The sequence below is a fragment of the Watersipora subatra genome, chromosome 3 (assembly GCF_963576615.1).
Source record: "Watersipora subatra chromosome 3, tzWatSuba1.1, whole genome shotgun sequence".
In the NCBI taxonomy this organism is placed as follows: Eukaryota; Metazoa; Bryozoa; class Gymnolaemata; order Cheilostomatida; family Watersiporidae; genus Watersipora; species Watersipora subatra.
This window is the reverse complement of record NC_088710.1, coordinates 59,994,233-60,066,321: the sequence shown is the minus strand read 5'-3', so window position 1 is coordinate 60,066,321 and position 72,089 is coordinate 59,994,233. Positions and strand designations below refer to the sequence as shown.

Genomic DNA, 72,089 nt, shown 5'->3' with positions numbered 1-72,089 from the left:
CTGATGCCAGGCTCGACCAAAACGCATTTGTGCTTGTGCTGAACAATTTACAAATATCAAGATACGGCGTTTTGCTTGCTCAGGGCAGTATAGTATACTAATAATTTTGCCTGTTTGGTGCTATCAATCAGCTAACACTACTAATCAGAATAAAAAGCATCCATAATTATTTTAATGCTTTTTAAAAAGTTACAAAAGTTAAGAGAATCGACAGAGTCACAGATATTCATCAATTGCTGGCTACCAAGCTATACGTTACCATAATTATTTTAATGTGTGTCAGTTAATCTCTCAAAGCTACCCTCGTGTATAATTAGAAAGTTATCATTTTATGAAAATTAGTAATAATTTCATTCTTTTAGCATTATAAAGTTGGGGTTTCTTGACCTTTTTAACTTGACAATATTACGATCTTGCAACTAAGGCAGTAAAATCCAAATCCAAATTAGCTGCGAAAACCTATGCATTGTTGTTTGCCGTCGCAATTTGATGACATGAGTAAGTTGCTTAGATATAGTATTTAAAGTGGCTCGCCCTAAAGGTCAAAAATGGCCACTACCGGTCTAACCTTTTGCATTGGTATTGAGGCGAAGTAAAATACTTTTTCATGATGCCTTTTCACCATAATATGGTACAATTAATTCAATGACAAAATTGGCAAAAGTAATATAAAACAATTGTGACAAACAAATATACCAATTGTGACATGATTAGTCTGTTCTTCTGCTGCTGCAAAACCCTAAATGGCTAGACGCGTGAAAAAAGCAAAATGTTTAGCGGCTACAATCTCGCTAGAAGGTTGAACTTATGTGATAAGTCTTTAGGTTGTGTAGGAATGAGAGGTTGGCTTGTTTCTTACAATCTATTTAATCAATTGACTAGCATGCAAGAAGATAGCAAGCCATGCCACATTAGGAGAATGAGTCACTTTAAGCACAAACCACAATTGCATAAGTACATAGGTCATTTCTGCTAGTGAGAAGAACTTGGAGAATAAGACCACATTATGCAATTCTGTGAAGAATTTATTACTGCAGTTATACTTGTGCTGCAATATTTCTAATAGAGTGAAAAGCAAATGAGCTGCCCAACCACAACCTCCTTCATTATAAAGTTACAAAGAATAGGAATAACAACAATAGCTTTCATTCGGAGGCTGAGGCTATTGAGAAGTAGAAAGTGAATTAGCTAAGCAGGCAATAGTAGAACACACATAATAAGAGCATAGGCATCATGATCGATGTGTATGCAGGCAATGAATTTATGTACAATTTCACTACCAAATATTTTAGTAAAGCTAGACACCTTTGGCTAAAGAGTGCTAGATATAGGTCAAAACAAGCCAGTGACAAATCTCATGTTATGCATCCTTGTTTGGACACTTTATTTCTAAAGTGTTTAATGCATTGGAAGTTTAACATAAAAGTGTGCCAAGAATGCACAAAGAACATTGACAGCAATAACTGCATAGTACTGACAGCAATAACTGAATAGAACATGATGTTTAATTAAAATGTAACATAAAAATAAACATTTTATTTTGTTTTGGTAAGCTTGCAGCAAAAATGTTTGCTGTGCACATAAAATATTGTTTTGCTCCAAATACTTTACAAACAAGTAATAATAACTTTATTGATGCAAATTGTACTGAAATTATATTTGCTACGAGCACCAATGGAAGTCAAAATAAGTAATACAATTCTTACAGACCTTTTAAAAACAATGGCCTTTGCTGCTACAGAAAAGTGAGTAGACCCATAGGAAGAGAAGTATATGTTCTTATACTGCTAAAACTACCTTTGGTTCAGAAATCAGATTTTAAAAGAGCAATGAATTATTATAAGCATTGGCAAAATGTTTGGGATGGATAGGAAACAAAGCTGGGTATTGCACATGCTGGTAATTTAGCTAATGTAAATAGATTTCCTGCACTACCTAATTGAAAACATCAATGCAAAATCTAAATACATGTAAATACTTACTAGCCATAGTACAGAGTGACCTTCTAATGTTTGTCAACATAACATCCGTACCGCTTTGAGCATCTTGAAATTATATTAAAGTTGCTTTCATTATGAGCTCCCTTTGACATTTTAAAGTATTAAAATGGGCAAATACAAGTTGCATTTTCAGAGAACTTTTAAATTCAAGTCATATGCCACAAAAAGTTCCTCTGCGTTGTTTGTAGTATATTCTAAAAGTGCTAACACTACATTTGTTTTAAATTTTAAAGTTGACACAAATAATTGAGCAAATTATGTAGCTTATTAGTAAAACTTTTGTTAACATCAGCAAACAAACTGCATACATGCTGCCCGATACCGAAGGCCAAAAATAATAATATATATTGCTATTTATATTTTAACCAATAGTTTTGCAGTTTTGTTATTGTACAGCAATTTGTATAAAACCTACTGTATTTCAGGTTTGAGTAACTATGAGTTTTAGTAGTGTTCTGGCCCTTCCTATCGCGTGTTTTCAACATTTTGAGGTAATAATTAAAAGCCATGAGTTGAATTGCGCAACTTCAGCAGCATCTTATATATAAATTATATATCATTCGCCAAACTCATTGTCTTGAATCATCAAAGTTCACTAAATCATTCAAAAGGAAATACATACACTTGTATGTCTAATTCTTTTATAGCTTTACCCTTTTACTGCCACCCATGTACAAACTAAGCTACCGGCCTACCGCCAGCCATTTCACCGAAAATTGCCAATTTTGCTTCATGATATGTACATGAAGCATGTATACTATTTTGTTTCAACTTCAAAGTTTATCTATAAACTTTTTGTAATATATTTTATTTTGCTAAAATGTTAACATATAGTGCTATGCAAAAATCAATGTACCTTCACTTTGTGCATTGCTAAAGCTATGTGAAGCTACAATCGCTACGAAGCTAAAACGATGCTCTACAATGTCCCTTACACTTAAAAAACTATTATTTCCACTATCATCAGAGTCACTGCTGCTAATTTAATTATCTGTGTAATCACAAAAATCTGAATTTGAATTGACTATAGGGTCATCAACATACATGTAAGTAATTATATGTTTTCTGACTTGCGCGATACTTAACAAAACTTACACAAAAAATGTCCATTTTTATTTTGGAAATTCTCAAAAAAAAATTTGAAACTGCTTGGTTATCTTAGACTAATCTATTAGAGAAATATTCGAACCACACTGACAATACCATCAAAGTTTTAAAATCATCCGTTAGGTTTTTAATGGATAATAAAATTAGGTGACCACGCAATTGTTGGAAAATTCGCAAAAATGTGCATATGGCAGTTGCTGATAGATTTAGCATAAATTCGCATACGGTAGGGTAAGAGTAAAAACCAACAAAATATTTGTCAATCTCCTGCCTCTAAACATGATATCTCAAATCTGATAATTACTCTCAGTGTTGACTGAGTAACTAAAATTGGTAATGAGTAACCATAGAAAACTATTCATTTTATATAATTATGCAATTGCTCAGCAATTGCAACCATGACTCATAAAGACTAAAAAGAGCAATACTAAATCTCTTTGCTATACTACATTCCTTTGATTGGTTTGCGCTATTTATATTATGTAATCTGCCAATAATAGATGAATAGAACACAAAAGTGGCATAATGGTTTATGTAAGCGTTTAAATAATACAATGCCTGTAAAAATTAACAACTTTTCTTACTGAAGCTATGGCTATATCAAATTATTACACTAATTTTTGGCTCGCATGTATAATGTGCTATTTTACAGCAACTTATTGCAATATCGCATACCTTTAATTTGATGTCTGCAAATCAGTCTTTGGTGTGGGCCATCAATGCTTCTCATCCAGCAGTTATCTATAACTAAAGCGTCATTGATTATTTGCAACTATACAAAGAAAAACTACTTTTGGGCATGCTGTTACATTCTTACGTCAGGTATACATTTGCTAGTTACAGTAAAACTTTGTACAGTATATTTTGTGTTGGTGAATTTAAAGTTTTGCTTATCATAGTGACTTTGCCAAAACGTCAAACTTTACTACATTTCAAAATACAACCTTACTGATATAATGTTTTATAGTTTGTAATCTATAATTATGTATATGTTAAAAAATATTATAAATTTCGGTAGATGAAACCTTGATTATTTTGACATATTTTTTATGCAAACCAACGGGTAATTAGCAACATACCTTTTCTAGAAAAGAACATCCAACTTTGTCTAATACTCTCTGCCATCTGATAAATATGCCATCTTAGCAATAATGCTTACCAAGTTTCTACAAAAATGAAAAGATAATTCAAGTAGCATAAACAGATATACAAACCAAAATGAATGCAAAATACACATTTTAGTTCACTGGTTAGGTTTTTTTTGGCAAACTTGAATGTCTGCCTCCTACTACTGAAGCTCTATAAAACAGCTAAGCTCTTAATTACTACACAATTACTACACAAGATTCAAACTAAATAGTAAAAGTTTCAAAATTCAAAGGCTGCATATACCCACTTACTTGCTTATGCCTATGCATGTACTACTATTACTTACAAAATCATAACTGAAATACGCAAACTCTCACTATTCATGATAACAATAATACAATTACATAATGATCATGATATTCTAACAACAGTTTTGACTGTTGGTAGAACCACATTAATAACTTTACTTATCATTATAAAAAAACATCAAAAATTATTATATTAATAACTAAAAATAGATTAATGTTAGAGAATTAACTGATTCACTAAAATAACTATTAATTGTCAGCTGGCGTGTCTGTGTTGATGTTACAAAACCGAACATTCGTGTAACAATAATAAAGTCCAAAATTAGGATTTTACAAAAAGTTTTGATATTCTCCTTTATGGTATTATAATGCTGAACTTTCTTGACTTTTCTATGCAGAACAATATCAGCAGTTGGATGACATAAACAGGTGTAAAAAAATATATATCAAACGTGTTCTGTGCTACATTCCTTAAAAATTATAATAATTGAAACATACTTTTTTCACGCTAGTCCTATTTCAATATTAAATAAAATTTATACTGCTTTTCTACAACTGTATGTTTCAAGTAAATAAACTGTAAATTGACTAAAATAACATGAACAACTTACCGAATGTGACTTGCTCCCTTACATGTAGTCATTCTGCTGCTACCAAGCTCTAGTAGACTACATGGGTGAAGAACTAATAGTCCTAACAGCCACAGCAACATTATAACAGCCACATCTCTCTAGCTGTTATATACTGTGGTTATACTTTTGCCACTTTACTTCAATAAATTTAAAAAATCAATTCTTCGACTAAAAAACCATCTCTCAGGTATTGCGTTTGGATGCAAAGTTTCAAAAAAAGATTTATTTTGTGGCTGGATGCAACGGCATTGAAAATATGAATTGTACTGATTATAGACTTATTTAAACTTTTACTACAGCCATGCTTAAACATCAGTTGAAACCATAATGTGCAATTATTGTGAATTTTCACAAAAAAGAGCAGATCAATGAGAAACCTTGCAAAAAAAGGGTTTGCTTAAATGGCAGCCTTGAAAACTATAAAGAGGGTTAGCAAATAAATTGTAATGTATGGTAGTTTGTTAATATACAACTTTATTTCTCAAATCTAATAAAGCTATCATGAATATTAGCAAAACTGACTGTATCCGACATAGCTGCTAATTCTTTGTATTTGCTGATGCTTAGCCATAAACTTATTGCAATATGTTTTTAAATAGATTGTGCTATTAACTGAAACGATACCAAAACAGTTAAAAGTAAGAATGTTTTAAAATTGATATATGCCTCCTAGTTCCATATATAAGAGCCTCCTAGGGTTTATAATTTATTGATAGAAAATTACACATTTTTGTTGGAGTTGTCTCCTCTTTTCCATATATATGAATATAGATATATAAGGCGATTATGGGAATCATGTTTAAAATACTTCTATAGGGTTGTTAAGCACTATAAACACTGCTAGAATTAGGAGGCTCCCTGGACGCCTCCTAATTTTTCAGAGCCTCCTAACATGGATTATATATTGATAGAAGCCTCCTAGTTGGGAAATATAGTTCTATATATATATATATATATATATATATATATATATATATATATATATATATATATATATATATATATATATATATATATATATATATATATATATATATATATATATATGTATGTATATATATATGTATATATATATACATACATTTGTATGTATATATACATTTATTTTTCCCATTTTTCGTAGAGTTCAATTGCTAAGTCGGTAAAGACCAATACTTTTCTTGCACACAATTGTGTTATCTCCAGCAGGAATAGCCTCTACATTCTCTCTGTTCGATCAGACAAAGACAGTCTGATATCTCACTTTTACAGTTGTACCAGTGTAAAGTTGGTACCAGTATCGTTGTATTCAAAGTTTTGATGGAGATCTTCTGCCGGAAGAGTGACCTTTTGTATATACACGTTGTTATTATTAATTAAACATATGCAGAATTCTTATTTTGTTTTCTCAGTTTGTTTTAATTCTATCATTACCAAATCATCTTTTATTGTACTTGTAACAAAACAGACTTAATTTAGCCATTACTTGCTAATTAATTCACATTTAAACACTTTTATAGTTGTTTTATTTTGTTTCTTAACTTATTTGACTTGCACAAAACATTCTCCTCATGATATGAAGTTTGACAGTTAAAAGGATAACTGTTGTTATATGTTAAATAAAAATAAATGTTCTGGGCAAAGACTTTTATTACCCGGGCAATGCCGGGCATTAACCTAGTAATTAATAACTGTATTTTTCAAATGGCTCGTCAGAATTTTGGGTAACTAAGTTTAATCCTTTTACGGGAGAAACGAATGTTGGCTATGTTTTGCCCTCTCCTTCGACCGGAGCAACATTAACCCCTTTGAGTGCAATAACTATAATATACTATAACTTATCTCCAACATGTAGGTCTGTAAATAAATATGCATTGGGAAGCTGAGAAATATCTCTATCAGTTGATATCTATTGCTTGCAATTAACCTACAATGATCTTATGCCTTGCATTGCAATTTGTCGGAGCTTTCAAGTTTTTTTTTCAAGCTTTTTACTTTTTTATTGCTTCAAAATTTGAAAGCATATTTTCATATATTTAACTATATAATTATATTTAACAATGTTGCATTAAAGTTCATTGCACTCATTAATATGTGTGCTACAGTTAGCACCCAAAACTGTCTTTTTATGCTCAATAGAAAAGGAGTTTTGAGCATCGATTCATTTTAGGCAGAGTTTAAATAACTGCTATGATGCTATTAAATAACATGCTATAAGCCTACAAAATTATAAGTTATATAATAATAATCTATCAAATGTTCCAAACATGTATTCAGAAACGGGTGACATAAATAAGCAATAATTATAATAAATGCAGAAACAGAAATTAGTATTTTTAAAATGACAATATTTGCCTCCTTTGCTTGGTAGGTTTGCGTTCTGATTGTTGCTTTCATATGGAATTACCTCATCTTCTTCTGGCTGTTCAATACCTTCACCAATGCCATCTGATCTCAACTCTTCTTCTGGACGGCTGAACTAGTCGATATTAGTGTCCAAACAGTTTTTTTACAAAGCAAATCTTTTACGCGTTTCTACTCGAAAAACCTTTAGCAAAAATAATTATAAACTTTTAGATGCATGTGCGCTGAGCAAATGTTACTAGTCTGAATATACACAGCAGTAGTACATATTCCATCGTAGCTGTAAACTGTTTCTCACTTACGTCGATATATCAAGACTGCGTTAAACAAGGAACTAGTATTAGTCTGATACAGTTATTAATTATTTCTGTTTTTGGTTTCAAAGTTTTACAGTAAAAACTAGTGCTGGGCACGGGTAGTAATACTCGTTGAACTCGCGGGTTCATCTTCTCTCGAGTATCGGGTAATAGAGATTTCGGGTATTCCGGTCCTTCGGGTTCGGGTTTTGACTTTCAAGTTCGGGTTTTGGTACACGGATCCGTCGGGTAGTGTTAACAAAAACTCGGTCTATTGCACCCTGCGCTCTTAGTCTGGGACCACAGGGCATTTCTGTGTCATTTTTGCTAAGGAAGCATGACAATGGGGTTTAACGAGTCTTTAATTTAATAGATAGAATAAAATATATCATACCTTATTTACTATGCCTACTAGAAATATTGCAGTCAAGCAGTGATTACTTGTCATTAAAAGGTGAGAAGAAATGCTTACATCAAATTTTATTTGCGCAATTAGCCAAATCGGCTTCGTAAACAAATATATGCCATTTTTAATACGGCGCGTGTTCGCTATCACCGATAACACATAGGTTCTTAGTCTGTTTTCGCTATCCCCTTGTTAGAAACAGCTATCAGCGTTGATAGTAACAGTGAACGTTTAATAACTCTGTTTAAATTGATTACCACAGCTAGCTATTATGGATTACATAATTCATTATAACCAAGTTTTACTAAGCCAACAAGCCTTACCAACGAAAAAAGCCGATAATGTAAAGTTTTTTATGATATTTGGAGCACCATCTACAAAAAGTCAGAGAGGTACATAGAACATGCTTAAGTATTAAGCTACCATAGACCCTATCTTTTGCCACCTGTTGACACGAAAATGCCCTGTAGCCCCAGACTATCTTGACTGTTTAACAATCCACCTGTTAACGCTGCGAGTACGAATGTCAGTCAATAAAAACTGCAAAATGATAAATAAATTAAAAAGAAATATAATTGCTTTGTAAATTTGAAGATATATCTGTTTAGAAAATTTAAACATAAAATCCATATCAACAAACCCGATACCCGAAAAACCCGTAGGCAAAGAAATACCCGAGCCTAGCACTACTAGCTACCTGATACTCGAAAAGCCCGAACAGAAGGGGGCGGGTCTAAACCCGTTGACCAAGAAGTACTCGTGCCCAGCACTAGTAAAAACTGCTAGCTTTGAAGTTAGAAAACGGACTGCGATACTAACAGCAATAACAAAAGAATTAATTGTTACTGATGTAACCGAGTCATTATTAGTACTATTTTGTGGACACTTTTCTATTGATCACTTTCTATTATGGGTTTGTAAAAATCAAAGAATGTCAAAATGGCAGTCAAATAGAATTGGAGTTCAATTAAGGGGTGGCTCTTTATTTTTCAACCGTTTTCCGATAGTGCCGTCAAATAGAGGTGACGTTCAAATAAAGGTCGTGTTAAAATAGAGGTGCTACGGTATATACATAAATGCAGCGTATGATTGCACCCAAACTGGTTTGTATATAAATCTTACCAGTATAAAGAGGTCGTATGGAGAGTGTAGAATTTTCCTTTTCTTCAAGTAAAACTTGCTTCGAACCAAGAATCTCTTCAATGTCTATTAATAAACCAAACTGAATAACCTTTTTATAGAATAACCTGCAAAGAATAACCTGCAAAGAATAACCTGCATAGAATGCTTTCATTGACTTTCTATTTCAATATATTGTTAATATTGTTAACTGAACTGAGCTCACTGAAAGCACCTCTTTATTACAGAATAATTGTGTATGTAACTGCTGTGTAATTATGTGCATACAAACACTACTGCTTATTACTGATGCTGAGGTTGAGGTTGGGAGCAGCGAGTAGCAAAAGTCAGTTAAAATATTCTGATGGGAGGATATGTCAGATTACTGATCTAAATGTATAGAAAATGTGGTGTAATGTTAACACAGAGAATAACAGAATTTACTAATTGTTAATCCAAAATCCATTTTGACTCAATGCATCCATATTGCTGCTACAGCTCCCAAACATGTTTGTGCTTGTGTGTTTGGGCTAGTGCTGAGCACGGGTAAGAAAACTCATTAGACTAGCGGGTTTATCTTCTCTCGAGTGTCGGGTAATAGAGATTTTAAGTATTTCGATCTTGCGGGTTCAGGTTTTGAATTGCGAGTTCGAGTTTTGTTACACAGATCTGTCGAGTAGAGTGGATTGCTGCGCTCTAAACAGTGTTTAATAATCCGCCTGTTAATCCTTTGAACCCTGGCCTTTTTTGTCAATACGTGCCAGTAACCCTGGGCAATCTGTTCAAAGATCTGAAGTTTTTATTATATATATCTGAACGTGTTCATAATACAATGATATTTAGTAAAACACTAGTAAAAAAGTCGGGCAACCAACAGCAAATGTCATCAAACAGAAAAAAACAGTACTTTACCATTATTTGGGCAAAACTATAAAAGTTTGTACGACTTTAAAAAACTCGTAAAAACATTTAAAATAGTGTTATATCCATTGAGCACATGTTCATCATTATTTTATGACTCGAAACATACTGGAAAAATGTAATTAGTATTATAAAGTTCTTTATTTGCATCACAATCATTCATGACCTACCAACAAATGAGTCGTGTCAATTTTTTCGCGATATTGTTCAATTAAAATTTGTTGTTAAAACAAAGGAAGTAGGTAAAGATATTTGAAAACTGTTACAAATGGAAGTGAAATTTCTGGTCTAATATCTTGTGTGAAAAATTGATTGGTTTACGTTGTTACTTAGAAACGGCTTTTGTAAACAAACCCACCTGAATGCTGGAATTCCGGCCAATAGAGATTCTGACACACCCTACGCCATGCCTGAAAACTGACAGTCGGGGTTCAAACTTCAAAAGGTTAAGGCAAAATTCAAAATGTCTGATGTTTAAAAATTTTAGACATGAAACCCGAATCAACAAACCCGATACTCAAAAAACTTGATCGAAAAGGGACGAGTCTAAACTCGTTGGCCAAGAAGCAATCGTGCCCAGCACTAGTTTGGGCCATGACAGATAAAACTTTCAAGATATCACTAAAGTGGAGATAAAGTCAGATATAGAGAATCACCCTCATACCTCTAATTGAAATACAATAACAAAAGTAATTAGAGAAATGGAGAGTCAACAGTGATTATAGCCACATTATGTTTACGGAAGACAACTCATAATGATACCATAAAAAGCTCAAGTCAGCAATGTTCACAACTGTAACAGCATAATGTCCAACATGATATTCTACATAACGCAATAGATACCAGTCTTCAACAAACATTTGTTAGAGCTAAAGAATAATCTTACCCTCTACTCTTAGATCAAAACGGAAGACTTGCTTCATCTCATCATAAGAATGCTCTAATTTAGGGTGGGTGTTGTCTTCAAGGAAGAGGTGGATGCAGAGAAGATCGTACATTTCTTTAACTGACAAGTCTGCTAGCTTTTCTATTTCTACGTGACCTACCATAGAAATGAGTCTGATTAGCAGGTATCCTTACGATCTTATTCTTACCCGCTACTCTCTACCTCTACCCAAACTTAGCTACTCATAGCAATCATGTCAAATGGACCTGCTGTTAATAAAGATCACACTATCACTATTAATCGACAAGTATTTACGCAAGGTATATAGTTCTTACTAGGTTTCGACAGACATGGACTGGCATCATTAGCAGAATGTATTCCTTGAGGAACTGGCTGAACTCGAGAGGTTTGCATCTTGGGTTCTCCTCTCATTGAATACGCTGCCGCCGAGGTATCAATTGATCTTACACTCATTGGGCTATCAAAACGCTCTGTAAAAGGAGACACCTTACACCGCATGCTTGGATTACGACGAATTGTTATTAACATGTGCTTACATCGTAGATGCGCAACTAAATAAAGGAAATTGATGGCAAAAAGAAAGTGGATAAAAGAGACAGTGGCAGGAAAGGAGTGATGGAAGGAGAGGTCAAGAAAAAATGGGGTGGAAGAAGAAGGAAGGGGTTAACAAAGGTAGAGTGGAGAGAAAGAGGTGGAGGCAAAGGGTACAGCAAGTGAAGGAGGAGGCTAGAAAGCATGGAGGAAAAGGTTGGAAAGCGTAAAGGAAGAGGGGCAAGAGGGAGGGCAAAAGTTAAGAAGGAAGGTGAAGAAACTGGTACTCTGGTACTCTATTTTGCGTGCTTAGTGAGTAAAGTAGAACAGCTTCTTCAACTGGCAAGTCCCTAGTCTGAGCAGGCAGATTTCTGTATCTCACTTTCATATTCCCACAAATTTACAGTAGGACAGGCACATTTGCAGCTAAATGTTATACAGTTCCTAAGTTTTTCCAAACTTAGGAAAAAAAGAGAAGAAACCTCTGTGTTTGTGTCAGCAATTACCTAAACAAGGACAAGATATACCTGATGAATGATGCAACAATACATGTATACTATACCAGAACATGACGTCTCTACTCTACTGACTCTCTTGTCAGAACATGATGCCTTATCAAGATTCTCCTTCATTTCATAAAGTTGAACTTGCACTTTATATTGTGATGTTAAGGTTATCACTTGCTGCTTTGCCAAAGCTTCTGCAGCTGCAATAGATGGGATGTGGAAAATACCACATGTGTAGAAAAAACCGTAAATGAGATGTCAACCAAAAATATATGTATATTCCCAAGAGTTAGGATGGCCCGCAACGAAATTTGTACACAGAAAACAGGCAGACCAATAGCAAGCAACTAATATACTTCTTATATTACTAATAACAAGTAACTGATATACTAATTATATTACTAATAACATATAATAATATACTCCTCACTAAATTGCTGCTTACCTTCAGCACTGCTAAACGTGACAATAAATTGCAGTTTATCTGGAGTGAACATTTCAATATTCTCAACTTCACCAAAATCCTTAAACATCCTCTTAAGCATTCTTGTGGTCATGGAATTCTCTCCAATCACAAGGACATCTTTGATTGTATTAGACAGTTGCTCGATTGTTATTGTACTTGATGAATCCTCATCATCCAGGAACTGCCTTGGATTTTCTAGGATTCGTTCAGCATCTGATAGAATATCACACATCATATATGCATAGAAATGATGATGTTTTCAGCGGCTAACAAGATAATACACATCATAGGTTAAAGGTCAGATAATTCAGCTTGCACAGTAGACCAGTCAGTCACATATCTGTCATATACACAGTGCTATTGAACTCTGTATAGTTCTGATAATCATTGAGTTTACTAACCACTCTGAGAGAATTCTAACACAAAATATTCATTTTCATCATCATAGCGTGATGTCTTGACACATGCATGGCATGTTTCCTGGAAGTGCAGAACCAACTCAGCAATTTCAACATCGTCTGGGAATTTGGTGATAACAATGGCTGCAAATAAAATGTTACAAAATGATTAAGATTGCAACAATGATCGTGTATAACATCGCTATTGGAATTATCAGGTCACCATCCATGTCAAGTTTCCTTATGAGTAAAGTTATTCGATGTAAATAAATGTGGTTTACATACAATCTCATACATGTAGTTTGGTTTAGATGCAAAAATTTGTATCAGGTTTTCATGGATGCTCATCGGAAGACATCCAAAACATTTTGGAAACATATGCATAGACATGTATTGAATCAAATTTTAATACAAAGGGTCAATAACACAAAACAATCACTTAGGTTTGGACATTTAAAATTACAAATCTCTTACTTATGACTAATCTCCAAATATGGTTATCCTCTCATGGAAAGACTATTCTCACAGTATCAAAAATTTGTTATTTTGTGCTATTAATAGCCCAACGTTATTGCTCATATAACAAACTCATACAAATTTCCCTTTAAATTAATTAACACAACAGTATGTTAGATTGATAATACACAGTTTTGAATGCTAAAGCAATTACATTTACCTTCTGAATACTCTTTCTTAGACACCATGGCCGTTATGTAGTTTACATCATAGGTATTAAGGACATGACCAATACAAAGAGGTAATGTTACTGCAGAGCATTGTGACCAGGGCCGTAGTGATAGGCCTCCTGGTCACCACGGTTGTAGGGCTGAGGCTTCAAGACCCTAGGAAGGCTCAGCAACCATTAGAACACTCTGGCTACCATAAAGGAACCAAAAAACCAAGAACAAACCGAAAAGATCGGGAAAGAGCAACCGAGCGTAGAACAAAAAAAGGGCAAAGCCCAAAACGAAATTAAAAGTATAAAAAGAAGATTCGATCGTTGTGACAGAGTGGTATGTGGACCCTCTCTGCATGCTTTGAATGTGGTTTATTGCCTGTCATGCCAGTATACTTATATATTTAGCTATTAATTATACTTTCCATTGGCATTCAGCACTCGGTGTTGTTGTTTGACTGCCTTGTGTAGAATAAAAGAAACAAGCAGTTTTCTTTACAGTGTTAAGAACAATGATCAATACAAACCACTTAATGATCGCTTTATAGGACTGGCTAAACTACTGAAGTACCAAAATTTCTTCTTTCTTATTTGCTTGCGTATATACTGTTTCAGACTTACAGACGGTTTTCATATCATAACCAGTTATAGAAGGTGCCTGACTATCATGTTCAGCTTTACTAGAGTCTGCGAAGTCTGGATGAGTAGATTGCGGATTATCACTGTCAGAATTCAACTTCTACTCATCTTATAAAAGTAGTATGAACTATGGGACCAGAATGAGATGGCTTATTGAAAATTAATATTATTCATTACAATACACGTTCCTTTTTCTCTCACATAAAATACAATAAAGTTTTCAAGAGTAATAATGAAACACGCAATTGAACAAACAGCAAAACTTTATGTACTCTGTTTTATCAAAGCTTCTTTCAGGCTCGTGAGACAGGAAATGTCATCCATGTACTCTCTGACCATGTACACCCTCTCTATGATCAACTTATAGAGACCACAAGATACTGAGTAAGAGGTATACTAACCTGATGTATTATAAGGCTTGACCACCAACAAGCTGTCTGGACAGGATTCATCAGGAAATATGTCTCTTAAATAATGTGATCGAGCGCACACCCTTTTTGAACCTGTAACCAGTAGACTAATTACATATTTAACTTGAACTCTTTTCTTTATCCACTTGACTGCATCATAAATCAGGTACAACAATTAGGCTGTGTACGGGTGGAACAGATATACGCATCATGCGAGATAGATAGGTGGAAAGATGTAGCAAGGGAAATATATATAGAGGTAGTAAGTTGAAGACAAGGCTCTCAATTGAAACACTAAAGATTTCTGTTAGTAAAAGATAAAACCACATCCAAAATTTGACTTGAAAGTTTAAATGATGCTTAGCTTTGCTATGATAATTGTGATTTAGCCATGCAGTCTTAAGTGGGTCAGAGTTTAATATACTGTTTACTTTAAGTGCTCAGAAAGGTCACATGATCTTCTAAACAAATCAAACTAGTAATGTAGCTGTATCGACTGTGATGTTCGCTGATCAGTTACGGAGTAATATATACATCAGGTGTACTTACACTGGATATCAGCAAACTTGATTAGAATTCTGTTGATGGCATTGTTATCATCCCTTACATACTTGATATCTGTGATTTCTCCTCCACCACTGCTTAGTCTTGATTCAAAATACTTTTGCAATTGTTCGTCATCTTCGCTGTCAATTTCAATGTTGTTAAGGTACGGGTGTGAAACTGTGATTACACCTGGACCAGGACCCATAGGCTGCAAGATTATAAACAAACGCCCTTACTCATTGCATTAAAATACATCACCTGTAGTAGCATTGGTTAAACCAGATCATACAGAGATTACAGACTGGATAAACTTTAACGAAACCATAAAAGGTTCGACAAATCATTACAGCACAAGGGTCAGTATTCCAGAAGGCCAATGCTGTATCATATAACCCAAACAAGAAAATTAATGGTTGCCATAAACTACCTTTATGCCTAACAACTTTAGAGTTTAATTAACACATTAATGTACATAGCAACCACCGTTCGCCAAGTGAGTATAATGAGATGAAATCAAAATGTGCTAACAAAACAGCAAATTTCTGGTTTCCACAGTAAAGGTTTGCAAGTTTGTCTTGCAATGTTCCTATTCCTCTCTACTATGCACTACTCCTCTTTACTCTGCACTATTCCTCTCGATTTGGCACTATTCCTTTCTACTCTGCACTATTCCTCTCTACTCCACACTATTCCTCTCTACTCCACACTATTCCTCTCTACTCCACACTATTCCTCTTTACTCTGTACTATTCCTCTCTACTCCACACTATTCCTCTCTACTCCACACTATTCCTCTCTACCCTGTACTATTCCTCTCTACTCTGTACTATTCCTCTCTACTCTGTACTATTCCTCTCTACTCTGTACTATTCCTCTCTACTCCATACTATTCCTCTCTACTCCACACTATTCCTCTCTCCTCCGCAGTATTCCTCTCTACTCCACACTATTCCTCTCTACTCTGTATTATTCCTCTCTACTCCACACTATTCCTCTCTACCCTGTACTATTCCTCTCTACTCTGTACTATTCCTCTCTACTCTGTACTATTCCTCTCTACTCTGCACTATTCCTCTCTACTCTGTACTATTCCTCTCTACTCCACACTATTCCTCTCTCCTCCGCACTATTCCTCTCTACTCCCCACTATTCCTCTCTACTCTGTACTATTCCTCTCTACTCCACACTATTCCTCTCTACCCTGTACTATTCCTCTCTACTCTGTACTATTCCTCTCTACTCTGTACTATTCCTCTCTACTCCACACTATTCCTCTCTACCCTGTACTATTCCTCTCTACTCTGTACTATTCCTCTCTACTCTGTACTATTCCTCTCTACTCCACACTATTCCTCTCTACTCCATACTATTCCTCTCTACTCCACACTATTCCTCTCTCCTCCGCACTATTCCTCTCTACTCCACACTATTCCTCTCTACTCCACACTATTCCTCTCTACTCCATACTATGTCTCTCTACTCTGTACTATGTCTCTCTACTCTGTACTATTCCTCTCTACTCTGTACTATTCCTCTCTACTCTGTACTATTCCTCTCTACTCCACACTATTCCTCTCTACTCCACACTATTCCTCTCTACTCTGTACTATTCCTCTCGACTCTGTACTATTCCTCTCTACTCCACACTATTCCTCTCTCCTCCGTACTATTTCTTTCTACTCCACACTATTCCTCTCTACTCTGTACTATTCCTCTCTACTTTGTACTATTCCTCTCTACTTTGTACTATTCCTCTCTACTCCGTACTATTCCTCTCCACTCCACACTATTCCTCTTTTCTCTGTACTATTCTTCTCTACTCCGTACTATTCCTCTCTACTCCACACTATTCTTGTCCACTATGCCCTTCTTTCAGCCGCAGCTTAACCTAGAATAATTCAAAAATTAGATCTGGACAGATAGCCATCAATGAGAGATTTAAGCTACATTTCATAAACAAAGATTAGGTTCATTGCATTTGTTTACCTTTACTTAAGACTGCATAATCTCAAAAGTCAGAAGAATCACTTGCAGGCAGCTTCTATAGTACATGAGCTGTAACATACGTAACAAGCTGCACTGCCTACATTATATTTATTACATGACTGGCTTTTTGTTTGAGACTCTAAAATAGTATGTGGGATGTATTGTAAAGGTTTGGCCCCGGTAGCTGAGCCAGCTTTACTTTCCTAACAAGCCGGTGCAGTCTGAACACTGGGCCTTCCCCTCGTCGGCCTGCCTGACACACCTAGTGGTCTGATCAGGCCGCGGCTGGTTGCCCTCAGTTTAGGCTCACTTGGAATACCAACACAGCCTGCTCTCTGAAACCCTATCTTGGCTAGTCTAGGTCCCGGCTAGCTAACTGTAGGGTTTGATCTCTAATGCTGTCACATTTCTGATCAGGTCCGGTTGTAGCGTAGCCAACCCCTAGCCTTCCTTAGGTATCTCCCAAGCAGTTCGTACTTGAAGCCAGATCAGTTCTGGCAGAATGATCCTGACTAAGCCAACCAGGCAGGCATAAACGTGATCAGTTCGTATGAATAAATGTAGTCTATTTATTATATATATAATCAGCACATATGCAATACAGCGTTAAACAGCATCGAGTTCACAAGTAAAAATCCCCTTTGAGGTGGCCGGTGCTTCCTCCTTATATATGGTTTCACTCCGCCCACTTACATAATGATTATGTAACACTAAATGCGTTGGGGCAGGCCTGTGAGGCAAGCCTAGATAATAACATAAAATGGTATAACGGCAGGCCTGTGAGGCAGGCCCAGACAATAACATATAATGGCATGACGGCAGGCCTGTGAGGCAGGCCCAGAAACACAGTATTATATAATAGGATATAAAAGAAGCACACATAAGGTTATTACATAATAAGATATAAAAGAAGCACACCAAAGGTCATAACAAAGAAGATCGGTGTCTAAAGCTAAGAGCATGGTTAGTGTTTGTCCAGTCCTCCACACTATGTCAGATGGCTTAGATTTCTTCTGCCAGTTGATCATTGTAACCAAAGCTTATTGAGCATATGCGAATGAATATGCAGAAGCAGAGAAATATTATATTCAGTTAACAGAGCTCAGAAGTAAATGACATCCACGAATAAAGCTGAATGGTTCGAAAATCGCTTTCTCCTCTTTTTGTTTGAAATTCAGTACAAATGATCATTTTTAAAAAGAGTTAATAAAGAGTCCTGTTATTCATTTTATATACGTGTATATATTTCTCAAAGTTTGTTTGTCTGTATATCTGTGTATCTCCAGCTATAGCTATTAAAATCTCGCAAAAAATTTCGTATTCTGATGGATTTGAACTCACAGAGATTGCAGCGGCAAGTTTAAATTCCACGCGCTCTACCACTTAGCGATAAAAAGCAAACATCAAAGACAATATAATATACCATGAATTCTATTAACTCCATGAAACACGATGCTTTTTTTAACTTCTAGTTTCGATTTTTCATAAGGTTCAAATGCTATATCGCAATCAAGATCAATTCTTTTTTCGTGGACAATTTTACTATCTCTGTAGGAAGGTCTTCTATATTCTCTCTCCGTTTGGTCAGACAAACACAGTAGGATATCTTATTTTTACATTTGTACCAGTATCGAGAGGTACCAGTATCGTCGTATTCAAAGTTTTGATGGATAGCTTCTGAAGGAACAGTAACCTTTTTTTTTATGCACACACTTGGATGCAGAAATTGTTATTAATTCAACATATTCAGACTTTAGATTTTGTTTTCTCAGTTCATATTAATTGTATCTTTACCAAATCACCTTTTATTGTAATCGTAGCAAAATAAACTTACTTTAGCTATTATTTGCTAATTCCTTCACATTTACATTTAAATCCTTTTATAGTTGTTTTATTTTTGTTATATGACCTGCAAAAAATAATTTCTGCCAGATAGGAAGCTTAAAAGTTACAGTTGTTTGACAAAGTTTGAAAACCTTTACGGTTGTTTCTACTTTTTCTTTTAATTTATTTTAGCTATACAAAACACTTTTCTCATGAAAATTAGAATGGCAAATGTTGTTATATGTTAAATAAAAATATAATTTTCGTCCAACGGCCATTTTATTATCCAGGCAATGTCAGGCATTCATCTAGTCTAATACTAATTGTGGTTAATAAATGATGGGTGCTTAGACCTGTTACTACAGTAGCATTTCATTGGTCAATTGCTGTGAAGGTGCTGAATGACTCATTATTGCATATTGGGGTAGAAGCTGGCCAAACACTGTCCATCTCATTGTCAATATACGATTCACTAGATAAAACCTTAGTAACATTTCTACAGACAGTGACAGCGGTAGCCATTCTTATGTTGAACTTCCTGATGATGTAAATGCTTGTCATTCACAGGAGGGCGTGATGAGCTATTGTTATAGCAAAGCACTGTGATCAGGGCCGTAGGAATTGACCTCTTGATCACCACCTCACATGGCCGACCTTTCCTGCTACTGAAGAGGGCTAGGTCACTGTTGAGGACACTCAGATGACCAGGTAACTCGTGTGGAAAACCAAGCGTAAACTTGGCCCCAGCTCCGGTAGCCAGCTTAAATCAGCTCAGTACTCTGGCTCTAGAAACGTCAAGTACTTTATCAGCTGGTTTTAAGAAGTTGCAAAGGCAAATGACTGGACCGAGGGTTCAGGTTTACTCCACATCCAAAAGAGGCTCAGCAAGAGAAGGCGGAAAACTGTATTTTAAAAATCTGGGTCTAGATGGCTTTTCCAGAACACAAAATTTTTGATCTTACACCTGCCTCTTAAGTTCTTTTAGCCGGGCCTTGAGTTCTTGGCTAAACTCCAGGCTTTTGGTGACTTCAGCCCTGTGTCCTGCCAACTCCAACCCGGTGTGAGCTTTCTGCCATTTTACCTCAGCCTCATTCATACTAAAGCCTGTGCAATATTCAATGGTAACTGGTGTGTGTCCTCCTCCAGACAGAAATTAAAGGGCTTCAGCCGGCTCTCCATCTGCATAGACGATTGTTCCTAGCACTCGATCAAGGAAGAGGGGTTGGGTGGGCTTAATACAACTACTGCCTGCAATTCCAACAAGACAGCTGCAACCCAGATCTATCTTTAATGAAGAGTTTTCCAACCATTTGTTATTTTTCTCTAATGAAACTTAGCTAATTCTAACTCCTAAATACACTCCTCTAACACCTAACTACTCAGTACACTCCTCTAACACCTAACTACTCAATACACTCCTCTAACACCTAACTACTCAATACACTCCTCTAACACCTAACTACTCAATACACTCCTCTAACACCCAACTACTCAATACACTCCTCTAACACCTAACTACTCAATACACTCCTCTGACACCTAACTACTCAATACACTCCTCTGACACCTAACTACTCAATACACTCCTCTAACACCTAACTACTCAATACACTCCTCTAACACTTAACTACTCAATACACTTCTCTAACACCTAACTACTCAATACACTCCTCTAACACCTAACTACTCAATACACTCCTCTGACACCTAACTACTCAATACACTCCTCTAACACCCAACTACTCAATACACTCCTCTAACACCTAACTACTCAATACACTCCTCTAACACCTAACTACTCAATACACTCCTCTAACACTTAACTACTCAATACACTCCTCTAACACCTAACTACTCAATACAGTCCTCTAACACCTAACTACTCAATACACTCCTCTGACACCTAACTACTCAATACAATCCTCTAACACCCAACTACTCAATACACTCCTCTAACACCTAACTACTCAATACACTCCTCTAACACCTAACTCCTCAATACACTCTTCTAACACCCAACTACTCAATACACTCCTCTAATACCTAACTACTCAATACACTCCTCTAACACCTAACTACTCAATACACTCTTCTAACACCCAACTACTCAATACACTCCTCTAACACCTAACTACTCAATACACTCCTCTAACACCTAACTACTCAATACACTTCTATAACACCTAACTACTCAATACACTCCTCTAACACCTAACTACTCAATACACTCCTCTAATACCTAACTACTCAATACACTCCTATAACACCTAACTACTCAATACACTCCTCTAACACCTAACTACTCAATACACTCCTCTAACACTTAACTACTCAATACACTCCTCTAACACCTAACTACTCAATACACTCCTCTAACACCTAACTACTCAATACACTCCTCTGACACCTAACTACTCAATACACTCCTCTAACACCTAACTACTCAATACACTCTTCTAACACCTAACTACTCAATACACTCCTCTGACACCTAACTACTCAATACACTCCTCTAACACCTAACTACTCAATACACTCCTCTAACACCTAACTCCTCAATACACTCTTCTAACACTTAACTACTCAATACACTTCTCTAAAACCTAACTACTCAATACACTCCTCTAACACCTAACTACTCAATACACTCCTCTGACACCTAACTACTCAATACACTCCTCTAACACCTAACTACTCAATACACTCCTCTAACACCTAACTCCTCAATACACTCTTCTAACACCCAACTACTCAATACACTCCTCTAATACCTAACTACTCAATACACTCCTCTAACACCTAACTACTCAAGACACTCTTCTAACACCTAACTACTCAATACACTCCTCTAATACCTAACTACTCAATACACTCCTCTAACACCCAACTACTCAATACACTCCTCTAACACCCAACTACTCAATACACTCCTCTAACACCCAACTACTCAATACACTCCTCTAACACCTAACTACTCAATACACTCCTCTAACACCTAACTACTCAATACACTCCTCTGACACCTAACTACTCAATACACTCCTCTAACACCCAACTACTCAATACACTCTTCTAACACCTAACTACTCAATACACTCCTCTAACACCTAACTACTCAATACACTCCTATAACATCTAACTACTCAATACACTCTTCTAACACTTAACTACTCAATACACTTCTCTAAAACCTAAGTATTCAATACACCCTTCTAACACCTAACTCCTGAATACACTCCTCTAACACCTAACTACTCAATACACTCTTCTAACACTTAACTACTCAATACATTCCTCTAATACCTAACTACTCAATACACTACTCTAACACCCAACTACTCAATACACTCCTTTAACACCTAACTACTCAATACACTCCTCTAACACCTAACTACTCAATACACTCCTCTAACACCTAACTACTCAATACACTCCTCTAACACCCAACTACTCAATACACTCTTCTAACACTTAACTACTCAATACACTCCTCTAACACCTAACTACTCAATACACTCCTCTAACACCCAACTACTCAATACACTCTTCTAACACTTAACTACTCAATACACTCCTCTAACACCTAACTACTCAATACACTCCTCTAACACCCAACTACTCAATACACTCTTCTAACACTTAACTACTCAATACATTCCTCTAATACCTAACTACTCAATACACTACTCTAACACCCAACTACTCAATACACTCCTCTAACACTCAACTACTCAATACACTCCTCTAACACCCAATTACTCAATACACTCCTCTAACACCTAACTACTCAATACACTCTTCTAACACCTAACTACTCAATACACTCCTCTAACACCTAATTACTCAATACACTCTTCTAACACTTAACTACTCAATACACTCCTCTAACACCTAACTACTCAATACACTCCTCTAACACCTAACTACTCAATACACTCCTCTAACACCCAACTACTCAATACACTCCTCTAACACCTAACTACTCAATACACTCCTCTAACACCTAACTACTCAATACACTCCTCTAACACCTAACTACTCAATACACTCCTCTAACACCTAACTACTCAATACACTCTTCTAACACCTAACTACTCAATACACTCCTCTAACACCTAACTACTCAATACACTCCTCTAACACCTAACTCCTCAATATACTCCTCTAATACCTAACTACTTATTACTAACTACTTAACTAACTATTATAATTATATTGAGTTATATTACTACTATTATGTTACAAGGTACTAGTGTTATATTGAGAGGTATCACTGTTATTATATTGAGAAATATTACTGTTATTATATTGAGAGGTATCACTGTTATTTTATTGAGAGGTATTACTGCAACTATATTGAGAGTTATTGCTGTTATTATATTGAAAAGTATTACTGTTACTACATTGAGAGATATTACTCATATTATATTGAAAGGTATTACTGCTATTATATTGAGAGGTATTGCTGTTATCATATTGAGATATATTACTGTTATTATATTGAAAGGTATTACTGTTATTATATTGAGAGATATTACTGGGTTTATATTGAGAGATATTACTGTTATTATATTGAGATGTATTACTGTTATTATATTGAGAGGTATTGCTGTTATTATATTGATATATATTACTGTTATTATACGGAGAGATGTTATTGTTATTATATTGAGAGATATTACTGTTACTATATTGAGAGGTATTACTTTTATTATATTGAGAAGTATTACTGTTATTACATTGAGAGGTATTACTGCAACTATATTGAGAGTTATCGCTGTTATATTAAAAAGTATTACTGTTACTACATTGAGAGATATTACTCATATTATATTGAAAAGTATTACTGTTATTATATTTAGAGGTCTTGCTGTTATCATATTGAGATATATTACTGTTATTATATTGAAAGGTATTACTGTTATTGTAAGAGAACCCTACTAACATTTCCTGTCTCTACTAACTCACCAATTTTATTGTCTTGTGTTAAGTAAAACATCGCTGTATCCGGGTCTAAGGCGCCACAAGGGTTGTTTCGACGTGTTTTGACGTGTCTCGACACGCCTTCACTTCCTGCAATTATCTTCCATCCACGCTCGGCATTATGACTTTTGAAGTTCAACTGGTAACACGCAACTGATGATTTAATTGACGATTTTTCTGTTCAGAACATTTTTGCATTTATCGCTAATTTGTTTCGTTTGACTTCTTGATTTAGCTGTGTGAGTGTTTTTCAAAGACGGCAAAAGGTTTGTGTCGATAATTTTCTATTTCTATAATATCGTTATTTTTTATATTGCTGTGGAAGAACTTTTACATATGTTAATCATTTGTAGATTTCACGGTTTAGGTGTTGACTGAATAAAACATCAACGAGTCATCTCCAAATCAGTGAATCAATTCCAGCTTAATACACTTGCCAGCTACGAACCTAGCGTAAACCGCTATAGTGAAATCTTTCCTAGAAGAGAAAATAACCAACGAACATCAAAGAACTGCTGGGCGGACTTAAAGGTGTCTCGTATTTACCGAACGTGTGTACACAAGTGCCACAACTATTGAGCCGACGTACTGGCTATATTCAACTATTGAGCCAACGTACTGTCTATATTGAACTATTTAAAGGACACTGATTGACGCGGGATCGCTGAGTCGCCGTGCAGACCTACACTGTTGATATACCACACAACATCGTAACGCCATTTAAGTCGACGAATATACGTTCAGTAATTACCGAAACAACGAACCGGCTAAATAGAACAATATATCTGCAGGCTAAGAACCCTATTCAGACTATTGAGATAAGGAAATATTAGGATACTCGAAAGCGTTAAACATTTCGATAGCTTTATTAGATAACTACTGAACAATTTTAGATCGTTTAAGATTTAAAAAATATTAAAAATTGTCATTCTGTTTTGAAACTGTCATATTATTTTTTCTTTGAGCAATTTGCAATCTTTTGGATTACTATTCTTGTAAACTGCCCTGCTTGGATGGTGGCTAATTTTCGGTCGGTAATCGATTGGCACACGGTTTGGCTGCCGCGGTTAGTGTCTTTTCCGAAGTGTCTGACATTTTTGGCCGGCCCTCACTCGTACTTTATAATCTAATGTGGCGCTTTCGGCCCAGTTTGCAACTGGTATTCTTTTGTTGACTTCACATACCTAAACTAGACGTATTGAAATTTCTTGTTGATCACATATTTTGCAGCTTCAATGGTATTGAAGCTCTTTTGTGTAAAAGTATAAGATTTAATTTTTGTATTGATATTGACTTGACTGTGGTATTTACTTGTAAAGCAATCTATTTCAGCTTTTTCACCCTTGATTTTCTGTAATTATAAACGAATTCAGGGTATTATCATTATTGCTCTTTTAAACATCATAATGAATTCAGAACAAGATGCCAATTCAGCAGAGCACACGTCACGAGCAGGTAGTGGCCACAGAATGAATAGCCCACCAATATTTAGAACATCTGATCGTATCAAAAAGTCTACATTACTCAAGGATATTCCAAAGTTGATAAATGATGAATTGGAGAAAATAGAAGATTTTCTGACGAATATGCACACTGAAAAAGAAATGCAAGATTTTTCTTCTTTTATCGAGAAGATGTTAAAGGAAATACAGGAGAAGTGGGTTGAATTGTGTGAATTGACTGATGATAAGGAAAGGTTAACTACACTACAGAACATGTTTGAATATTATGGGTCAACTGTTGATGATTGCAAGAGAACGTTAGCAGAGAGAATAGAAGAGGCAGGCAGGGTCAACTCCGCAGAATATGACAGTGATATAGAAAGAGAGCTGGAAGAGGCAGCTGCAAAGTTTCAGCAGCTGATGGCTAGAAAGAAGGCAAGGGACTCTCAGAGCTCTTCCACAAACAACAAGAACAATCGTCTTCCAAAATCCGAGACAGGGTCTGCAGCTTCAAACGCTGAGACAAAAATGAACAATTCCGGTTCAGGTGAAATACAAGCCCTCACCAAAGCATTGATCGCAACGATGAAGTCCACAAAGCGCTCAACCCTCGAACCCAGTGTTTTTAAGGGTGATCCTACTATGTTCAAGGAATGGGAAATAGACTTTGACGCTTACATTGAATCGGAAGGCTTAACAGGACTGCAACCACTAAGACACCTCAAAAGGTATATTTCTGGTAAAGCATTTGATGCAGTCAGTGGGTATTTTCTTACCAACACAATGGATGCTTATGAAGACGCAAGGAAAGATTTGAGAGAAAGATTTGGTAAACAGTATGATGCTGCTCTCGGATTAAGAAAAAAGCTTGAGGAGTTTCCAAAGATTGGCACAAGGGATGCTGACTCTATGAGAAAATACGCAAATCTTCTAAGTCACATCAAATCCGCAATGCGAGGTTGTGATGAGTTGCGCCTATTGAATGACAGAAACCAAAATGAGATTCTTGCTAGGAAATTACCAGAATGGATGTTGAGATCCTGGGCCAAAAAGGTGAGAGTGTGTGTAAAAGAATATAGCAGTTATCCTACTTTTAATGAATTTGCCGAATTCGTCAAAGAGCAAGCTGAAGATATGGAAGAAGAACGAAAGATCAGCGGACAGGAAGCAAGTCAAAACTATCAACATAAGCCAGATTTCAATAAAAAGGAAAGGAGCTATGCTCCAGCCAATCCAATGAAATTACGAAGCCATTCAACAGGAACCTCTCAAATAAGTGAATGTCTTTACTGTAAGAAAACCCATCTAACGAACGAATGTTGGGCACTTGCTAAGCTGCCAAGAGAACCAAAGAACTTATTTTTTCAGGAGAATGGTCTTTGCTTTGGCTGTACTAAAAGAGGACACGTATCAAGACAGTGCCCAAACAGAGCCTTTTGTTCCAAGACAGGATGTGGGAAAAGACATCCAACAGTCCTACACATCGACTTTTCGACAACATCTAAACATTGGAGAAACCAAGATCAAACTGCGGTTCCAAAGCCACCAAATGAAAGAAGCTCAACCACATCGATGCCCAGCACAAATATTCAGCCGAGAAAAGAACCAAGTGCAGAACTTAAACGGATATCTTCAAAGAAAACTGGTACAACAGGTAACTCCCTCAGCATGATCTTGCCAGTGCATATAACTACTGACAAATCTCCTGCAGAAACGCTACTTGTATACGCGCTCCTTGATTCAGGTTCAGACCACTCTTACATCAATACAGACTTGGCGAAATATCTCCAACCCAACTACACAAGAGAATTGGTCACAGTAGAAACTCTCACAGGAGAATCAACAAAATGGGTCACTTTATATCAAGATATTAGAATACAAGGATACGAACAAGCAGACTTCACTTACTTAGATGCCTATGGTTGGAAAGATATTGCATGCAATCGCGACCACATTCCTTGCAGAAATAATGTGGCAAAACTATCTCATCTTAAAGAGTTTGCAAGCAAATTGCCACCTTTGATGGACATTCCCATTGGATTGCTAATAGGAGCTAATTGTCCCGAGGCTTTTGCCCCTTTAGAAGCATTAGTTCAAGTCAAAGGCTTGCCGTATGCCAGGAAATCAATGTTGGGGTGGATCGTCTTTGGAGCAGACAACAGACGGCAAGGAGATAGAAGACTTATTACACACCGTACATGCATCAAGCTCGACGATCATGTCCTCATATCTCAAGAAGACATAAAATTTCTAAACATCATGGAACAAACAACGGAAGTGCTACCATCAGGGTCTTATCAGATGGCTTTACCATTTAGGCAGCGACGTGTTTCGACGTGTTTTGACGTGTCTCGACACGCCTTCACTTCCTGCAATTATCTTCCATCCACGCTCGGCATTATGACTTTTGAAGTTCAACTGGTAACACGCAACTGATGATTTAATTGACGATTTTTCTGTTCAGAACATTTTTGCATTTATCGCTAATTTGTTTCGTTTGACTTCTTGATTTAGCTGTGTGAGTGTTTTTCAAAGACGGCAAAAGGTTTGTGTCGATAATTTTCTATTTCTATAATATCGTTATTTTTTATGTTGCTGTGGAAGAACTTTTACATATGTTAATCATTTGTAGATTTCACGGTTTAGGTGTTGACTGAATAAAACATCAACGAGTCATCTCCAAATCAGTGAATCAATTCCAGCTTAATAAACTTGCCAGCTACGAACCTAGCGTAAACCGCTATAGTTATTATATTGAGAGATATTACTGGGTTTATATTGAGAGATATTACTGTTATTATATTGAGAGGTATTACTGTTATCATTTTGAGAGGTATTACTGTTATTATATTGATATATATTACTGTTATTATACGGAAAGATGTTACTGTTATTATATTGAGAGATATTACTGCTATTATATTGAGAGGTATTACTGTTATTATATTGAGAAGTATTACTGTTATTATATTGAGAGGTATTACTGCAACTATATTGAGAGTTATCGCTGTTATTATATTGAAAATTATTACTGTTACTACATTGAGAGATGTTACTCATATTATATTGAAAGGTATTACTGTTATTATATTCAGAGGTATTGCTGTTATCATATTGAGATATATTACTGTTATTATATTGAAAGGTATTACTGTTATTATATTGAGAGATATTACTGTTGTTATATTGAGAGATATTACTGTTATTATATTGAGAGGTATTACTGTTATTATATTGATATATATTACTGTTATTATATGGAGAGATGTTACTGTTATTATATTGAGAGATATTACTGTTATTATATTGGGAGGTATTACTGTTATTATATTGAGAGGTATTACTGTTATTATATTGAGAGGTATTGCTGTTATTATATTGATATATATTACTGTTATTATACGGAGAGATGTTACTTTTATTATATAGAGAGATATTACTGTTATTATATTAAGAGGTATTACTGTTCTTATATTGAGAGATATTACTGTTATTATATTGACAGATATTACTGTTGTTATATTGATAGATATTACTGTTATTATATTGAGAGGTGTTACTGTTATTACATTGAGAGGTATTACTGTTATTATATTGAGAGATATTACTGTTATTATATTGATAGGTACTACTGTTATTATATTGAGAGGTATTACTGTTATTATATTGAGAGGTATTACTGTTATTGTATTGATATACATGTATATTACTGTTATTATACGGAGAGATGTTACTATTATTATATTCACATACATTACTGTTATTACATGTATACTGAGACATATTACTGTTATTATATAGAGAGATATTACTGTTATTATGTTGTAAAGCCCTTACATACAAGGCAGCAAAGAGTAGATAACTGAAAGCTCCAAGCAAGGTTTGTTGAGCACTACCAGCTTATTTAAGAGCTAGCTATATCCATGGTAAACATACTGGAGTGTCAAGCAAACAGAGTATCAAGAATTGCTTCAAGATGGTTAGCCATGAAAATACCGTCAAAAGGTTGAACCTATGATTTATGCTTCTGTTGATAAAACAAGAGCTGTGACAGTTTATTGCATTTTCACGACATGTGTAGTCATAGCATAGATTAGTCGAATATCAAGCCGACCTCTCGAGAATACTGGATCTGTTCACAACGCTGCAGTATTGCAATATCTTTAAGTTTAACTTTCATAAAACCTTTGTGGATTTTTTCAGAAAGTGTTGGTATTTTTTACCATTTGCTGTTGTTTTCGATCTTTAAGGTGCTACGATTGCCAGTATGTTTTCAAATTAAAATCAATGAAGCTTGGTTGCGATTCAATTGCCTGGAAGAAAATACATGTAACATTACATCGCTAGTTGCTATCGTTGTGTCAGCTGATGTCGGCCATTAAGATCTAGTCAAAAGGTTCACTTTTGTGCAAGTTCAGCTTTATAGGAACAGAAGATTTGACTTGTAGGTTAGAGCTCATAGACAACAGCTTGCGGTTTATGTTGACTTAGAATAAAGCAGTTAAACAACTACGTGAAGATTGACTGGTTTACACTTCCAAACATGGGAAATATCCATCACCATCTGGCAGTGACCATACAATCTTGAGTTGCCAAATATATGATACGTAGTTAGGCCACTAGGGAGATGCTAGTCTAAAAGCCTTGACTAAGACATTCAACCTGAAACAAGGCAATATCAACGCAATATTTACCAACAACTTAGGAGTTATCACCTTCATTTTTGTTCGTAACAAAGAAGCAGACACATCAATAACTGTTTCTGCTGTCATACGTCGGTTACTAGAGGGCTCCATTAGATGAGTAAAAAAAGGACTTCTATCTATGCTGCCCCTTACAGAGAATTTTGAGCTAATCATTCCGTTTCACTTTATCTGCTTCCTGTCTAATTACATATTTGAGGCAAGTATTAAATGAAAGTACATGTGTTAGTGAAAGATAAAATGCAGTATTAGTGTTATGTTCTCCCAGAACTAACATATCAAAAGGTTACAAAGCAGAAAAGGTGGTTTTTTGTATATCGTTTCATTTGTACATTGAGTTCGCTGAAGAACTTGTCTCTGACCACTGACGCCTGTTCAACTGGCCCTTCTTTCACAACTCTGACTGGTAAGTGATGACTTCTTCCAGCTTTCACATAGAAATATTTAATGCCACCACGCACAGCATCAGTCGGTGTGGATGTTGACACTGCCAATAGGTGTTATTACAAGCAGGGGCTGGTAATGTGTTTATACGGCATTTTGCCATGCACCCCTACAATACTGACCTGTGTTCATGGCATGCTTTGAGAAGGTAGACTGAGCACTCTTTCACAGGACACCCAGTTTAGCTTGAGTTTGCCTGGGAAGAGACTGAACCAAGCAAAAAGCATGCTAAAGACGACTTCAATCCACTTGGCACAGCTACAGTTTTCAGCCTTCTCCTTCAATGCCTTCCTTAGGGACAGCCGTAGAGATAGCAGCCTCTGTTACCCGGTTGGCTCGAGCTACCACCCAAGAGTGACTTATAAAATATTTCATGACCCTTGTGCCTGTATATTGAGATGCTTTAAAGTATAAACTGATAATCGGGATCTGGGTCTTCAGTGCTAACACCAGTTTTTTCAATACGCTGACCTTCTCTTCTTTCTTTGAGCACACCTGGTAGCAATGCCAATGGTTTCTTGGTTTGCGAACAAGCAAAAGTTTAAAAAAACTGGCGATCACTTGGAACGCCGCTTAATTTGACTGGTTTGCAGAGTGTCTCGCTACAACACTACTTCCTCTTCCTAAGTTTCTTCTTTAACGCAGCTTTGAAGGGAGTGTTGAGAAGTTGATACAAAGGTTTGCTGAAGTATGCTTGCATACTACAATGTCTCTTTAAATACGTAAGAGAAAAATATAAACTGAATGGAAAAGCATGACTAGGATAGGAATCAAAGAGACAAAATGAAGGCTAAATACTCTTGAATTGATGTCCGAAAAGAGGTAAATAATGGAAAGTGCTTATTGGTGATTCTTTGGAAATGGAGGAGAAGAGTGATAAACTTCTATTCAATAGCTAAAAAAGGGTCTTGAGCTGTACTGGCAAAAAGTGGAATTTGTAACACTTTCATCAACCAGTTTGTTTTGAGATAAAATCAATAGACTGTATGCTCCCACTCATGCCTGAGTGATAGCACTGATAGTGTATTGCTACATGCACTCAAATGAAGCCACCACTGGTGGAGAAAAAGCCGTGGAGTCACATAGTGACAGTAAAATGGATTCGGTATACTGTATATTGATTCTTTAGTTCATTCATTTCAAAAACGACTAACTTTTTAAAAAAAGTTACCATTATTAAATGAAAATGTAGAATCTTGAGCGGTTAGTTGAATCCATGAAATAGGAGCGATTACTGTACACTATATTAACCTTTTGGCAGGAAAACGACCAGAATGTCGTTTATCGGTTGCATGGGGAAACGACATTTACGTCTATTTTGGTAGACGTTTATAAAGCTGTCGCGTAGTAGCGTTAAACAAAGGATATGAACACTAGTAAGTTTTAAATATCATCAACAAGATATAATAAGTTTAAGATTTGAGCTATGCATGTTCATAAAATATCGAGTTTATTGAAATTTCGAAAATAAATTACATGAGTTTCGGTTGTTTTTGAGGAGCTAATACCTGGTCAAAGGGTTAATAATAACATTTAGGTAAACATTAATCGATGTATGTAATATCTTTTAGTCTCCTTGAAGGTTTGGTCTAACACTGGACGTCTCTTATATACTAGACTATGCATTTATATTAACACTAACGATTGCGAAGCAGATGATAGAAAATTTGAAGCAAAACAAAATTTAGCAGAAAACAATTGAGAAAAAAGAACAAATGATTATAAAGTAGAAAGAAACTACACTGGGATGTGTATACAAGACAGCGTGACTAACGGGTTGATACAAGTTCCTGCTGACAAAGTCTTGCTGTGTGCACGAGTAGCGGATATAAATACAAGTATTACGATTACTGGAATTTAATGATGTAGTCTGGATAAGCGGAGGCATCATGAAACACGACAAATATAGTTGGATTGTTAGGGTTGTCCACAACTGAATCATACTGCTCAGTTGGTTTGTTTGGTTTGTATGGAGCTGCCCTCATCTGATTACTACCCTGACAATACTCTCCAGTGATGACTCTTGTCTGAATAATGTATTTGTGACCTTGAGTGTTTGGCTTCGAGTAGGTATCCTGAGCTGGGAAAGATGTATTCTTTGCAAAGTAGCTGCCACAGCCCAAAGCAGTTGCTACAAAGACAACAGATTCAGAGCAATAATGCAGCTTTAAACTTTAGTGTGTGTTTCACTGTTTTGAACAGGGCCAATAGATAACAATGTTAAAGGTGCATATTTCTTATTAATACTACACATACAAGCCTGATTACACAGTGATAGTACCATATCATTAGTATTACACAGTGATAGTATCATATCATTAGTATTTCACAGTGATAGTACCATATCATTGGTATTACACAGTGATAGTATCATACATTAATATTACACAGTGATAGTATCATATCATTAGTACTACACAGTGATAGTACCATATGATTGGTATTATACAGTGACAGTATCATACATTTGTATTACACTTGGTTTTCTGTAGGTATGATAAGGTGCGTTCTTATGGATGGCCAGCGTCTTGGCGTAGAGTGTGGTGCCCCCCTTCGTGGGCTGCGCTGTGTCTTCTCCCTAATATTAGGCGTGCAGGCGATCATCTGTAGGGAGTCTCATTCCTGTTCCAGGCAGAACTGTCTCCACATTTCTCTGTCCACCAGATCCACCACGGGGTCGACTTCTCTCAGTCGGTGGGTAGCGTGATGGTGCAGCACCTAGTCTCGAGAAACATGCTGCCAACCACGAGCAAACGAACACAGCATGGTGCTGTATCACATGGAATTAATGCGCCGACGGCTGGTCACAAAAAGGCAGATCTGGCAGTTCCCTCCTTAAGCTTGCTCTTCTACTCGTACCGTGTTTTGTGCTGACAGGTATTTGATAGTCCTGATAATTGACTTACGTGAGGGGTGGCTTCCCGATTGGTGTGTCTCTCTGAGAGGACTGCTTGATCAGTGTGCCTTGACAGGAGGGGGGGTTAAAGACAGTCTCGGTGATGGTGGCTCTATGCATTTTCGTGCAGCGCTTATGGAAACCACTCGGCAGACTTCTTCTACTTATTTGGTTAGAGTTTCATCTATTAGTGCCTCTGCATCATCGTCGTTGTTTTTCAAAGCAATTGGCGCGAGATGGCTCGTGCTGGTTTCATTTGTGGCCTCCTCCCGTCCTCTATCTTCTTTATATGCTACCACAGGTTTACGCAGTGCTCCCGCAACTTTTTCTAAGCTTTTTGTGACCGAAGTCAGTAACTCTTGCAGAGAAGTTTTGCAGGTGATGTCCATGTTTTCTAATAAACTGATAGCATCCGGAGTGAGCGAGTGCTTTAATAAGAAGGCCTTGGTAGCGACTGTAAGAGCCATTTTGTCGTTTATCTTTCCGACATCTGGACCGCTTTGCGGTGATTCTATTGTGTAACACATCCCATCTCCGTACCGATCCGGCCTCCTAATGACTCGGTCCAGCCTAAGGTTATGCTGAACTGGTTCCAATGAGGCTGTTTCAGTCGGAGCCTTTTCGGGTTTAGCCAGAGACGTCACGAGTTTTTCCGGAGCCTTCTTGGGTCAGGGCGGATCATCTGCCGAGCTCAGCTCTTATTATTTTCATTACTCGTCAGGACTTTCCATAGGAGTTGTCATCTGCTCACGGCTTCCTGCGGCTTCCATGAACAGCTTCTCCCAGTCGGTAGGCTGCAGCATTGGCAGGGGTTCTTTCAGAGCTTCCACCGGATTCTTTCCTGGTGAATCTTTCCTTCCGCCTGATCTGGCTCCCTTCATGTTGCCACCTCTTCTTGGCTCCAAGGTGGCCTGGGCTTGTCCTAACCTTTCTGGGCAGGCAGATATGGCTTCAGTCTTGCCTCGCTTTGTATTGATGATTGGCCTTGCCTCTCCATCAGATGTGTGTGGTTGTTCCAGGCCCTGAGGACCTGGTACGGTCCCACCAACTTCGCCTGCAACTTGGGGTTTTCTCTCCAACGCCTGCCCTTGTTCGTGAGCCGTACCCAGTCGCCGGGTGCATATAGCGAAGGTTCCTCCGTTTTCTTGCCGGATTTTCATCTAGCTCTGCCGCACGGCTTCGTCCACTATTTCCAGTCTTTTTTGTACTATCAGTATGAGCTCGTGAGTCGGAAAAAAACTCGGTCAGTGAGAGATGACTTCCCAGCTGGTCTGGCAGCATTGGCTTGCATCCCAGCATCAGCATGTTTGCTGGCTCTCCGGTTGCGGAATAGGGGTGCCTGGGTATGCTCTCATCAGCTGGGGAAGCAGCATGTCCCAATCGTCCTGCCCACGGTCTAGCAATAATGCCCGTAACAAGTCTCCTAGTCTACGGTTATTTCTTTCTGTGATTCTGTTTGCCTGTGGGTGATATGTGAGTCTTCCCCACATTCCAGATTTGGCACATTTCGGCCATCAGTTGACTTTCAAACTGCACATCCTATTGCATGTGGATCGGCTCCAGCAGCCCCAAATAGCAGAATACCTGATCGTCTAGATGGTTTGCTACCGTGGGTGCTGTAGCGTCGGGCAGTGCCAGTGTGTCTTGCTACCGAGTAAAATGGTCTTTGAAGACCAGTACCCATTTGTTTCCTCTCGGAGTGGTAGGGAGGGAGCCGACTAGGTCAACGGTTACCTTTTACCAAGGCCTGCCCCGTACGGCCTCTGCCTTCCTCCGGCTACCCTGGTTCCTCCGCTCTTCGTTCTTCCCACCCAAGAGTGGGACAGGGCGTGTGTTTGCCACATGGCAGTCTCCCGCATGGCAGGTGGACAGACGGCGAACCGTCTGGCATGGTTCTGAGGGGCCCCGTGTGCCTCCAACACACCGTCCTGTTGAATGCGGAGAGAATACTTTCATGCGGTTCTGTACGTCCAGCTGTCTGCTTCCTACTTCCAGGTGTTCGCCTGACACTTTATGATTCTCCTGTATGACACTTTAGAAATTCCTCTGTATGACAGGAGAACTTCTAGTTGGTATTACACAGTGATAGTATTACATCACTAGAAATTCCGTTGTCATACAGCCCACGACCAAAGTGATAACGGAAAAAAATAAAGGGTACTGTTGGTTGTTGAAAAAGTAGTTGTCAGCAGGAATTGACAGAGTATAGTGTAAAAGAGAGTTGTTCGAGATGATATAAAATAAATTTGAGGAAGCATGACTCTAAAAAGGTGCAGCTGACAATTTATTTTGGAGGTAAAGTTGGGTTGAAACCAGATAAATGTTTAATTGGTTAGTTGTTGATATTACAGTTGTATTTGGTAGTGTAATATAAATAGATATATAAAGGTGAAAAAGTTCTATTTTAGAAGTGTAAGTTTACAAACATGTTAGGAATGTTGTGAATAGAAAGCATATGTGGGATGTAAAGTTGTATATAAAGTAATAGAAATGGAATAAGGGTATATGATGTTGAATAATGTTGTAAATAGATTTATATGTAGGCCCTATATAAGTATATGTAAAGTATTTTGTATACGAACTAATAACAAAGAAATCATATAATAATAGAAACATAGAAAAGGAGACATAAAGTGTTTAGAAAAAGATCATATAGAAAATAATAGAAATAGTTTTGTTAAATAAGTGTAGTGTTCTGTTAAAGGTCGCGTAGTCTAGTCTCCTCTCTTCTACGTTGTAGGATTTGGTCATTGATAGCTAATCGAGTCATGCCCTCCCTAGCAAAGTTGTTAACAAGTAAGTCATTAATGTTTCGAGCTCGAGAGAGGGAAGAGTACAGTTCATATTAGAAAAGGTTCGCTTCCTGTTACAACGGTAAAATATAGAGAGTTGGTTTGTGTGAGCCGATGAATAGTAACCTTAAGACCTTGAAATTGGATTTTACTGAAGGTGCGCAAACTTTTCAGTTTTCCTATTAATAGGGAAAAGTATAGTTCAGTAAAATCTAATCTCAAGATTTTAAAGTGACTATTCTAAATATTTTACCATTGTAACAGGATACGAACTTTTTCCAATATGAACTATAGTCTTCCGAGAGAGAGCAACAAACGATATCTCAGCGGTAATTTCGGCCATAGACTAGTGAAATGTGCACATTTTTCTCGTGAAATGCGCACAGCTTTATGGTTGTACTATCTGTCACACAGCTTTATGGGCGTTTTGCTGGCCGGTCTTAGTTTTGATTAAAATGGCTTGTCAGATTTTAATGGCGATTTTAGGCCAAATTAACCTTTCTAGTTATGTATAATCCAATCCGATGGGTATAATGTCGACACTATTCAAAGACTTGGTAACATATTTAAATAGGTTTAATGTGTTTTGTATCATTATTATACTTAAACGACTCCACAAAAAAATGGTTAAATTTTTTGATGTGATTTCGGTACAAGGGTTTGGGTATGGCCGTTGATGGATACTTTTAGGGAGTTCTGTGCATATATGCATTTATCATAAAGCTCCCAAACACTCGCTTCGCTCGTGTTTGGTCGTGGGTTGCCATTGGTTAGTAGTTGCCATCTAGTAGTTGCCATTGGCTAAGTTTCTTTATCCAATGAATTTGTGTAACTTAAGCTAGTTAAAATATATATAATACTGCTTTTCATCAGTTTTTCATTTATATATTTGATTTCTTTGAAATACATGTAACAGTGTGGCTAATACGATGCTTTCTTATCATTATTGACTGTGTTCATTACACATATCACAGCCTAGTCTACCCATACAAAACTCGCAAATCATGTACATACAAAGATGACACAGAGAGGTGCTTTCTTTTTCTGAGATGATGCATCACTCTACTAGCCTCGCTTACCGCTTTTGCTTGACAAGCAACGATCAAACTTCAAACTAGTAATGAGAGAAACTGTATCTTCATCTGTGCCATGCCATAGGGGGCTGTGTTCTACTTGGCCTTCCGTTTTACCTAGTCGCTTAGCCACATCCTTGTGCAATGTTACGTATTGCAGGTAGAGTGTTGGATTTTGAACACGTTTTATCTAGATTAAAATACCAAGTTAACAAAAGCACATACACTAGAATTAGTGGAATTGAACAAACAACTTAAACAGCTGTAAAATGCATAGAGGTGAAGAAAATTTCCAGTCTAACTTCACCACCCTGAGTCACGAAGCAAGATGTTATTTTAAACTTTTTAGGAGTTAGCGAGGGATGGAGAACCCAGTTTTGGAGGTTTTAATAGCACAATAAGTCACCACATAAAAATGGTTGAGAAAAATGAGTTGGTCCAGAAAATGAGTGTTTTCTGCTACATGGTAAACACACACAGAAGAGAATAGCTTTGAACATAAAATAAAATTGTGTAACCATTGTAGACTGAGGAGTCTTCTGCAAACCAGTAAGGCGCCAATAACACAAAAGAGATCTCTTCTTGCAAAAGTTAAGGATCAACCAATAAACACCAATAAAGTAAAAATAATACCAATCAAAATAATAACAGTAATGCCTCTCAATATAATAACAGTAATACCTTTCAATATAATAACAGTAATACCACTCAATATAATAACAGTAATACCTCTCAATATAATAACAGTAATACCTCTTAATATAATAACAGTAATATCTCTCAATATAATAACAGTAATATATTTCAATGGAATAAAAGAAATACCTCTCGATATAATAACAGTGATACTTCTGAATATAATAACAGTAATATCTCTCAACTTAATAACAGTAATAACTCTCAATATAATAACATTAATATCTCTCAATATAATAACAGTAATATCTCTCAATATAATAGCAGTAATATCTCTCAATATAATAATAGTAATACCTCACAATATAATAACAGTAATACTTCTCAATATAATAATAGTAATACCTCTCAATATAATAACAGTTATACCTCTCAATATAAAAATAGTACAACCTCTCAGTATAATAACAGCAATATATCTCAATATAATAACAGGAATACCTCTTAATATAATAACAGTGATACCTCTCAATGTACTAACAGTAATACCTTTCAACTTAATAACAGTAATATATTTTATTGTAATAACAGTAATACGTCTCAATATAATAACATTCATATCTCTCAATATAATAACAGTAATATATCTCAATGTAATAACATTAATATCTCTCTATATAAAAACTGTAATATCTCTCAATATAATAACAGTAATACCTCTCAATATAATAACAGTAATATCTCTCAATATAATAACAGTAATACCTCTCAATATAATAACAGTAATACCTCTCAATATAACAACAGTAATACTTCTCAATATAATAGCAGTAATATTTCTCAATATAATAACAGTGATCCCTCTCAATATAATAACAGTAATACTTCTCAAAATAATAACAGTAATATCTCTCAATATAATAACAGTAATACCTCTCATTATAATAACTGCAATACCTATCAACATAATAACAGTAATACTTCTCAATATAATATCAGTAATACCTCTCAATATAATAACAGTAATACTTCTCAAAATAATAACAGTAATACCTCTCAATGTAATAACAGAAATACCTCTCAATATAATAACAGTAATACCTCTCAATATAATAACATTAATACCTCTCAATATAATAACAGTAATATCTCTCAATATAATAACAGTAATACTTCTCAATTAATAACAGTAATAAGTCTCAATATAATAACAGTAATACCTCTCAATATAATAACAGTAATACCTCTCAATATAATAACATTAATACCTCTCAATATAATAACAGTAATATCTCTCAATATAATAACAGTAATACTTCTCAATTAATAACAGTAATAAGTCTCAATATAATAACAGTAATACCTCTCAATATAATAACAGTAATACCTCTCAATATAATAACAGTAATATATCTCAATATAACAATAGTAATACCTCTCAATATAATATAACAGTAATACCTCTCAATATAATAACTGTAATACCTTTCAATATAATAACAGTAATACCTCTCAATATAATAACAGTAATACCTCTAAATTTACTAACAGCTGTATTTTTCAACAAAAAAAGTATTAGAAAAACAAACCTCTAACACTGCACTACCGCGGTTTCCAAGAGTAGCCATGAAGTTTTTTTCTACTGCCTGGTATTCAGCAGTGCCAGGAACCAGAGTTTGCTCGGTGTATGTATCCAAGGGAGCTACCCAGTGTGATGGCATTTCCAAACCTGCAAGTAGTAACTACATTTTATCTGCAGCCCTTTCACAAAAGTAATAAGCAAACATGTTTTAACAAGGAAACTAGATGTGATGATGGTCACATGTATTTTTATGGTCAGAGGTTCACAAACTCGCAGTCTAAAATACCTTGTGGCTTGCTGAGGTCTTTTCTAGCGATCTTAAATTTTTCAAGGTGAAGAGTGCCTTCCATTTTTCTTAGGTCCAATATTAATTCTCCATTGCTTGTTTGATATTTGATGACACCCTGAGGATTCTTGATATATGTCTCTTCTAATGCCTATATTGTTACATAATATTACTGATCTTGTGAAACTCTGTATTCCTGTAAGACTGCATTAAAATGTGGCCAACAACTACATGAACTCCCTTATGCAGCTGATCTCTACCCACAAAGTATGAGAACAGATGCAACAGACGCCAAAGTGCTTCTAAAGGTTGAAGTACAAATAAAAGCTGGCTATTACCTATAGTCTCAATCAAAGCATGTGTTTGATGTATCATAAACTGTGCTTGTAAGCAAGACATTCACTCACCTTGTTAGTAACATTATCAAAATTGACCCACTCCGTGGATGCATTCTCATACTTCCATTGGATAGCACGCGCTATCAAGATTTCCTCTTTCTTGTCATGTATCTTCTTCTCAATCCTCTTCAATTCTTTAACTATGAAATCACTCATCGTAATTATTTGTCTGTTGAGGCCCACGATCTTTATGTTGCAATGCCGTTTGTCAACTTCAAGTTTCACATTCAACTTCCTCGCTTCTGTCTGTAATCTTTCCAGCTGAAAAAACAGTTTAACTATTAGAAATATAATTCTATTTGCCTTCTAGCACCCAACAACCACTTCTTTACTCTTCTTCTGTTCGTCAAACACTGTCAACCAAAACATCAAAAAAGCATATGTACATATATATATATACATATATATATATATATATATGTGTGTGTGTATATATGTATATGTATATATATATAAAAAAAAATTGTTTCCTCACCCCGGATACCCCGTATGGGTGGTAAATTCTGCTCTAACTCGGGTCTCCTACCAGAGACCTGGGAGTTTGAGCACTCGCCTCAAGATCTTAGCTGTTCCCAATAGCACACTTTTCAGCAACTCACCTGAGTTGATTGTTGTTGGTATTTGGGGAAGCCAAATTTTATGCGCCGGTGTTATTGCGCCCAGTGCCCCAATGACTACTGGGATTACAGTTGTTCTTACATTCCAGCATTATCAATTTCTTCTCCAAGAGGGAGATATTTCTCTACCTTTTCTTTTTCTTTGCTGGCTATATTGTAGTCATTGGGTACTGCTATATTTATTATAGTAGCCCTCTTGTTCTCCTTGTCTACCACCACTATATCTGGTTGGTTTGCTAGGACATGTTTGTCAGTTTGGATGTAGAAGTCCCAGAGGATCTTAGCGCGGTCATTTTCATTGACCTTACCAGGAGCTTCCCACCAGTGTTGTGGTTTATTAAGGCCATACTCATCACATAGACTTCTATACACAATACCTGCGACATGATTATGCCGCTCAGTGTCTGCGTTCCCTGCTAGCTGCCTGCATCCACTGATGATGTGTTGGATGGTCTCAGGTGCATCTTTGCACAGTCTGCATCTAGGATCGTCTCTAGTGTGATAGATTTTCGTTTGGAGTTGCCTTGTTGGGAGCACTTGCTCCTGGGCTGCCATGATTAGCGACTCTGTATTGGCCGTTAGATTTCCTTTGCTCAGCCACATATATGTCTGGTGAAGATCGCCAACCTTAGATATTTGTTGGTGGTAAGCACCATGAAGAGGTTTCATGTGCCAGTCAATTTCCTCATCATGAGGGCATAGGTCCGTTGTAAGAGCAGCCGATTGAAATTCAGCTAGCAACTTATCTGAGATGGCCATGGAGGCTGCATATGCTTTGATGCTTTGCTCCTCCTCTTTCACTGTCTGCTGTACACTTTTGAGTCCCCTACCGCCATCTTTCCTATCAAGAAACAATCTAGTAGTATCAGATTTTGGGTGGAGTGCTCCATGCATGGTCAGCAGTTTACGAGTTGCTATATCCGTTTCTTTGATGGCTTCCTCAGTCCACTTTATTATGCCTGCTGGATATCTTATTACTGGCAGTGCGTAGGTATTTATTGCCATGATTTGGTTCTTGGCATGGAGCTGGCTCCGTAAGACCTGCCGAAGGCGTTTATTGTATTCGGTAATGGCTTTGTGACGTACCTCGGCTTCGTGGTTGATGTTGCTTTGCATAATCCCCAAGTACTTGTACCCTTCTTCTATATCTTTGATGGTACCATTTGGCATTCTTAGGCCATCTGTGAGCATAGAATGGCCTTTCTTAAGAATTAGCCTTCCACATTTCTCAATACCGAAGGTCATTCCGATGTCCTTGCTGTATACCTGAGTGAGGTGTATTAGCGAATCAATGTCCTTTTCTTTGTTAGCGTACAGCTTGATGTCATCCATGTAGAAGAGGTGGTTTTTCTTGGTGCCACTCTTAAACTGGTACCCATATTGAGTCTCCTCCAGCATATTGCTGAAAGGGTTTAGGCATATGCAGAAGAGCAGCGGTGATAAGGAGTCACCTTGATAGATGCCTCGCTTAATTTGTACACTCGCCAGCTTTTTGCCATTAGTCTCCAGTTCCGTCTTCTATTTGGTCATTGACATCTTGATGAATGCCACAAGAGCAGGGTGAACATTGTACATACTGAGGCACTCAAGTATCCAACTATGGGGAATTGAGTCATAGGCCTTTTTGTAGTCAATCCAAGCCATGGCAAGATTGGTTTGCCTTCTCCTGCTGTCTTGACAGACTGTCCGATCCACCAGTAACTGATGTTTAGCTTCTCGGGTGTTGCGCCCAATTCCTTTCTGAGCACTGGTCATATAGTGACTCATGTGGTCTTCCAGTTTGTCTGCAACTATTCCTGAGAGCAGTTTCCAAGTGGTGGGCAAGCACGTTATTGGTCGATAGTTTTTGGGAATCGGCCCCTGCTTTGGATCTTTTATCAGAAGTACAGTTCGTCCTTTGGTCAGCCATTCTGGATGGTCACCTTGTTCTATTAGGCATTCCATCTACTTAGCCATTCTAGTGTGAAGTGATGTCAATTTCTTTAACCAGAAAGCTTGAATCATGTCATGGCCAGGTGCTGCCCAGTTCTTCATACGCTGCACTCTGCACTTGATGTCCTCTTTGCTGATGGTGAGTCCTTGTTGAGCCAAAGTGTGTTGATGGTTCTCTTTAAGCCTCTTCAGCCAATTTGCAGTGGTGTTATGAGTAGTCTCTTTCTCCCGGATGTCCTTCCAGAACTTTGAAGTGCTAGATCGGGGAGGCTCAGACATTGGCCTCTGCAGTTCACCTTTGAACTGGGAATACACTCCAGATGGATTATTGATGAACAGTTTGTTCATTCTCTTGTTATCCCGCTCTTTGGTGTACCGCTTCAGTCGTGCCGAGAGTGCTACTAGCTGCTGTTTGGCAGATTCTAGAGCTTCTATTGTGGCTTCCCTTTTTGGACGCTCCAAACTGTGATTAGATCTCTCACTGAGCCTACTAACTTTCTTGCGCAAGTCCTTGATCTTATTTTGTAGCCTCAGCTGCCAGGATGGAATGGCTTGAAGCCTTGTTGGCATTGGCTTAATATCCATCTCCTCCAAGATGACGGTTGCTGTACTGTAGATTAAGGCATTAGTCTCACTGATTGATCCAGTTGAGATCGACTCCAATGCCATGTTAATGTCTTCTAACAGCTTCTTAGGTATGACCTTGCTAACTCTTTGTAGTGGTACCCTGCTTCCATAATCATTAGCAGCTGACATCTTGTTGATGATATTTTCCGCAAGCTCTCTCACCCTTGGGTCAAGGTCCAAGTGCATGTCTTCTTCAACCGGTGAGTCAACACATGATCGTGTATGCGTGACAGTGGGTGTTGATATGCACTCCTCGTTGGTTGAAGTTACTTGGGTGAACTGTTCCTTAATTTCATCTACCTCAAGTTCCGATATGAGGTGCCGCTTGATTATGTTACTCCTCTGAGCTACAAGTTGCTTAGCGGTTAGTGGCAATTCAGGGTGCATGTTTATCCACAGTTGACGCATCCTTCCCATATAGCCCCACTTTTGAGGTTCACTCATAAAGTAGCACTGCATGAGGTCCGTGTTATCAGTCCGAGTCCATTTCATCCGTTTTGAACCAGTAGCCCATTTTTCACTGCCTTGTCCTGGTTCAGCTACAGGCAGCGCGGACCTGGTTTGACCGGGCGACGTCCGAGCAGGCATGGCTTTGGTTATTGCACTCATCATAGAGGTTGTAGACGTTATACAAGCAAGAGTCTTGTCCAAGGACCACCAGAAAAGTGCAGTTGTTGGGGTTTGAACCGAAGACCTAATGATCACGGTCCCGATACCAACTGCGCTATCTGTCCTGTATGTATATATATATATATATACATATATATATATATATATATATATATATATACTAATAAATTATTTAAAAGCAATACTTATCTTTTTTCTCAGCTACTGTCAGTTTCATGATATTCTCATTCGTCATTTACGAATGAAAATATCATGAATATATATATATCATATATATATATAACTAGTATGTATACTAGTTATATATACTAGTAATATTTGGTCGTGGGACTAGTTTGTATATACTAGTATATATATAGACTAGTATGTATATACTAGTCTATATATAGACTAGTATGCATATACTGGTCTTTAGTACATACTAGTCGAGCGTTCAAGTTATCAGAGCATACATATAGTAGATAGTAGAAACATATACAAACTACATGTATATATAAATCCAAAGTATAGGTTGTTTGTTGCAAGTTAAAGGGTATTTGATGTAGAGTTTCAAAGTATTTATCAGAAAGTATAGATATTATCTAACACTTGAGATTGTGTTGTTTTAGGTGATGTAGCAGCCAGAACTTTTTCAGATTAAAATTGGCAAAACTTAATCGCGGTTAAAACGCTCAGAAGAAAAGACATTTATTTCTTCGGAGTGTTTCACTCGAAATCTATTTTGCCAATTTTCATCTTGAAACGTCTTGGCGGTCACATCACCTAAAACTGTAAACAAATCTCAGCCAAGTAGAAAAATATATATAATTTCTGATAATTTTTAAAACTTGACATTTAAGTAAACATTTACGAACAATGCAAAAAGCATGCTTTACATCTGATCACTTGTTTCATTTAAAAAACTTATCGATTGTAGTCTGCGACAAGGTATTTTGTTGACAAAGATCTACAGTGTAACTGATTGTAGAAATAGATTTTAAACAAATATTATAGTCCTTGCACTTTCTCGTATGTATAAAATGTCTAAAGAACATCTAAAGCATTGTTTGCATCAGCCATGGTAGGTGGATCAGGTTCAACAATCTCAGCCTCATCTTCTCTATCTGAATTATCCAGAGTACCACGGGATGTCATGTACTGCACAATCTCTGCATCACTCAAATGCTCAGCAACATTAATGCCTGCAGCAACTTGAATTTAAGGAAAAGTAACACTATTTTTAAAACATTTGTTAGGCACCCTTGACAGTCATAAATTTAGCCCTTTATCGGGTCGAGTTCATGATAATGTAACATCATAGGCTCATCAAGATTACCTACTTGATTTCACATTTGATGTAGGATCTATGGTGGGTAGTACCAGATTTAGATTTCTCACGGTGTCACCTTCTTCATTATCATCAGCAGTTGAATTCACATCTGTTTGATCAAGGTTGGTATGACCAAGCTCGTGGTGAAAACAGTAGGCAATCGTTTTTTTCGTGACACGTTTCCATGCTCCGTGCATCCAGCGTATTGCTTGTAAAACATTGATAGTTGCATCTGGCTTCTTTCCATGAGTGTCAATGTAATCAATGATGAATTGCAAAACTTGCTGATGATAGTAAGATTTAAAAGTTTGAATGATTCCTTGGTCCATAGGTTGCAGCACATTTGTGGTATTGGGTGGTGTAAATAGAAGCCTGATTGATATAAGCCCATTCATAGTTGGGTGCGCTGGACATTTGTCAATGATGAGAAGCACTTTTCCGTTTTTTCTGGTTATCCGACGATCAAAATCTCTTACCCATGTTTGAAAGATGTCACTCACCATCCAAGCCTTCTCATTGTGGTAATACTGACATGGAAGGTTAGTAACATTTTTAAAACAGTGGGGTTTTCTGAACTTTCCTGTTACAATAGGAACTTTCTTCTCGGTGCCCGACATATTAGCACAAAGTGCCATAGTCAGTTTTTCTTTTGACAACTTCCCTCAACTACACTTCTCCCCTTTAAAGTGCAAGGTTTAGTCGACCCTGAGCATGTAAAACAACCCGGTTTCGTCCATATTAAATATGTCATCATAAGTGGACGTTTAAAGTTATGGATTCAGCACCTCTTCCTTCCACTTTTCCACCTCTCCAGCATTAACTGCAGCTGGCTCTCCAACAACTCTCTGACTGCCAATAGAATGCCTTTTATTCCACCTGTTGATCTAACCACGAGAAACAGTAGTATCCTTTCTTAAATCCTGTAGAAATTCGTTAGCCTTTTCTAACAAAATTGGCCTATTGATAGGTACGCCTTCACTACGCACTTGTCTAAACCAAGTCAATAATACATCATCCAAATCATCGTGCGATGTTGAATGATCTCTTAGCCATGAGGAACTTTGGTCACATAACGATCTTATTCTTTATTTTTGTTTAATCCATGTTGACGCTGAACTTTTTGGAAGATTTTCTCTTTTTGATAATGCTGATAGCTTTTGTCCTGCTTCGATTTCCTCAATTACTTCAAGCTTGTCTTAAGGTTTCCACGCTTTTCCTTGCTTGCGTGAGGCCATCGCAAAGCGTATGTCTGCTGTGGCGGACGCCAGGCACGAACCTATTTGTGACATCTAATCCTTATGTATCCGCATATAATCACTGTTACATGTATTTTGCATGCTGCGTCTATCTTTAAATTTTTATCGCTAATACTTTCTAACATTTATAGCTTGGCCGTAAGTAAGCGAACGTTCTAGCGGCCCTATTAATCATTTTTATATGATTTCTTATTCGATTCCATTATACGGTACGGGGGAAAATACATGTACACTACACGCGTATAGAAAGCGCTCTCGTTAGGAAAGCAAAGTAGTCACAGCTCCGCGACTAATGGAAACTCCTTCGGAAAAAATTGAATGAAAACCATGTTTATACCTCCGGCAAAAAACTGTTCGAGTTAATGATGTTAAGTACGAGTTATCTAAAGCAATTTATCATTGCGTGAGAAAGAACCAAACAAATCCATTCGAGTTAACCATGTGTTCAAGCTGTCCGAGGGCGAGTTATCCGAGTTTTACTGTATATATAACGAGTATATATATATACTAGTTTTAACCCTATAGAACCCAACCATAGAACAGATGATAGGAAAAATACCTCCATCAGTTTCCTGTGCAAGGAGAACAACTAAAAATTCCATTGGATCTTTTTTTTTAAATAGGACTTTTTAGGGTAGTTTCAACATGTTGCACATACGCAACATTGGGCGGCAGATGACATCAGACACGTAACACTGCACACGAAACAATTTTTTCCAACAGACATTCACAACAATTTTAAAGATAACCTATTATTTATGCAATGAGACTTACACCATTATCATACAAAAGAATTAGTAAGTAGTATCCAAGACCAGCATTGGAAGATATGAGCTATATTTTGTGTGCAAAATCTCGATAAAGTCATCACTATATGTGATACTCTGTGAAACAGTTATGGCCTTCCGTGAAGCAAAGCTGAACATCACATTTCACACAAATTGTTGTTGTGAAAACTGACAAATGTCTTCGCCTATGGTTGCCTCGACTACTACTACTAGCCATAGTAACTGTTGTTCTGTATACCATGAATAAAAAACTGAGCGCAACAATAGGCTCTACAATCATTGTATCAGCTCAAGCTACAAGTAGCATGAGTAGCCTATGAGAAATACTATAATAAACCGCACCACTAGAGATACAGTAGTAGAAAATGATAGGTATATTATTATAATTATAGTATCCTGTTGGTTGGTAGGCCTGGTATAGTTGGTTGGGCCGTAGTAAGGTAGGCCTACATTGTAGTTTGTAAATAGCAATAAGGCCACCAGTATTACAGCTGAAGATCATAATTAGCCGCAATTTCTATGAGGCCAATTAGTAATGACAATAACTAACAATTACATGACCAAACTAGTTATTCAAAAAACACAATAACCAATGAAAAGTATCAACAGTGCCCAGTGTAGCATATATGCTACACATCTCAATTGATACTTAAAAAGTTACCGTGTTTGGATATTACCCACTTCCCAACACATCAAAATGAATCTGAAATATAAGATTTTCATAAAATAGTAAATGTATAAGCAAACTTGCCTTCTTTTATGTAGAAATAAGAACAGAGAAATAGCCAAGATACTAGTTGAACATTTTTGGGGCAGCCATTACAGGAAATGGAAGTCACATGACCAAACTAGTCACATGATAGCAAATCTGCCATTTCATGTAGCAAATATGCAACATTGGGTATTGGTCATGACTTTCAAAACTATGATTTTTCTGAATTATAGTAACTATGACCAGTCAATGTACATGTAGAATTTTCACTAAGAGGGGTTATACAGGGATATACTTGAAGTCAGTCTTGAGACCACACAACGTAACCATAAAGCAAGTTTAAAAAGAGCAGCAAAAACACAACTGAGCTTGGTAAGCCCCTTTGCAACTTTAAAAATAACAGCGTAAACTTCAAAACAAAGTGAAACATCCTAAAGCATGCAAGTTCTTACAACAACAGATCTGAGAAATGCAATCTTCGCTTAGCAGAAATGTTCCTTATTATTGGCAGGCAAAAAGCATCTACACTCAAAAAACGATCAGAAATTACATCTACTTGTCGCACCCCAAAAAATTATCTTCTCTTATTTTAGAGCTAACCCATCAGCAAAAGGCAGTACCACCAGCCAACCAAGCAGAACACTAGCTAATCAAAAGAAGAGAAGGAATACCAGCCACCATCTTGAATTTTAGTAGCAGCCTGATGATTGACAGGGAGAGGTCATGAAACTGTCAGTAGCTGCAGAAATAAGTAAAACTATTTTCCATAACTAGTACTAATTGCTCCAAGTTCTTGCAAAACTCTTTTATTTTAGTATTACTTTACTGTATTATTCGTAATATAGTAAAACCCTAGTTGTAATTATATATACATACAGTGTATATATAACTATATGTATGTTAAAGTGCATCGAAGTACATGCATGACACTTTTTATGTTCATGCCAATTAACCATATACACAAAACCTTACCTGAGGTTCAGAGAGTTTGCTAATATTGTCACGATCTTCCATATATGTGGGCTTATCACGCCACATGATGGTAGATAGGGCATTCCTTAGCCTCACATTGATATCCTCCGTGCATGACTCTATATAAGCATTGGTATTACCATAGATGTCTAAAATTAGCTCACTTTTCACGCTTGACTGAGCATCCATATGATGCAATACCCTCCGACCTTTAGGCTGCTGATATAGGTCTTGTTGTGCTGGGTAGTCACTGCTCGAGACTATAGAAGACAATGACGATAAGATAAGGATATAATGTATAATGGAGCTGTATGTATAAACTAGTGATATGGAGGAGGTATCAGAGTATTAAAAAATATATAATGGAGTGATGCAGACCGTATCATATGATATAGAGATTATAATATAATGACAAAGTGTTATAATAGGGCTACAAAGGCTAAAAGACAGTGATATAGGGATTATAATATAATGATACAATGTAATAATAGTGCTAAAATGATATAAAGGAGTAATACAGATATTTTAATGTAACGATGCAGCGTTATAATTGTGCTACAAATGATATAAAGGAGTAATACAGAGATTATAATATAATGATACAGTGTTATGATAGTGCTACAAATGATATAAAAGAGTGATACAAAGATTATAATATAATGATGCAGTGTTATGATAGTGCTATAAATGTTATAAAGGAGTGATACAAAGATTATAGTATAATGATCCAGTGTTATGATAGTGCTACAAATGATAGAAAGGAGTAATACAGATATTATAATATAATGATCCAGTGTTATAATAGTGCTACAAATGATATAAAAGAGTAATACAGAGATTATAATATAATGATACAGTGTTATGGTAGTGCTATAAATGATATAAAGGAGTGATACAGAGATTTTAATGTAACGATGCAGTGTTATAATAGTGATACAAATGATATAAAGGAGTGAAACAAAGATTTTAATATACTGATACAGTGTAATAATAGTGCTAAAAATGATATAAAGGAGTGATACAAAGATTATAATATAATGATACAGTGTTATAATAGTGCTACAAATGATATAAAGGAGTGATACAGAGATTATGATATAATGATACAGTGTTATAATAGTGCTACAAATGATATAAAGGAGTGATACAGAGATTATAATATAATGATACAGTGTTATAATAGTGCTACAAATGATATAAAGGAGTGATACAGAGATTATAATATACTGGTTCAGTTTTATAATAGTGCTACAAATTGTATAAAGGAGTAATACAGAGATTTTAATGTAACGATGCAGTGTTATAATAGTGATACAAATGATATAAAAGACTGATACAGAGATTATAATATAATGATGCAGTGTTATGATAGTGCTACAAATGATATAAAAGAGTGATACAGAGATTATAATATAATGATGCAGTGTTATGATAGTGCTATAAATGTTATAAAGGAGTGATACAGAGATTATAATATAATGATCCAGTGTTATAATAGTGCTACAAATGATATAAAAGAGTAATACAGAGATTATAATATAATGATACAGTGTTATGGTAGTGCTATAAATGATATAAAGGAGTGATACAGAGATTTTAATGTAACGATGCAGTGTTATAATAGTGATACAAATGATATAAAGGAGTGAAACAAAGATTTTAATATACTGATACAGTGTAATAATAGTGCTAAAAATGATATAAAGGAGTGATACAAAGATTATAATATAATGATACAGTGTTATAATAGTGCTACAAATGATATAAAAGAGTGATACAGAGATTTTAATATACTGATACAGTGTTATGGTAGTGCTATAAATGATATAAGGGAGTGATACAGAGATTTTAATGTAACGATGCAGTGTTATAATAGTGATACAAATGATATAAAGGAGTGAAACAAAGATTTTAATATACTGATACAGTGTAATAATAGTGCTAAAAATGATATAAAGGAGTGATACAAAGATTATAATATAATGATACAGTGTTATAATAGTGCTACAAATGATATAAAAGAGTGATACAGAGATTTTAATATACTGATACAGTGTAATAATAGTGCTACAAATGATATAAAGGAATGATACAGAGATTATAAGATAATGATACAGTGTTATAATGGTGCTACAAATGATATAAAGGAGTGATACAGAGATTATAATATAATGATACAGTGTTATGATAGTGCTATAAATGACATAAAGGAGTGATACAGAGATTATAATATAACGATAGAGTGTTATGATTGTGCTACGAATGATATAAAGGAGTGATACAGAGATTATAATATAACGATATAGTGTTATGATAGTGTTACAAATGACATAAAGGAGTGATACAGAGATTATAATATAATGATACAGTGTTATGATAGCGCTATGAATGACATAAAGGAGTGATACAGAGATTATAATATAACGATAGAGTGTTATGATTGTGCTACGAATGATATAAAGGAGTGATACAGAGATTATAATATAACGATACAGTGTTATGATAGTGCTACAAATGACATAAAAGAGTGATACAAAGATTATAGTATAATGATCCAGTGTTATGATAGTGCTACAAATGATAGAAAGGAGTAATACAGAGATTATAATATAATGATCCAGTGTTATAATAGTGCTACAAATGATATAAAAGAGTAATACAGAGATTATAATATAATGATACAGTGTTATGGTAGTGCTATAAATGATATAAAGGAGTGATACAGAGATTTTAATGTAACGATGCAGTGTTATAATAGTGATACAAATGATATAAAGGAGTGAAACAAAGATTTTAATATACTGATACAGTGTAATAATAGTGCTAAAAATGATATAAAGGAGTGATACAAAGATTATAATATAACGATAGAGTGTTATGATTGTGCTACGAATGATATAAAGGAGTGATACAGAGATTATAATATAACGATACAGTGTTATGATAGTGCTACAAATGACATAAAAGAGTGATACAGAGATTATAATATAACGATAGAGTGTTATGATTGTGCTACGAATGATATAAAGGAGTGATACAGAGATTATAATATAACGATATAGTGTTATGATAGTGTTACAAATGATATAAAGGAGTGATACAGAGATTATAATACAATGATGCAGTGTTATAATAGTGCTACAAATGCTATAAAGGAGTGATACAGAGATTATAATATAATGACCAAGTGTTATAATAGTGCTACAAATGGTCTAAAGGAGTGATACAGAGAATATAATACAATGACCCAGTGTTATAATAGTGCTACAAATGATATAAAGGAGTAATACAGAGATTATAATATAATGATACAGTGTTATAATAGTGCAACGAATGCTATAAAGGAGTGATACAGAGATTATAATATAATGACCCAGTGTAATAATAGTGCTACAAATGTTATAAAGGAGTAATACAGAGATTATGATATAATGATACAGTTTTATAATAGTGCTACAAATGATATAAAGGAGTAATACAGAGATTTTAATGTAACGATGCAGTGTTATGATAGTGATACAAATGATATAAAGGAGTGATACAGAGATTATAATATAATGATACAGTGTTATGATAGTGCTAGAAATGATATAAAGGGGTGATATAGAGATTATCGTATAATGATGCAGTGTTATAATAGTGCTAAAAATGATATAAAGGAGTAATACAGAGATTATAATATATTGATACAGTGTTATAATAATGCTACAAATGATATAAAGGAGTAATACAGAGATTATAATATAATGATTCAGTGTTATAATAGTGATACAAATGTTATAAAAGAGTGATACAGAGATTATATTATAATGATCCAGCTGTATGATAGTGCTACAAAAGATATAAAGGAGTGATACAGAGATTATAATATACTGATACAGTGTAATAATAGTGCTACAAATGTTATAAAGGAGTGATGCAGAGATTATAATATAATGATACAGTGTTATAATAGTGCTACAAATGATATAAAAGAGTGATACAGAGATTATAATATAATGATACAGTGTTATAATAGTGCTACAAATGATATAAAAGAGTAATACGGAAATTATAATATAATGATACAGTGTTATAATAATGCTACAAATGATATAAAAGAGGGAGACAGAGGTTATACTATAATGATACAGTGTTTTCATAGGGCTACAAAGGCTATAAAACTGTGATATGGAGATTATAATATAATGATACAGTGTTATAATAGTGCTACAAATGATATAAAGGAGTGATATAGAGATTATAATATACTGATATAGTGTAATAATAGTGCTACAAATGATATAAAGGAGTGATACCGAGATTATAATATAATGATCCAGTTTTATAATAGTGCTACAAATGGTATAAAGGAGTAACACAGAGGTTATAATATAATGATCCAGCTTTATAATAGTGCTACAAATGAGATAAAGGAGTAATACAGATACTTTAATGTAACGATGCAGTGTTAAAATTGTGCTACAAATGATATAAAGGAGTGATACAGAGACTATAATATAATGATACAGTGTTATAATAGTGTTACACATGATATAAACGAGTGATACAGAGATTATAATATAATGATACAGTGTTATAATAGTGCTATAAATGATATAAAGGAGTAATACAGGGATTATAGTACAATGACACAGTGTTTTAATAGTTCTACAAATGTTATAAAGGAGTGATACACAGATTATAATATAATGATCCAGATTTATAATAATGCTACAAATGATATAAAGGAGTAACACAGATATTTTAATGTAACGATGCAGTGTTATAATTGTGCTACAAATGATATAAAAGAGAGATACAGAGATTATAATAAAAGGATACGGTGTTGTAATAGTGCTACAAATGATATAAAAGAGTAATACAGAGATTATAATGAAATGCTACAGTGTAATAATAGTGCTACAAATGTTATAAAGGAGTGATACAGAGATTATAATGTAATGATACAGTGTTATGATAGTGCTACAAATGATAAAAAAGAGTGACACAGAGATTATAATATAATGATACAGTGTTATATTAGTGCTACAAATGAAATAAAGGAGTAATAAAGAGAATATAACATAATGATCCACTGTTATGATAGTGCTAAAAATGTTATAAAGGAGTAATACAGAGATTATAATATAATGATACAGTGTTATAATAGTGCTGCAAATGATATAAAGGAGTGATACAGAGATTATAATACAATGATCCAGTGCTATAATAGTGTTACAAATGATATAAAGGGGTAATGCAGATAGTATAATACAATGATCCAGTGTTAGGATAGTGCTAAAAATGTTATAAAGGAGTAATACAGAGATTATAATATAATGATACCGTGTTATAATAGTGCTGCAAATGATATAAAGGAGTGATACAGAGATTATAATACAATGATCCAGTGCTATAATAGTGTTACAAATGATATAAAGGGGTAATGCAGATATTATAATATAATGATCCAGAGTTATAATAGTGGTCCAAATGATATAAAGGAGTAATGCAGATATTATAATATAATGATCATGTATGATGATAGTGCTACAAATGATATAAAGGAGTGATAGAGAAATTATAGTAAAATGATAGTGTTATAATAGTGCTACAAATGGTACAAAGGAGTAATACAGAGATTATAGTATAATGATACGGTGTTATAATAGTGCTAAAAATGTTATAAAGGAGTGATACAGAGATTATAATATATTGATGCAGTGTTATGATAGTGCTATAAATGTTGTAAAGGAGTGATACAGAGATTATAATATAATGATACAGTGTTATAATAGTGCTACAAATGATATAAAGGAGTGATACAGAGATTTTAATGTAACGATGCAGTGTTATAATAGTGATACAAATGATATAAAGGAGTGAAACAGAGATTTTAATATACTGATACAGTGTAATAATAGTGCTAAAAATGATATAAAGGAGTGATACAGAGATTATAATATAATGATACAGTGTTATAATAGTGCTACAAATGATATAAAGGAGTGATACAGAGATTTTAATATACTGATACAGTGTAATAATAGTGCTACAAATGATATAAAGGAGTGATACAGAGATTATAATATAATGATACAGTGTTATAATAGTGCTACAAATGATATAAAGGAGTGATACAGAGATTATAATATAATGATACAGTGTTATGATAGTGCTACAAATAACATAAAGGAGTGATGCAGAGATTATAATATAACGATACAGTGTTATGATATTGCTACAAATGATATAAAGGAGTAATACAGAGATTATAATATAATGATAAAGTCTTATAATAATGCTACAAATGATATAAAGGAGTGATACAGAGATTATAATATAATGACCCAGTGTTATAATAGTGCTACAAATGCTATAAAGGAGTGATACAGAGATTATAATATAATGACCCAGTGTTATAATAGTGCTACAAATGCTATAAACGAGTGATAGAGAGATTATAATATAATGACCCAGTGTAATAATAGTGCTACAAATGTTATAAAGGAGTAATACAGAGATTATAATATAATGATACAGTTTTATAATAGTGCTATAAATGTTAAAAAGGAGTAATACAGAGATTATAATATAATGATACAGAGTTATGGTAGTGCTATAAATGATATAAAGGAGTGATACAGAGATTTTAATGTAACGATGCAGTGTTATAATAGTGATACAAATGATAAAAAGGAGTGAAACAGAGATTTTAATATACTGATACAGTGTAATAATAGTGCTAAAAATGATATAAAGGAGTGATACAGAGATTATAATATAATGATACAGTGTTATAATAGTGCTACAAATGATATAAAGGAGTGATACAGAGATTTTAATATACTGATACAGTGTAACAATAGTGCTACAAATGATATAAAGGAGTGATACAGAGATTATAATATAATGATACAGTGTTATAATAGTGCTACAAATGATATAAAGGAGTGATACAGAGATTTTAATGTAACGATGCAGTGTTATAATAGTGATACAAATGATATAAAGGAGTGAAACAGAGATTTTAATATACTGATACAGTGTAATAATAGTGCTAAAAATGATATAAAGGATTGATACAGAGATTATAATATAATGATACAGTGTTATAATAGTGCTACAAATGATATAAAGGAGTGATACAGAGATTTTAATATACTGATACAGTGTAACAATAGTGCTACAAATGTTATAAAGGAGTGATACAGAGATTATAATATAATGATACAGTGTTATAATAGTGCTACAAATGATATAAAGGAGTGATACAGAGATTATAATATAATGATACAGTGTTATAATAGTGATACAAATGATATAAAGGAGTGAAACAGAGATTTTAATATACTGATACAGTGTAATAATAGTGCTAAAAATGATATTAAGGAGTGATACAGAGATTATAATATAATGATACAGTGTTATAATAGTGCTACAAATGATATAAAGGAGTAATACAGAGATTATAGTACAATGATGCAGTGTTATAATAGTGCTACAAATGTTATAAAGGAGTGATACAGAGATTATAATATAATGATACAGTGTTATAATAGTGCTACGAATGCTATAAAGGAGTGATACAGAGATTATAATATAATGACCCAATGTTATAATAGTGCTACAAATGGTCTAAAGGAGTAATACAGAGATTATAATATAATGATACAGTCTTATAATAGTGCTACAAATGATATAGAGGAGTGATACAGAGATTATAATATAATGACCCAGTGTTATAATAGTGCTACAAATGCTAGAAAGGAGTGAGACAGAGATTATAATATAATGACCCAGTGTAATAATAGTGCTACAAATGTTATAAAGGAGTAATACAGAGATTATAATATAATGATACAGTTTTATAATAGTGCTACAAATGATATAAAGGAGTAATACAGAGATTTTAATGTAACGATGCAGTGTTATGATAGTGATACAAATGATATAAAGGAGTAATACAGAAATTATAATATAATGATACAGTGTTATGGTAGTGCTATAAATGATATAAAGGAGTGATACAGAGATTTTAATGTAACGATGCAGTGTTATAATAGTGACACAAATGATATAAAGGAGTGAAACCGAGATTTTAATATACTGATACAGTGTTATAATAATGCTACAAATGATATAAAGGAGTAACACAGAGATTATAATATAATGATACAGTGTTATAATAGTGCTACAAATGATATAAAGGAGTAATACAGAGATTATAATATATTGATACAGTGTTATAATAATGCTACAAATGATATAAAGGAGTAATACAGAGATTATAATATAATGATTCAGTGTTATAATAGTGCTACAAATGTTATAAAGGAGTGGTACAGAGATTATAATATAATGATCCAGCATTATGATAGTGCTACAAATGATATAGAGGAGTGATACAGAGATTATAATATAATGATACAGTGTTATAATAGTGCTACAAATGATATAAAAAAGTGATACACAGATTATAATATAATGATACAGTGTTATAATAGTGCTAGAAATGATATAAAGGAGTAATACAGAGATTATAATATAATGATACAGTGTTATAATAGTGCTACAAATGATATAAAAGAGTGATACATAGGTTATACTATAATGATACAGTGTTATCATAGGGCTACAAAGGCTATAAAACAGTGATGTGGAGATTATAATATAATGATCCAGTGTTATAATAGTGCTAAAAATGATATAAAGGAGTGATACAGAGATTATAATATACTGATACAGTGTAATAATAGTGCTACAAATGTTATAAAGGAGTGATACAGAGATTATAATATAATGATACAGTGTTATAATAGTGCTAAAAATGATATAAAGGAGTGATACAGAGATTATAATATACTGATACAGTGTAATAATAGTGCTACAAATGTTATAAAGGAGTGATACAGAGATTATAATATAATGATACAGTGTTATAATAGTGCTACAAATGATATAAAAAAGTGATACACAGATTATAATATAATGATACAGTGTTATAATAGTGCTACAAATGATATAAAGGAGTGATACAGAGATTATAATATACTGATACAGTGTTATAATAGTGTTACAAATGATATAAAGGAGTGATACAGAGATTATAATATACTGATACAGTGTAATAATAATGTTACAAATGTTATAAAGGAGTGATACAGAGATTATAATATAATGATCCAGTTTAATAATAGTGCTACAAATGATATAAAGGAGTAATACAGATATTTTAATGTTACGATGCAGTGTTATAATTGTGCTACAAATGATATAAAGGAGTAATACAGAGATTATAATGAAATGCTACATTGCTATAATAGTGCTACAAATGTTATATGGGGGGATACAGAGATTATAATATAATGATACAGTGTTATACTAGTGTTACACATGATATAAAGGAGTGATACAGAGATTATAATATAATGATACAGTGTTATAATAGTGCTATAAATGATATAAAGGAGTAATACGGAGATTATAGTACAATGACACAGTGTTTTAATAGTTCTACAAATGTTATAAAGGAGTGATACAGAGATTATAATATAATGATTCAGTGTTATAATAGTGCTGCAAATGATATAAAGGAGTAATACAGAGATTATAATATAATGATACAGTGTTATAATAGTGCTACAAATGTTATAAAGGAGTAATACAGAGATTATAAAATAATGATACAGTGTTATAATAGTGCTACAAATGTTATAAAAGAGTGATACAGAGAGTATAATATAATGATTCAGTGTTATAATAGTGCTACAAATGTTAAAAAGGAGTGATACAGATATTATAATGTAATGATACAGTGTTATGATAGTGCTACAAATGATATAAAGGAGTGATACAGAGATTATAATATAATGATACAGTGTTATAATAGTGCTACAAATGATATAAAGGAGTAATACAGAGATTATAATATAATGATACAGTGTTATGATAGTGCTACAAATGACACAAAGGAGTGATACAGAGATTATAATATAACGATACAGTGTTATGATTTTGCTACAAATGATATAAAGGAGTGATACAGAGATTATAATACAATGATGCAGTGTTATAATAGTGCTACAAATGTTATAAAGGAGTGATACAGCGATTATAATATAATGATACAGTGTTATAATAGTGCTACGAATGCTATAAAGGAGTGATACAGAGATTATAATATAATGATACAGTCTTATAATAGTGCTACAAATGATATAGAGGAGTGACACAGAGATTATAATATAATGACCCAGTGTTATAATAGTGCTACAAATGCTAGAAAGGAGTGAGACAGAGATTATAATATAATGACCCAGTGTAATAATAGTGCTACAAATGTTATAAAGGAGTAATACAGAGATTATAATATAATGATACAGTTTTATAATAGTGCTACAAATGATATAAAGGAGTAATACAGAGATTTTAATGTAACGATGCAGTGTTATGATAGTGATACAAATGATATAAAGGAGTAATACAGAAATTATAATATAATGATACAGTGTTATGGTAGTGCTATAAATGATATAAAGGAGTGATACAGAGATTTTAATGTAACGATGCAGTGTTATAATAGTGATACAAATGATATAAAGGAGTGAAACAGAGATTTTAATATACTGATACAGTGTTATAATAATGCTACAAATGATATAAAGGAGTAACACAGAGATTATAATATAATGATACAGTGTTATAATAGTGCTACAAATGATATAAAGGAGTAATACAGAGATTATAATATATTGATACAGTGTTAAAATAATGCTACAAATGATATAAAGGAGTAATACAGAAATTATAATATAATGATTCAGTGTTATAATAGTGCTACAAATGTTATAAAGGAGTGGTACAGAGATTATAATATAATGATCCAGCATTATGATAGTGCTACAAATGATATGAAGGAGTGATACAGAGATTATAATATAATGATACAGTGTAATAATAGTGCTACAAATGAAATAAAGGAGTAATACAGAGATTATAATATAATGATACAGTGTTATAATAGTGCTACAAATGTTATAAAGGAGTAATACAGAGATTATAATATAATGATACAGTGTTATAATAGTGCTAAAAATGTTATAAAAGAGTGATACAGAGGTTGTACTATAATGATACGGTGTTATCATGGGGCTACAAAGGCTATAAAACGGTGATGTGGAGATTATAATATAATGATACAGTGTTATAATAGTGCTAAAAATGATATAAAGGAGTGATACAGAGATTATAATATACTGATACAGTGTAATAATAGTGCTACAAATGTTATAAAGGAGTGATACAGAGATTATAATATAATGATACAGTGTTATAATAGTGCTACAAATGATATAAAAAAGTGATACACAGATTATAATATAATGATACAGTGTTATAATAGTGCTAGAAATGATATAAAGGAGTAATACAGAGATTATAATATAATGATACAGTGTTATAATAGTGCTACAAATGATATAAAAGAGTGATACAGAGGTTATACTATAATGATACAGTGTTATCATAGGGCTACAAAGGCTATAAAACAGTGATGTGGAGATTATAATATAATGATACAGTGTTATAATAGTGCTAAAAATGATATAAAGGAGTGATACAGAGATTATAATATACTGATACAGTGTAATAATAGTGCTACAAATGTTATAAAGGAGTGATACAGAGATTATAATATAATGATACAGTGTTATAATAGTGCTAAAAATGATATAAAGGAGTGATACAGAGATTATAATATACTGATACAGTGTAATAATAGTGCTACAAATGATATAAAGGAGTGATACAGAGATTATAATATACTGATACAGTGTTATAATAGTGCTACAAATGATATAAAGGAGTGATACAGAGATTATAATATACTGATACAGTGTAATAATAATGTTACAAATGTTATAAAGGAGTGATACAGAGATTATAATATAATGATCCAGTTATATAATAGTGCTACAAATGATATAAAAAAGTGATACACAGATTATAATATAATGATACAGTGTTATAATAGTGCTACAAATGATATAAAGGAGTGATACAGAGATTATAATATACTGATACAGTGTTATAATAGTGCTACAAATGATATAAAGGAGTGATACAGAGATTATAATATACTGATACAGTGTAATAATAATGTTACAAATGTTATAAAGGAGTGATACAGAGATTATAATATAATGATCCAGATTTATAATAGTGCTACAAATGATATAAAGGAGTAATACAGATATTTTAATGTTACGATGCAGTGTTATAATTGTGCTACAAATGATATAAAGGAGTAATACAGAGATTATAATGAAATGCTACATTGCAATAATAGTGCTACAAATGTTATATGGAGGGATACAGAGATTATAATATAATGATACAGTGTTATACTAGTGTTACACATGATATAAAGGAGTGATACAGAGATTATAATATAATGATACAGTGTTATAATAGTGCTATAAATGATATAAAGGAGTAATACGGAGATTATAGTACAATGACACAGTGTTTTAATAGTTCTACAAATGTTATAAAGGAGTGATACAGAGATTATAATATAATGATTCAGTGTTATAATAGTGCTGCAAATGATATAAAGGAGTAATACAGAGATTATAATATAATGATACAGTGTTATAATAGTGCTGCAAATGTTATAAAGGAGTAATACAGAGATTATAAAATAATGATACAGTGTTATAATAGTGCTACAAATGTTATAAAAGAGTGATACAGAGATTATAATATAATGATTCAGTGTTATAATAGTGCTAAAAATGTTATAAAGGAGTGATACAGATATTATAATGTAATGATACAGTGTTATGATAGTGCTACAAATGATATAAAGGAGTGATACAGAGATTATAATATAATGATACAGTGTTATAATGGTGCTACAAATGATATAAAGGAGTAATACAGAGATTATAATATAATGATCCAGTGTTATGATATTGCTAAAAATGTTATAAAGGAGTAATATAGAGATTATAATATAATGATACAGTGTTATAATAGTGCTGCAAATGATATAAAGGAGTGATACAGAGATTATAATACAATGATCCAGTGCTATAATAGTGTTACAAATGATATATAGGGGTAATGCAGATATTATAATATAATGATCCAGAGTTACAATAGTGCTCAAAATGATATAAAGGAGTAATGCAGATATTATAATATATTGATCCAGTATTATGATAGTGCTACAAATGATATAAAGGAGTGATACAGAAATTATAGTATAATGATACAGTGTTATAATAGTGCTACAAATGGTACAAAGGAGTAATACAGAGATTATAGTATAATGATACAGTGTTGTGATAGTGCTAAAAATGTTATAAAGGAGTGATAGAGAGATTATAATATAATGATACCGTGTTATAATTATGCCAAAAATTATATAAAGGAGTAATAAAGAGATTATAATAAAATGCTACAGTGTTATAATAGTGCTACAAATGATATAAAAGAGTGATACAGAGGTTATACTATAATGATACAGTGTTATCATAGGGCTACAAAGGCTATAAAACAGTGATATGGAGATTATAATATGATGATACAGTGTTTTAATAGTGCTACAAATGATATAAAAGGGTGATACAGACATTTTAATGTAACGATACGGTGTTATAATAGTGCTACAAATGTTATAATGGAGTAACACAGAGATTATAATATAATGATCCAGTGTTATAATAATGCCACAAATGTTATAAAGGAGTAATACAAAGATTATAATATAACGATACAGTGTTATAATAGTGCTATAAATGATATAAAGGAGTGATACAGAGATTATAATATAATGATCCAGTGTTATGATTGTGCTACAAATGTTATAAAGGAGTGATACAAAGATTATAATATAATGACCCAGTGTTATGATAGTGCTACAAATGTTATAAAGGAGTAATAAAGAGATTATAATATAATGATCCAGTGTTATAATAATGCTACAAATGTTATAAAGGAGTAATACCGAGATTATAATATAACGATACAGTGTTATAATAGTGCTATAAATGATATAAAGGAGTGATACAGAGATTATAATATAATGATCCAGTGTTATGATAGTGCTACAAATGTTATAAAGGAGTGATACAGAGATTATAATATAATGATACAGTGTTATCATAGGGCTACAAAGGCTATAAAACAGTGATATGGAGATTATAATATGATTATACAGTGTTTTAATAGTGCTACAAATGATATAAAAGAGTGATACATACATTTTAATGTAACGATACAGTGTTATAATAGTGCTGCAAATGTTATAAAGGAGTAATACAGAGATTATAATATAATGATCCAGTGATATAATAATGCTACAAATGTTATAAAGGAGTAATACCGAAATTATAATATAACGATACAGTGTTATAATAGTGCTATAAATGATATAAAGGAGTGATACAGAGATTATAATATAATGATCCAGTGTTATGATTGTGCTACAAATGTTATAAAGGAGTGATACAAAGATTATAATATAATGACCCAGTGTTATGATAGTGCTACAAATGTTATAAAGGAGTGATACAGAGATTATAATATAATGATCCAGTGTTATGATAGTGCTACAAATGACATAAAGGAGTGATACAGAGATTATAATATAACGATACAGTGTTATGATATTGCTACAAATGATATAAAGGAGTGATACAGAGATTATAATACAATGATGCAGTGTTATAATAGTGCTACAAATGTTATAAAGGAGTGATACAGAGATTATAATATAATGATACAGTGTTATAATAGTGCTACGAATGCTATAAAGGAGTGATACAGAGATTATAATATAATGACCCAATGTTATAATAGTGCTACAAATGTTTTAAAGAGTGATACAGAGGTTATACTATAATGATACGGTGTTATCATGGGGCTACAAAGGCTATAAAACAGTGATATGGAGATTATAATATAATAATACAGTGTTATAATAGCGCTACAAATGATATAAAAGAATGATACAGAGATTATAATATAATGATACAGTGTAATAATAGTGCTACAAATGAAATAAAGGAGTAATACAGAGATTATAATATAATGATACAGTGTTATAATAATGCTACAAATGATATAAAAGAGTGATACGGAGGTTATACTATAATGATACGGTGTTATCATGGGGCTACAAAGGCTATAAAACTGTGATATGGAGATTATAATATAATGATACAGTGTTATAATAGCGCTACAAATGATATAAAAAAGTGATACACAGATTATAATATAATGATACAGTGTTATAATATTGCTAGAAATGATATAAAGGAGTATTACAGAGATTATAATATAACGATACACTGTTATAATAGTGCTACAAATGTTATAAAGGAGTAATACCGAGATTATAATATAACGATACAGTGTTATAATAGTGTTACAAAGGTTATAAAGGAGTGATAGAGACATTTTAATGTAACGATACAGTGTTATAATAGTGCTACAAATGTTATAAAGGAGTAATACCGAGATTATAATATAACGATACAGTGTTATAATAGTGCTACAAATGTTATAAAGGAGTGATACAGAGATTATAATATAATGATCCAGTGTTATAATAGTGCTACAAATGTTATAAAGGAGTGATACAGAGATTATAATATAATGATCCAGTGTTATGATAGTGCTACAAATGATATAAAGGACTGATACAGAGATTATAATATACTGATACAGTGTAATAATAGAGCTACAAATGATATGAAGGAGTGATACAGAGATTATAATGAAATGCTACAGTGTCATAATAGTGCTACAAATGATATAAAGGAGTAATACAGAGATTATAATATATTGATACAGTGTTATAATAATGCTACAAATGATATAAAGGAGTAATACAGAGATTATAATATAATGATTCAGTGTTATAATAGTGCTACAAATGTTATAAAGGAGTGGTACAGAGATTATAATATAATGATCCAGCATTATGATAGTGCTACAAATGATATAAAGGAGTGATACCGAGATTATAATATAATGATACAGTGTAATAATAGTGCTACAAATGAAATAAAGGAGTAATACAGAGATTATAATATAATGATACATTGTTATAATAGCGCTACAAATGATATAAAGGAGTGATACAGAGATTATAATATAATGATCCAGTGTTATGATAGTGCTACAAATATTATAAAGGAGTGATACAGAGATTATAATATAATGATCCAGTGTTATGATAGTGCTACAAATGTTATAAAGGAGTGATACAGACATTATAATATAATGATCCAGTGTTATAATAGTGCTACAAATGTTATAAAGGAATGATACAGAGATTATAATATAATGATCCAGTGTTATGATAATGCTACAAATGATATAAAGGAGTGATACAGAGATTATAATATAATGATACAGTGTTACAATAGGACTACAAATGTTATAAAGGAGTGATACAGAGATTATGATATAATGATACAGTGTTATAATAGTGCTAGAAATGTTATAAAAGAGTAATACAGAGATTATAATATAATGACCCAGTGTTTTGATAGTGCTATAAATGTTATAAAGGAGTGATACAGAGATTATAATATAATGACCCAGTGTTATGATAGTGCTACAAATGTTATAAAGGAGTGATACAGAGATTATAATATAGTGATACAGTGTTATAATAGTGTTACAAATGTTATAAAGGAGTAATACAGAGATTATAATATAACGATACACTGTTATAATAGTGCTATAAATGATATAAAGGAGTGATACAGAGATTATAATACAATGATCCAGTGCTATAATAGTGTTACAAATGATATTAAGGGGTAATGCAGATAATATAATACAATGATCCAGTGTTATGATAGTGCTAAAAATGTTATAAAGGAGTAATACAGAGATTATAATACAATGATACAGTGTTATATTAGTGCTGCAAATGATATAAAGGAGTGATACAGAGATTATAATACAATGATCCAGTGCTATAATAGTGTTACAAATGATATAAAGGGGTAATGCAGATATTATAATATAATGATCCAGAGTTATAATAGTGCTCCAAATGATATAAAGGAGTAATGCAGGTATTATAATATAATGATCCAGTATTATGATAGTGCTACAAATGATATAAAGGACTGATACAGAGATTATAATATACTGATACAGTGTAATAATAGAGCTACAAATGATATGAAGGAGTGATACAGAGATTATAATGAAATGCTACAGTGTCATAATAGTGCTACAAATGTTATAAAGGAGTGATACAGAGATTATAATATAATGATCCAGTGTTATGATAGTGCTACAAATGATATAAAGGACTGATACAGAGATTATAATATACTGATACAGTGTAATAATAGAGCTACAAATGATATGAAGGAGTGATACAGAGATTATAATGAAATGCTACAGTGTCATAATAGTGCTACAAATGATATAAAGGAGTAATACAGAGATTATAATATATTGATACAGTGTTATAATAATGCTGCAAATGATATAAAGGAGTGATACAGAGATTATAATATACTGATACAGTGTTATAATAGTGCTACAAATGATTTAAAGGAGTGATACAGAGATTATAATATACTGATACAGTGTTATAATAGTGCTACAAATGATTTAAAGGAGTGATATAGAGATTATAATATACTGATACAGTGTAATAATAATGTTACAAATGTTGTAAAGGAGTGATACAGAGATTATAATATAATGATCCAGTTTTACAATAGTGCTACAAATGATATAAAGGAGTAATAAAGATATTTGAATGTTACGATGCAGTGTTATAATTGTGTTACAAATGATATAAAGGAGTAATACAGAGATTATAATGAAATGCTACAGTGCAATAATAGTGCTACAAATGTTATAAAGGAGGGATACAGAGATTATAATATAATGATACAGTGTTATAATAGTGTTACACATGATATAAAGGAGTGATACAGAGATTATAATATAATGATACAGTGTTATAATAGCGCTATAAATGATATAAAGGAGTAATACCGAGATTATAGTACAATGATACAATGTTTTAATAGTTCTACAAATGTTATAAAGGAGTGATACAGAGATTATAATATAATGATTCAGTGTTATAATAGTGCTGCAAATGATATAAAGGAGTAATACAGAGATTATAATATAATGATACAGTGTTATAACAGTGCTACAAATGTTATAAAGGAGTAATACAGAGATTATAAAATAATGATACAGTGTTATAATAGTGCTACAAATGTTATAAAATAGTGATACAGAGATTATAATATAATGATTCAGTGTTATAATAGTGCTACAAATGTTATAAAGGAGTGATACAGAGATTATAATGTAATGATACAGTGTTATGATAGGGTTACAAATGATATAAAGGAGTGATACAGAGATTATAATATAATGATACAGTGTTATAATAGTGCTACAAACGATATAAAGGAGTAATACAGAGATTATAATATAATGATCCAGTGTTATGATAGTGCTAAAAATGTTATAAAGGAGTAATACAGAGATTATAATATAATGATACAGTGTTATAATAGTGCTCAAATGATATAAAGGAGTGATACAGAGATTATAATACAATGATCCAGTGCTAAAATAGTGTTACAAATGATATATAGGGGTAATGCAGATATTATAATATAATGATCCAGAGTTATAATAGTGCTCCAAATGATATAAAGGAGTAATGCAGATATTATAATATAATGATCCAGTATTATGATAGTGCTACAAATGATATAAAGGAGTGATACAGAAATTATAGTATAATGATACAGTGTTATAATAGTGCTACAAATGGTACAAAAGAATAATACAGAGATTATAGTATAATGATACAGTGTTGTGATAGTGCTAAAAATGTTATAAAGGAGTGATTCAGAGATTATAATATAATGATACCGTGTTATAATAGTGCTAGAAATGATATAAAGGAGTATTACAGAGATTATAATATAAAGATACAGTGTTATAATAGTGCTACAAATGATATAAAAGAGTGATACAGAGGTTATACTATAATGATACAGTGTTATCATAGTGCTAAAAAGGCTATAAAACAGTGATATGGAGATTATAATATAATGATACAGTGTTATAATAGTGCTACAAATGATATAAAGGAGTGATACAGAGATTATAATATACTGATACAGTGTTATAATAGAGCTACAAATGATTTAAAGGAGTGATATAGAGATTATAATATACTGATACAGTGTAATAATAATGTTACAAATGTTGTAAAGGAGTGATACAGAGATTATAATATAATGATCCAGTTTTATAATAGTGCTACAAATGATATAAAGGAGTAATAAAGATATTTGAATGTTACGATGCAGTGTTATAATTGTGTTACAAATGATATAAAGGAGTAATACAGAGATTATAATGAAATGCTACAGTGCAATAATAGTGCTACAAATGTTATAAAGGAGGGATACAGAGATTATAATATAATGATACAGTGTTATAATAGTGCTATAAATTTTACAAAGGAGTGATACAGAGATTCTAGTGTAATGATCAATTGTTATAATAGTGCTACAAATGTTATAAAGGAGTAATACAGAGATTGTAATATAATGATACAGTGTTATAATAGTGCTACAAATGATATAAAGGAGTGACACAGAGATTATAATATAATGATACAGTGTTATAATAGTGCTACAAATGTTATAAAGGAGTAATACAGAGATTATAATATAACGATACAGTGTTATAATAGTGCTATAAATGATATAAAGGAGTGATACAGAGATTATAATATAATGATCCAGTGTTATGATAGTGCTAAAAATGTTATAAAGGAGTAATACAGAGATTATAATATAACGATACAGCGTTATAATAGTGCTATAAATTTTACAAAGGAGTGATACAGAGATTCTAGTGTAATGATCAAGTGTTATAATAGTGCTACGAATGTTATAAAGGAGTAATACAGAGATTATAATATAATGATACAGTGTTATAATAGTGCTACAAATGATATAAAGGAGTGACACAGAGATTATAATATAATGATACAGTGTTATAATAGTGCTACAAATGTTATAAAGGAGTGATACAGAGATTATGATATAATGATACAGTGTTATAATAGTGCTATAAATGATATGAAGGAGTGATACAGAGATTATAATATAATGATACAGTGTTATAATAATGCTACAAATGATATAAAGGAGTGATACAGAGATTATGATATAATGATACAGTGTTATAATAGTCCTACAACTGTTATAAAGGAGTAATACAGAGATTATAATATAATGATAGAGTGTTATAATAGTGCTACAAATGATATAAAGGAGTGATACAGAGATAATAATATACTGATACAGTGTTATAATAGTGCTACAAATGATATAAAAGAGTGATACAGAGATTATAATATACTGATACAGTGTGATAATAATGCTACAAATGTTATAAAGGAGTGATACAGAGATTATAATATAATAATCAAGTTTTATAATAGTGCTACAAATGATATAAAGGAGTGATACAGAGATTATAATATAATGATCCAGTGTTATGATAGTGCTACAAATGTTATAAAGGAGTAATACAGAGATTATAATATAATGATACAGTGTTATGATAATGCTACAAATGTTATAAAGGAGTGATACAGAGATTATAATATAATGATACAGTGTTTTAATAGTGCTACAAATTATATAAAAGAGTGATACAGACATTTTAATGTAACGATACAGTGTTATAATAGTGCTACAAATGTTATAAAGGAGTAATACAGAGATTATAATATAATGATCCAGTGTTATAATAATGCTACAAATGTTATAAAGGAGTAATACCAAGAATATAATATAACGATACAGTGTTATAATAGTGCTATAAATGCTATAAAGGAGTGGTACAGAAATTATAATATAATGATCCAGTGTTATGATAGTGCTACAAATGTTATAAAGGAGTAATACAGAGATTATAATATAATGATACAGTGTTATGATAATGCTACCAATGTTATAAAGGAGTGATAGAAAGATTTTAATATACTGATACAGTGTAATAATAGTGCTACAAATGATATAAAGGAGTGATACAGAGATTATAATATAATGATACAGTGTTATAATAGTGCTACAAATGATATAAAGGAGTGATACAGAGATTATAATATAATGATACAGTGTTATGATAGTGCTACAAATGACATAAAGGAGTGATACAGAGATTATAATATAATGATACAGTGTTATAATAGTGCTACAAATGATATAAAGGAGTGATACAGAGATTATGATATACTGATACAGTGTGATAATAATGCTACAAATGATATAAAGGAGTGATACAGAAATTATAATATAATGATCCAGTGTTATGATAGTGCTACAAACGTTATAAAGGAGTGACAGAGAGATAATAATATACTGATACAGTGTTATAATAGTGCTACAAATGATATAAAAGAGTGATACAGAGATTATAATATACTGATACAGTGTGATAATAATGCTACAAATGTTATAAAGGAGTGATACAAAGATTATAGTATAATGATCCAGTGTTATGATAGTGCTACAAATGATATAAAGGTGTAATACAGAGATTATAATATAATGATAGAGTGTTATAATAGTGCTACAAATGATATAAAGGAGTGATACAGAGATAATAATATACTGATACAGTGTTATAATAGTGCTACAAATGATATAAAAGAGTGATACAGAGATTATAATATACTGATACAGTGTGATAATAATGCTACAAATGTTATAAAGGAGCGATACAGAGATTATAATATAATAATCCAGTTTTATAATAGTGCTACAAATGATATAAAGGAGTGATACAGAGATTATAATATAATGATCCAGTGTTATGATAGTGCTACAAATGTTATAAAGGAGTAATACAGAGATTATAATATAATGATACAGTATAATAATAGTGCTACAAATGATATAAAGGAGTGATACAGAGATTATAATATAATGATACAGTGTTATGATAGTGCTACAAATGACATAAAGGAGTGATACAGAGATTATAATATAATTATACAGTGTTATAATAGTGCTACAAATGTTATAATGGAGTAATACAGAGATTATAATATAACGATACAGTGTTATAATAGTGCTATAAACAATATAAAGGAGTGATACAGAGATTATAATATAATGACCCAGTGTTACGATAGTGCTACAAATGTTATAAAAGAGTGATACAGAGATTATAATACAATGATCCAGTGTTATAATAGTGCTACAAATCATATAAAGGAGTAATGCAGATATTCCCACGACCACACCAGCGGAGCGGAAGCGTGGGAGTTTTTATGATAAATGCATGTGCACACGTTACGGTTCGAAAGTTATGCTTAGAGCAAATCTTTGGGTTGAGAAGGGATTAGTCAATAGTTCAATTGGTACTGTTTTGTGTATCATATACTGTGCAAATCACGGCCCTCCTGCATTACCTGCTTTCGTTGTCTGCATATTTCCAGATTATACTGGTCTAACATTTCTTCTCGAACACCCCAACAGTTTTCCAGTTACTCCTATCAAGCGTACTTGGACTGCTTGCCATGCCACCCTTAGCCGTACAGGCATTCCTTTCGATCTAGCATGGGGTTTGACAATACACAAGAGTCAAGGTCTTACCATGGCTCAAGCTGTCATTGATATAGGCCATCACGAAATGACCGCTGGAATATCGTTTGTTGCTCTCTCTCGAGTTCGAGACATTAATGACTTACTTGTTAACAACTTCGCTAGGGAGCGCATCACTCGATTTGCTATCAATGACCAAATCTTACAACGCAAAACAGAGGAGACTAGACTGCACGACCTTTAACAGATATTGTATACTTATAATAGATA

General features: G+C 33.7%; 2 protein-coding genes across 2 annotated transcripts; one reads left to right on the top strand and one right to left on the bottom strand.

Annotated features, from left to right (window-relative positions):
* Positions 1-25,499: 25,499 nt before the first annotated feature.
* On the top strand, positions 25,500-27,971 carry LOC137390812 (uncharacterized). The gene has a single exon (XM_068077128.1). The coding sequence runs from the start codon at positions 25,500-25,502 to the stop codon at positions 27,969-27,971; it is 2,472 nt and encodes an 823-aa protein (XP_067933229.1).
* Positions 27,972-31,795: 3,824 nt separating this feature from the next.
* LOC137392129 (protein mono-ADP-ribosyltransferase PARP14-like) lies at positions 31,796-49,378 on the bottom strand. The gene is made up of 7 exons (XM_068078757.1): positions 49,189-49,378; positions 40,355-40,606; positions 39,948-40,098; positions 39,669-39,808; positions 37,450-37,633; positions 32,191-32,813; positions 31,796-31,916 (listed from the first exon to the last, which is right to left on the bottom strand). Exons 1-6 carry the CDS (start codon positions 49,375-49,377, stop codon positions 32,530-32,532), a joined length of 1,200 nt encoding a protein of 399 aa, XP_067934858.1. The 5' UTR covers position 49,378; the 3' UTR covers positions 31,796-31,916; positions 32,191-32,529.
* Between the last annotated feature and the right edge of the window lie 22,711 nt (positions 49,379-72,089).

Excerpts from the sequence above, each read along its gene's own strand:
- LOC137392129 (XM_068078757.1), bottom strand. The coding sequence starts at position 49,377 with ATGGATGCTCAGTCAAGCGTGAAAAGTGAGCTAATTTTAGACATCTAT. Across the intron at positions 40,099-40,354 it reads TTGATAATGTTACTAACAAG|GCATTAGAAGAGACATATAT; the intron begins GTGAGTGAATGT and ends GTAACAATATAG. Across the intron at positions 32,814-37,449 it reads TTGCTTGTCAAGCAAAAGCG|CAACTGCTTTGGGCTGTGGC; the intron begins GTAAGCGAGGCT and ends TTGTCTTTGTAG.
- LOC137390812 (XM_068077128.1), top strand. The coding sequence starts at position 25,500 with ATGAATTCAGAACAAGATGCCAATTCAGCAGAGCACACGTCACGAGCA.